At 30.2% G+C, this 72,089-nt stretch overlaps 7 protein-coding genes across 18 annotated transcripts; 3 read left to right on the top strand and 4 right to left on the bottom strand.

The window, feature by feature from the left end:
* Nucleotides 1-14,847: 14,847 nt before the first annotated feature.
* LOC150024773 (uncharacterized) lies at nt 14,848-16,083 on the top strand. Its single transcript, XM_090296731.1, has 4 exons — nt 14,848-15,056; nt 15,137-15,238; nt 15,315-15,746; nt 15,835-16,083. Exons 1-3 carry the CDS (start codon nt 14,859-14,861, stop codon nt 15,729-15,731), a joined length of 717 nt encoding a protein of 238 aa, XP_090152857.1. The 5' UTR covers nt 14,848-14,858; the 3' UTR covers nt 15,732-15,746; nt 15,835-16,083.
* A 13,843-nt stretch (nt 16,084-29,926) lies between these two features.
* On the bottom strand, nt 29,927-32,969 carry LOC137818973 (uncharacterized). 11 transcript variants are annotated; one of them, XM_090296856.1, is made up of 7 exons: nt 32,669-32,969; nt 32,479-32,547; nt 32,090-32,161; nt 31,917-31,987; nt 31,752-31,822; nt 31,505-31,584; nt 29,927-30,184 (listed from the first exon to the last, which is right to left on the bottom strand). In XM_090296856.1, the coding sequence occupies exons 1-4, from the start codon at nt 32,782-32,784 to the stop codon at nt 31,924-31,926; spliced, it is 321 nt and encodes a 106-aa protein (XP_090152982.1). In that variant the 5' UTR covers nt 32,785-32,969; the 3' UTR covers nt 29,927-30,184; nt 31,505-31,584; nt 31,752-31,822; nt 31,917-31,923. The 11 variants fall into 11 exon arrangements, 9 of the variants coding, with proteins under 9 accessions (XP_090152982.1, XP_090152983.1, XP_090152979.1 ...); XM_090296857.1 differs by having other exon boundaries at nt 31,505-31,564; XM_090296853.1 differs by having other exon boundaries at nt 31,752-31,987.
* A 1,137-nt stretch (nt 32,970-34,106) lies between these two features.
* Nucleotides 34,107-34,859, top strand: LOC137819249 (kiwellin-1). The gene has a single exon (XM_068623036.2). It carries the CDS (start codon nt 34,141-34,143, stop codon nt 34,705-34,707), a length of 567 nt encoding a protein of 188 aa, XP_068479137.1. The 5' UTR covers nt 34,107-34,140; the 3' UTR covers nt 34,708-34,859.
* A 5,139-nt stretch (nt 34,860-39,998) lies between these two features.
* LOC137819026 (F-box protein At4g22280) lies at nt 39,999-41,224 on the top strand. Its single transcript, XM_068622728.2, has one exon. The coding sequence runs from the start codon at nt 39,999-40,001 to the stop codon at nt 41,154-41,156; it is 1,158 nt and encodes a 385-aa protein (XP_068478829.1). The 3' UTR covers nt 41,157-41,224.
* A 479-nt stretch (nt 41,225-41,703) lies between these two features.
* Nucleotides 41,704-47,043, bottom strand: LOC137819776 (FT-interacting protein 7). The gene is made up of 2 exons (XM_068623758.2): nt 46,632-47,043; nt 41,704-45,034 (listed from the first exon to the last, which is right to left on the bottom strand). Exon 2 carries the CDS (start codon nt 44,986-44,988, stop codon nt 41,962-41,964), a length of 3,027 nt encoding a protein of 1,008 aa, XP_068479859.2. The 5' UTR covers nt 44,989-45,034; nt 46,632-47,043; the 3' UTR covers nt 41,704-41,961.
* Nucleotides 47,044-51,016: 3,973 nt separating this feature from the next.
* Nucleotides 51,017-55,962, bottom strand: LOC137819461 (uncharacterized). 2 transcript variants are annotated; one of them, XM_068623314.2, is made up of 6 exons: nt 55,783-55,962; nt 52,624-53,153; nt 52,263-52,455; nt 52,109-52,173; nt 51,817-52,027; nt 51,017-51,457 (listed from the first exon to the last, which is right to left on the bottom strand). In XM_068623314.2, the coding sequence occupies exons 1-6, from the start codon at nt 55,915-55,917 to the stop codon at nt 51,110-51,112; spliced, it is 1,482 nt and encodes a 493-aa protein (XP_068479415.2). In that variant the 5' UTR covers nt 55,918-55,962; the 3' UTR covers nt 51,017-51,109. The 2 variants fall into 2 exon arrangements, with proteins under 2 accessions (XP_068479415.2, XP_068479418.2); XM_068623317.2 differs by lacking the exon at nt 55,783-55,962 and adding an exon at nt 53,515-53,661.
* A 10,784-nt stretch (nt 55,963-66,746) lies between these two features.
* Nucleotides 66,747-71,308, bottom strand: LOC137818972 (uncharacterized). The gene is made up of 6 exons (XM_068622643.2): nt 71,135-71,308; nt 69,047-69,585; nt 68,247-68,439; nt 68,092-68,156; nt 67,748-67,958; nt 66,747-67,137 (listed from the first exon to the last, which is right to left on the bottom strand). Exons 1-6 carry the CDS (start codon nt 71,210-71,212, stop codon nt 66,793-66,795), a joined length of 1,431 nt encoding a protein of 476 aa, XP_068478744.1. The 5' UTR covers nt 71,213-71,308; the 3' UTR covers nt 66,747-66,792.
* Nucleotides 71,309-72,089: the final 781 nt, after the last annotated feature.

The following is a 72,089-nucleotide window of genomic DNA, read 5'->3' as shown; positions in this document are numbered from 1 at the left end:
TTAAATTTATTTTATTTATATATTGTTATAACTATTTTATTTTTGAAATTATGATATAAATTAGTTAAATTACATTTATTAAATTGATGAAGTGTTTAATTTTAAAATTATTTAAAAGAAGTTATCTTAAAAAGTTTATAAAGATTTGAAAACATATAGAAAAATAATAATTAATTAAAAAATAGTAAAAAAAAATAAAAATAAAATGCGTATTTAAATTTTGTAAATATTATATAAAATATACATAAATTCAAGATGAAGTAATTAATTAATGCAAAATAGTAATGGATGTATTTAAAAATAGAGAATAAATTTGATCTAAAAATGTTTCTCATAAATGAATGATAAGATCATCTTAATGAATTAGCGAAAATGTATATGATACAAACATATTAAGATTAAGTGCGTGAGTAAGTAACTTATTCTTAATTGTTAGATTGATACAATATTTAAAGTGTTCCAAAGTTGACTACGTGCTCTATAAATGTCATTGTTATAGTTACTTAGTATGATTTCGAAAAGAAATTAATGTTTTCCAACTGAAGCACATAATAATGTAGTAAGTAACGAGATGATACATATGCAATATTCCTTATAAGTGTGTTAATATAGTTTCCCAATATACTAAATAATAGGTCTTTGACATAGTAAATTTAGTAGACTTAGTTTTTAATAAACGTAACATAAATAAGTAAGTTTCGACTGGGTGTGATATAGAATGAACTTAAAATCATGCAATAGAGTTCATGATTACATTTTGGATTATAAGTTATGTGCCATGGAAGGTTGGCCGAGACGAGTGGAATCATCACGGTCGGCCGACCCATACTACTGTTAACGCTGAAACTAAGGTCAGTGAAGTTAATCTGTCATTAAGGATAAGGTAATACAACCCTAAGCGAGATCCACTCCACTAATCATACCCAATAAGGTCAGCCCATTAAAATAATATACACAGCACACATTCGAAGAAGAAAGGTACGTCATTTATTACTGTTCACCTACCAGAATAATGATCACCCGCTTCACTGACTTAGCGTTAGAGTGCCTTCGCAGGTACCCCCCATCGGTGTTCGCCATAGACCGAGAGCCGAGGAAAGAAGCACGAAGATGAGAAAGACCCTAGTCAAGCACCCAACAATCTACCCAACCGAGGGAAGAAGACGAAGACTTTAATAGTTGTCTAGGTCTCATCTCCCTAGCAGGAAGAAGTTAATAACCGTAGTCCATTGTCAAGGTAAGAGTTGAACTAAGAAGTGCATTGTAAAGGCTGAAAGAGAGTATCATAAGCAATTTGAGAAATATGAGTCATTTCGTGATAGTTATAGAAGTAACTTAAAATCATGGAATATAGTTGATTATTAGATTTTGGATTATAAGTTAGAAGGGATGATGAGGGTCTCAAGAGCAATTGCAATAATAGGATTCATTGATATTTGTGGTAGTAGATGTTAAAGTCATTTTTTATTGTATAAATTAAATTAAATATTTTTTATTGTATAAATTAAATTAAATATTTTTTATAAATTAAATATAAATTAAATAATATTTTTTTACAATTTAAATTAATTATACGTTGTAGAAATGAAATGAAATTATTTTATATAAATTAAAGTAAATATTTATTGTATAAATTAAAATTAATTAATTTTTGTATTGTATAAATTAAATTAAATTAAATTGTTTTTCATAAATTAATAAAAGTTTTTGTTATATAATGAAATTAATTTTTTTTTATTAAATTTAAAATTTTTTATATAAAAAATGTTTTAATTTATTTGGGGGTATATAGAAATTTTTTGGGGTTCCCGGTTTTTCAAAACCCCCAAATCTCTTTGAAGACCTAATTTCCCATTTCCGCGCGCGAGCTTCCTTCAGGTTCATCTTCCTCTTCAAGCTTCCCCTCCGCGTCCAGCTTCCTCCGCACAAGCTTCCACCGTGTCGAGCCTCCTCTGCGTCAAGTTAAGCTTCCTGCGCGTCCAGCTTCCTCCGCATCCAGCTTCCTCCGCGTCGAGCTTCCCCTCCGCGCGAGCTTCCCCTCCGCGCGAGCTTCCTCCGCGCGTGCAAGTCTCCTTCCGTTTCCTTCTCTACCACCGGTCAAGCTCTGCCTCCTCCTCAGGTTCACATTTTAATAATTTTTTATTTGGATATTGAGTTGTGGTTGCTGGTTTGGATTATTGTTGGTTTGGATTATTGTGATGTCGCGCGTTTATAAGAGCCTCGTGGGTCACAGATTATTGTGATGTCGTGCGTTTATAAGAGCCTTTGCAGTTTCTTAAAAATGTTAAATTTGGTCTTTCCGATTTTGAATTGATAGTGCAGTGTTTAATGAAATAGACAAATACCATCTCGTTTTTGTCTTCACAAATGGATATTTGTGTACAGATACATCATTGCTTGTTTAGGGTCTTTTATTTTGTGTTTCTTTACAACAAAACTTCATCATTCATACACTTTTGCATACGCCTATTTGAAGTCATTTCTTATCAAAATTAGTGAATGTTTCATCTAAGTTGAGAACTTTATTTATAATTTAAATCAAACTGTTTTGTAAAATTGAGTTTCGAAAACTATTTTTCTTTAATAGTTGTTAACCGAAATCATTTTACTTATACATGAATTATTAGAATAGTAGAAATTTGATTTTCAGCCATGTGATTGGGTCCTTCTCAATATTAAATTGGTCTTCCAGTAGGATCAATATGTGCATTCTGTTGGATTTAATAGTGCCAAATTTCAAGAGGGGGGGTGAATTGACCTTTTAAAACTTTCTCGCAGAAACAGTGTTTAACACAGTTTTACAAAAAATAAATCGATTTATGTAAAAATGAACAGATTTATTTCAGCACTGTTTTTGTTTGAAAATCTTTTAATACAGCAAGGTTAATCACAAGATTATGCAGATAGATTTTCCAGATGCACACACACAGATATCAGATTGAAAAACAGTGAAACACAGAAAACAGCAAACCTTAATTCCACTTAATGTGATTTAGGTTCAGTTAAGGGCTTGGCAATTTGTGAGACAATCTATCACATACAACCTGTTTTATTAGCCTTTAACAGATTATCAGTGTTCTTATTGAAACCAGACAGTTTTCCAGAAATTAAGAACAATGTGCACAGCGCCCAGAAAGAACAGATTTATTTTCAATTGAACAGATTTATTTCTTTGCTGTTTTATCAATTATGCAGAAACGAAATTGCAGAGAGTGAGAGAGAATGAACACAAGCAGTTATACTGGTTCACTCAACTGAGCTACATCCAGTCTTCACCAACACCAGGTGGAAATCACTAAAACACAGTACAACCAAGTACAATTCCCACTGTTCTTGAAACCTACAAGAACTTAGGTACTCTTGCTGAAAAAACCTATTTCAGCACACACACACCCACTCTTCAAGAACACCTATCAAGAAGAGTGTTCAACCAAACTATTACAAGAAATGAGAAGTGAAACGACTACACCTGATTGAGGATACAAAGATCTGCCTTAAACCAGTAGGCAAGATTGCTAGAACAGTAGCTGCACCTCACACCAAGCTTTTGGAACCAAACCAAGAACAAGCACTTTGTGATTTTTGAAATCTTTGAAGAACAAATGCTAATCCTTTGTAAACTTTTGATTCTCTGCTGTAAAACTTGTTTTTGCAAATGTATGAACTGTTATTAAACTCAGAAACAAGTTTGCATTTTATAGAAAACCAGCTTATAACAGATTTTTGAAAAACAGTTAAAGCTGTTATAAAATGAACAGATTGAAAATAAAATGAACAGATTTATTTTCAAAAAGCAGTTAGAGAATCTGTTAAGTGAGGAGACTTAGTCAACCATTCTGGTGCAGAGATAAAACTGAAAACGTTTAAGCTTGACATGGCACCAGAGACAAAAAGAATCTATTCATTTACAGATGAACAGATTTATTTTTCAAAAGGAAAACAGAGAAAGTTTAACTATTTAAAACTCAGTCGTTTTGAAAGGTAGAAGACTTAGTCAAAATACCTGATGCACAAAATCTAATTTTCACAAGACAAAGCCAAGGCATCAGTGTAAAAACTGAATCTGTTTATTTAGAAAAGAACAGATTTATTTTTATGCAGTAAACGTGTTTTTAGTAAAACATGTGAAAAACAGTTTAAGAAAACTTATGCTTGTTCTTATCACATGGCCAGTGGTTATGAGGTGAGTTACTCAGCAAAAAGCCCACTCTTAGACAACCTCTAAGCACTACTTAAGACATACTTAAAGCAAAGCAAAATACAAATGTAATGTACATAGAAGTCTTCATCAAACACAATCTTGAAGGAGCAGCAACCATCTTCAACAATCTCCCCCTGTTTGATGGAGACAAATCCCCATAGCTGACCTCATAGCTTTGTTGCGTTAAGCACTTGCACTGCACCAAATTTTAAACTAGAATTGCACCTGCACTGCACCAGATTTTAAACCAGAAAAAAACAGCAGTATTGCATAGCATAAGACATGGTTTTAAGGTGCAGAATTAACTCCCTGTTTCAGCTAGCTTCACCTAGCATGGTGAGCTATTTTTCTCCCCCTTTGGATTCATCAAACAGCATATAAGCATAGGGAATAAAGGGATATAAAGCAGAAACCATAATTATAATAGTCCAGAAAATGAAAACCAAATTGTTCAGCATTACAGAAACTTGAAAACTGATAAATAAAGCATTAAAAACAGAAAACTACTGATTCTTGTAGTAAAGCTCTGCAAGCTGTGCCTGAACCCCTTCAATCTGATCATCAAGGTGTTGAAACCTTGCATGAGTAGTCTCAAAGTACGCCCTTTGTTCTGCTGACATTACATCAAGACGATACAGCACTTGCCTTTCAAACATAGACATTGGTTCTCCTCGGTATTCTGGAGCTTGATAGGCAACAATGGCATTTGCAGCAACTTCTTCATGTTCAGATTGGGTAGCAGGTGAGTCATCATCCATAGGAATAGCTTCATCCTCATCCTGATGTTCTACTTGAGGGTCCTTCTCCTTGAGAACCATCCACTTGTCCTCAATTTTGTGAAAACCCATTTTGGTGAGAGTTGAATTATCAATCGCACTTACAGCTTTAATAGGGTCGTTTCTCTCATTTGTAACATCAACACCAAAGTAATCAATTAATTTGGAAACAAGAATAGCATAAGGAAAACGGTAATCAGCCAACCTTTTTGACTTGAGCATGTGTTCATTGACAATGAACACCCAATTTACCTTAATCTGGTTCATGATGCAATATAGGAGAATGAGATCCTCTTCATGTAAGACAGCATAGTTTGTCCCTCTAGGAATCAGTTGCCAAGCTATGATGTATGCAACTAGACGTGGAGTGAGGTTCAAATGCCTTACATGGAACCTGTTTATACTCTCTGTAGGATTCCTCATGCAACTCTTATAATATTGCAGCTTGTTGAATTCTGAAATTCCACTGGTATTTCCCTTTCCTACTTTCAATCCAGCATATTTTATTCCAGCCACAGAGTTCCACACCTCACTTGTGATCTTCATCTTAATTCCTTTCACATAAGAGACAACATTCTTCCCATCCAATGTGAGGTTAGTATAAAACACCTTAACCAAGTCAGGATAAACATTACTAGTTAATTCCAGCATCTTTTTCAGTTTCTGGTGCTTCAACACAGCCCTTGTTTCTACCAGTTTTTCAGATTTCAGCCAGTTGAAATCCAGCACTTTGGGTATGTTGATCTGCTTCCTGCTTGTCTCATGAATGTAGGCATTGATGCCTTCTTCATTTCTAGCAAACCATCCTTCTAACACACCTTGAAAGGTGGTTTGCTTCCCCTTATTTTTCTGTTTCTTGGAAGAAGAAGCCATGGTTGAACCTGAATTCTTTTCTTGGTTTCAAATGGTGAGAACAGAAAGAGAATGGCCAATGTGGGTAGCAAGTATTCACACAGATTTATAGCAGAATAAATGGATTGATATGGCAGTTATGAGTGGATATGCATGAAGATTTTATGCTCTGAATTTGTGCAGAGAATCTTTGAAAATATGCAACAAATATTTAGGGTCACGATGCATATACTCATGCCTTTATTGAGCACCCAAACCATCAAATCGGTTACATAACCATGACCAAAACCGTCAAAGGTACAGAGGTTAATGCCCACTAGGTCAGTCAAGCAATCAAAGATCAAAATTTCTCTTTCCTAGTCATCAATGCATATCAGTGCAGAAAATAAACACATTCAATTACGAATAAACAGATTTAATTTTTCACTGCTAGGCACAATTGACATTTATAATACCCAATTCATTAAGCAGAAAATTAAACCTATCTTTGGCTAATGGTTTTGTGAACAAATCAGCAAGCTGTAAATCAGTACCAATGAACTTAATATCACATGTTCCATTAGATATGTGTTCCCTTAGAAAATGATGCCTAATTTTAATGTGTTTGGTTCTTGAATGCATGACAGGATTTTTGGTTAAGTTGATTGCACTTGTATTATCACACAGTAGAGGTATATGGTTAAGTAAGATACCAAAATCATTCAATTGTTGTCTTAGCCATATAGTTTGAGCACAACAACTCCCTGCTACAATGTATTCTGCTTCAGCAGTGGAAAGAGCTACACAAGCCTGCTTTTTGCATTGCCATGAGATCAAGCTTGATCCAAGCAAATGACAGGTTCCACTTGTGCTCTTCCTGTCAATTTTGCAACCTGCAAAATCTGAATCAGAATAACCAGTTAAGCTTAATGAAATATTACCTGGATACCACAAGCCAACTTCTTTAGTTCCTTGCAAATACTTCAAAATCCTTTTGACAGCATTGTAGTGTGATTCTTTAGGAGCAGATTGAAACCTTGCACACATGCACACTGCAAACATTATATCTGGCCTGCTGGCAGTGAGATACAATAGTGATCCTATGAGTCCTCTGTATTTGGTTTCATCAACAGAAATTCCAACTTCATCATGATCCAAATGACAGCTTGTTGAGAAGGGTGTGCTGATTGGTTTACACTTGTCCATTTCAAATTTCTTCAGCAGATCCTTGCAATACTTAGCTTGACTTAAGAAAATGCCATCCTTGAGTTGTTTGACCTGCAGGCCTAGAAAATAGTTCAACTCACCCATCATTGACATTTCAAACTCACTCTTCATGACTTTCACGAAGGCTTCACACAATTCTTCATTGTTTGATCCAAAAATGATATCATCCACATATACTTGTACTAGAATTGAGTCATCTCCTTTCTTCTTAATGAACAAGGTCTTATCTGATGTGCCTCTGTCATAGCCTTGTGAGGTGAGGAAATCACTTAGCCTCTCATACCATTGCCTAGGAGCTTGCTTGAGTCCATAGAGAGCCTTTTGGAGTTTGAACACATATTCTGGATGTTGATGATCTTCAAAACCTGGTGGTTGTGAAACAAATACTTCTTCATTTATATAGCCATTTAGAAAGGCACTTTTCACGTCCATTTGAAATAGCTTGAACCCTTTAATGCAGGAGAAGGCAAGCAGCAGTCTAACAGCTTCTAACCGAGCCACTGGTGCATATGTCTCATCATAGTCTATTCCTTCTTCTTGATTGTACCCTTTAGCTACAAGCCTAGCCTTGTTTCTGGTGATCACTCCATGCTCATCCATCTTGTTTCTAAATACCCATTTTGTTCCAATTACATTCATCTCAGGTATTCTAGGAACAAGAGTCCAGACCTCATTAAGAGTAAACTGATTTAGTTCCTCTTGCATACCTAAAATCCAGTTGCTGTCCTTGAGAGCTTCATTCAAATTCTTGGGTTCAACTTGAGATACAAAAGCCATTGCTTCACAGAAATTGTTCAAGGATTTTCTAGTTGACACTCCTTTCTCAATGTTTCCAATGACATTATCAAGGGTTAAGTCTCTAGGGGTTTTCCACTCTTTTGGCAAACCTGCAGCTGCAGTAGATTCTTGTATAGCATGTGTATCAGCAGTATCAAAATGAATCGATTCATTTTGATTTAAAACAGATTTAAATTCATTACAGTCAGGGTCATCAGCAGTTTTAGATAGGCTATGATCAGTTTCATCAAAAACAACATGCATTGATTCTTCTACTATAAGCAACCTTTTATTGAAGACTCTATATGCATGACCATTCAAAGCATAACCAATGTGCACACCTTCATCAGATTTAGCATCAAACTTACCAAGATTTTCTTTGCCATTATTCAATACAAAACATTTACACCCAAATACTCTAAGGTGACTCACACTAGGTTTTCTGCCCTTATACAATTCATATGGGGTTTTCTTAAGAATTGGTCTTATTAAGGTCCTATTTAAGACATAACCTGCAGTATAAACAGCATCAGCCCAAAAATACTTAGGAAGCTTAGATTCATTTAACATAGTTCTAGCAAGTTCCTCTAGTGATCTATTTTTCCTTTCAACTACACCATTTTGTTGGGGTGTCCTAGGGGCTGAAAAGGTATGAGCTATCCCATGCTTCTCACAGAACCTCTCAAACTTAGCATTTTGAAACTCTCCCCCATGATCACTTCGAATTGATTTAATGCAGCAACCATTTTCATTTTGCAGAATTTTTGCTAATTTCTTAAAGGGAGTGTAAGCATCATGTTTATGTGCAAGAAATAAAGTCCATGTAAATCTAGAGTAATCATCCACAACAACTAAAGCATACAAATTTCCAGCCAAGCTAGCAACTCTAGATGGACCAAATAAGTCCATATGTAACACATCCAATGGATTTTTGGTAGAGACAATATCCTTTAACTTGAAAGAGGATTTGATTTGTTTACCTTTCACACAAGCATCACAAAGCCTGTTGTTCTGAAATTTAATGTTAGGCAAACCAGAAACTAAATCTTTAGAATTCAATTTATTCAAGTGATTTGTGTGTATGTGAGCTAACGTCCTGTGCCACAACCAAGACTCATCACTTCTGGACAGCAAACACTCATTTGAAGAGTTAGTTTCCATGATATTCAACAGATAAATGTTATTCACTCTCTTACCAGTAAACAGTACCTTACTAGATGAATTACTTGAGATTGTGCAGCCATTTGACTCAAAATTCACTTTGTATCCTTTGTCACAAAGCTGACTTATGCTGAGAAGACTATGCTTCAGTCCTTCTACATACAGCACGTTCTCAATGGTTGTTGAGTTCCCTGTTCCAACAGTTCCTCTGCCCAAAATCCTCCCTCGGTTATTATCACCATAGGTTACATGTCCTTCTGCTTTGAGCTTCAAGCTGGTAAACTTTGTAAGATCTCCAGTCATATGCTTGGAACAGCCACTGTCCAAGTACCACTGATTTTTCTTGCTGCCAATCTGCAAAACAGAATAAAAATGATACAAATGGTACCCTTTTCAGTATAGGGTCCAGCACAGATTAAAACCTTCTCTTTGGTAGCCATTTTGCTAAGTTCTTAGGCACAAGATGTTTTCTAGCAATGCAAGACCTAGATGTATGACCAGATTTCATGCAGTAAAAATAGGTTACATGAGATGCCTTTTTGCCACTGTTAAAAATTGAAAAAACTGATTTTGCTGGAACAAAAAAACTTGAAAGCTTTTTGACATTGGTTACATTTCCAGGGGTATAACCAAGTCCATTCTTATTGAAAACAGCATTCTGTAATCCAAGGAGAGACTCAAGGTTTTCTCTTCCCTTGGTGAAATTGGAAAGGGTTTTCAGCAAATACTCCACTTGTTTTTCCAATTTTTTGCAGTTTTCACAGGATTTAATAGAGGCATGCAAGCAAGTTAGTTCAAGGCTTACCAAATCTGTTTTGGCTTAATGCAATTCTTCCTCAAGTGTTTTTACTTTAGGTGCAAGCACATTATTTACCTTTTGCAGCTTATTGCATATTACAGCTAGCCTATTGGCTTCATCATGTGTTTCCTTGAAGGCAGCAAGCAAATCATCATAGTTATCAGAATCAGCAGAAAAATTACTTACTGAATCAGAACTTGACTCCTCATCCTTCATCATGAAGCACAGATTGCTTTCCTCATTCTCAGTTGAAGAGCTGCTGGTTGAAGACACTTCATTTTCCTCCCATGAGATATAAGCTCTTCTTCCCTTGTTCCTTTCAAATTTCTTGCTGGCAGATTTGTCCCTTGTTTGATTGTCTGGACAATCTGTTTTGATATGCCCTGTTTTGCCACATCCAAAGCAAGTATATTTAGAGGAATTTGAATCATTGGGTTTAGGATACCTTCTTTTCTGCTGGTTCCTATTTTTGCTTTTCTTCCTCAGGAATTTGCTGAATCTCTTTGTAAGAAGGCTGATTGTATCATCATCTTCAGCATCTTCTTTTTCTTCCTTGATCTCATTCAGTTCAGTTGCTTTCAGTGCAAGACCTTTGGGTTTTCTCTCTATTGTTTCCTGCTCTTTAAGTCTTTTGAGCTCTAGCTCATGCTCCATCAGCTTTCCAAACAGTGCAGCAGTTCCCAACTTTGACAGATCACGGCTTTCAGAGATAGCTGTCACCTTTGGTTGCCAGCTTCTGTCGAGGCACTTCAATATCTTTATGTTGAGTTCCTCTCTGTCAAATTCTTTTCCCAAGCCAGTGAGGTGATTCACAATATGGGTGAATCTTTTCTGCACATCAGCAATGCTCTCCTCGGGTTGCATTCTGAACAGTTCATATTCCTGGATGAGAGCATGTTTCCTTGACCTCTTCACATCTTCAGTACCTTCATGAGTCACTTCTAAGACTTCTCACATCTCCTTAGCTGACTTACATTGAGATATCCTGAAGAACTCATCCATTGTCAATGCAGAGGTTATGATGTTCTTGGCCACAAGATCATGTTGAGCCTTCCTCCTTTAGGTCTCATTCCATTCTGATCTTGGCTTTACCTTTTCTTCAGCCTTGACAACCTGCATTGGCACATAAGGTCCATTGACCACAGCTTCCCAAATTAATGCATCAATGGATTCCATGAAAATTCTCATTCTAACTTTCCAAAATGCATAATTCAATCCATTGAACATAGGTGGTCTATTAACAGCAGAACCCTCAGCAAAAAGCACATTAAACTCAGACATTATTACAAACAAACTTGATTAAAATACAAGTCCTAGCTCTTGATACCAATTGTTGGGTTTAATAGTGCCAAATTTCAAGAGGGGGGGTGAATTGACCTTTTAAAACTTTCTCGCAGAAACAGTGTTTAACACAGTTTTACAAAAAATAAATCGATTTATGTAAAAATGAACAGATTTATTTCAGCACTGTTTTTGTTTGAAAATCTTTTAATACAGCAAGGTTAATCACAAGATTATGCAGATAGATTTTCCAGATGCACACACACAGATATCAGATTGAAAAACAGTGAAACACAGAAAACAGCAAACCTTAATTCCACTTAATGTGATTTAGGTTCAGTTAAGGGCTTGGCAATTTGTGAGACAATCTATCACATACAACCTGTTTTATTAGCCTTTAACAGATTATCAGTGTTCTTATTGAAACCAGACAGTTTTCCAGAAATTAAGAACAATGTGCACAGCGCCCAGAAAGAACAGATTTATTTTCAATTGAACAGATTTATTTCTTTGCTGTTTTATCAATTATGCAGAAACGAAATTGCAGAGAGTGAGAGAGAATGAACACAAGCAGTTATACTGGTTCACTCAACTGAGCTACATCCAGTCTTCACCAACACCAGGTGGAAATCACTAAAACACAGTACAACCAAGTACAATTCCCACTGTTCTTGAAACCTACAAGAACTTAGGTACTCTTGCTGAAAAAACCTATTTCAGCACACACACACCCACTCTTCAAGAACACCTATCAAGAAGAGTGTTCAACCAAACTATTACAAGAAATGAGAAGTGAAACGACTACACCTGATTGAGGATACAAAGATCTGCCTTAAACCAGTAGGCAAGATTGCTAGAACAGTAGCTGCACCTCACACCAAGCTTTTGGAACCAAACCAAGAACAAGCACTTTGTGATTTTTGAAATCTTTGAAGAACAAATGCTAATCCTTTGTAAACTTTTGATTCTCTGCTGTAAAACTTGTTTTTGCAAATGTATGAACTGTTATTAAACTCAGAAACAAGTTTGCATTTTATAGAAAACCAGCTTATAACAGATTTTAAGCTTGACATGGCACCAGAGACAAAAAGAATCTATTCATTTACAGATGAACAGATTTATTTTTCAAAACGAAAACAGAGAAAGTTTAACTATTTAAAACTCAGTCGTTTTGAAAGGTAGAAGACTTAGTCAAAATACCTGATGCACAAAATCTAATTTTCACAAGACATAGCCAAGGCATCAGTGTAAAAAATGAATATGTTTATTTAGAAAATAACAGATTTATTTTTATGCAGTAAACGTGTTTTTTGTAAAACATGTGAAAAACAGTTTAAGAAAACTTATGCTTGTTCTTATCACATGGCCAGTGGTTATGAGGTGAGTTACTCAGCAAAAAGCCCGCTCTTAGACAACCTCTAAGCACTACCTAAGACATACTTAAAGCAAAGCAAAATACAAATGTAATGTACATAGAAGTCTTCATCAAACACAATCTTGAAGGAGCAGTAACCATCTTCAACACATTCTACCTACATCGTGAGATAACATATTTTTGCTCTCATTATTTCAAACGTGTCAGCTTGTCAAATAGAAGTTTGAGAAATGATCCTCGAACATTTATAAATGAGGAAGACCCGCACACATTGTCGATTTTGAATAAATGTGGACGCCCTAGTGGTTCTAGCAAGGACTATTGGTTAAGTGATAAAGAACATCGTTCTGCCCATGTTCATGTCCTCATCAATTGCGATGAGGTCAAACCATTTCTTGAGTAAGTTTAATTGTACATGATTTGAATTAAATTATTGTAGGTTGTGTAATTCGCTAACTAATTGTAATCAATATTTAAAGATTGTTCTTACAAGTGTACTCAATCAATGATGAAGATGCTTCGACAGTTATACATGCTAATTTTCCCGAATGGTTCAAGAGCTACGTAAGTGTAACCTAAACCCATATGTATTTCTTATTAAATCACACTTTCATAAATAAATGTCATGTTTTCTTATGACTAAAACATAGGTTCACGATGAAAGGAATGTAATAAACCCAAACTTGAAGGGACTTTCTTGGGGACCTAATTCAAAGACAACATCATGGAACATCTACTTCGTTAATGGATATAAATTTCATACAAAGGCATGGGCTGATGGTAAGAAAACAACAAATAGTGGGTTGTATGTTAAAGGTGTCACTGGTGGAGGAGAAGATGACTTTTATGGTACAATTCATCATATATATGAATTGGAGTATGTTGCTCTCAATAAGAAGGTCCCGCTTTTCTATTGTGAATGGTTTGATCCTACAATTAATGTTGGGACTAGATTTCATTCACAATATAATTTAGTTGAAATCAAGTTAAGTGGCAGATATGGACCGTATGATCCATTCATTCTTCCGCAAAAGGTCAAACAAGTTTATTATCTCACTTATCCAAACATATGTAAAAACCTTCGTGGGTGGTGTGTTCCAATTAAAACAAAACCTCGAGGATATGTGCAAGTTGACAACATCAATGATGAATTGCCGTATCAAGCTGAGGAGACATCTAATGTGTTACCAGTTACAAGAATTGAACATTTACAATGTTTAGCTGACACATCTAATGTCGAACTACTTGATGACGATGATGATATTGAAGCACGTAATGATGACGATGATGAAGATGTTGACCTCTTAAATGAAGATTATTCAGAACATCACATACACACTGACGATTCAGATTTTGATAACAATGAAGACTAATGTATATTACTTGTAATCAATTATAAACAAAACATGTGATCATTACATATTTATACTAATATTGTGAACAGATAATTTTTCAGGAAAAATGGTTAGGACTAGAGGGAGGGATGGTAGGATTGTTAGACGTGGACAGCCGAGACGTGGAGTTTCTACATCGATGCACGGTGAGCTAGCTATAGACTTGGGAAACCTCCCTTATTCTGGTATTTTACCATCGTCTGATCCTGGTACTCCATATATTTCATCCCATTCCTCGACACCATCTTCTAGCCCGTCTTCCTCCATCCCCTCGTCCTTTGGGCATGGAGAATTTCGGCATGCTTATCCACACCCCACTATATCACCTCGTCCTCTTAGTATTCCAGTACCACCACGACCATCATCCTCTGCTCCGACTTACCATCAGAGTGTCCCTGAACCACTCCACCAGACTCAGAGTTTTCCACTCCACCCTACCTCTGGTACATTTGTGCAGCCCACCCCTGGTACATTTGTGCAGACTACTCCTTATCCCATTGTCCACACCACATCTTCTTCAGCTGTCCCGACTACTACTGGCTCTGTGCAAGGCCTCTCTGACCATGTTGACCATGGTGCCACTGCTGCTTCAGAGCATAACCTCCCCCCTGAGGAGGTCCAGTGTGACCCTAATGGTAGGGTCATCATCCGACTTCTTGGAAGAGGGTAAGTCATCCTAAATGTACATTTAATTTTATCTTTATATTACTATGTTTGTAATTTTATTTGTTTGTATTTGTAGTTGGACACCAAATCATTTTGCTAGTGAGGCCATTGGACATTGCATTCGATCTCAATTTAGAGGTCCATATCATCATTATGATGTCATGCCTGAGGAGGACAAACTAAAATGGTGGACTAACTTTCAGGTAATTTTAATTTTTGACAAACTACAGTCACTTGTTTTCTTGTTTTTCTTGTGGACTCAAAGTAACTATTTTCTTCTTTTTAACAGACTAGAGTCACTTGGGCACCCCATGCTGAATGCCAAATTAAAAAGGTCTACGAGTCTAAAGTCAAAAAAAGACTTTGTGATATGTTGACTAAGGCTAGGAGAAAGGCTGTCCGCCCTATTTGGATAGGTCAGCAAGCATGGGTTGAACTTCTAAACTATTGGGATTCACAAAAATTCAAAGATAAATCAACTCAAAATAAAGTCAATAGGAGTTCAGCTCGTGGTGGAGCACTGCACTCCACAGGTAGAAAATCACATTCAGATATTGCAGTTACCTTGGTAAGTACTTGTCAATGCCTTACATGAAAATCATTTTACATTTGCAACCTATAATGCTTTTAATTGTACAACATTATTAGGAACGTCAATATGGCCGTCCTCCAGAACCTGATGAACTATTTATGGCCACCCACACAAATAAGAAGGGTGAATGGGTTGATTCTCGTGCTCGAGAAACTTATGTAAGTTATTCTTTTAAATTGTTTTATATTTATATTTTAATTTTCTAACATTTTCATTGTGTAATGATCTGTGTAGGAAAAGTATCATGAGCGCTTGAAGGTCCTTCAAGCAAATAGTTCTCAGGACTCTAACACTGATGTCCACCAACTTGATCCTGCAACTAAGCTTCAAACATGGAAGGAAGTTGCCGGAGGAAAGAGTAGAGGTCGGGTATATGGTACGGCAGACTTGGCTGCTAACATCCGCCAAGGAGTCTCTTCTCTCACCCAAGCCTCTGCGTCCGACACTTCACAATCTGGACAAGTGACTGAAAATCAAATGCTCCGTGCTGAACTTAGTATGTGGAGTCAGAAGTATGCACACCTGGAGGATGAGCTGAAGGTTATAAAAGATAAACTTATCTCTATGGAACGTGAAAAAACTACTTCCAATAGCACAACACAATTCCATCATGAGTATGATCCAGAACAGGATGATCAACCTATTTCTTAAAGTACATCCTATAATGTAAGTTTAACTATTTGATATTTTTATTATATACTAAATATTTTAATTATTTGATTTATTTATTTATATTGTTTATATTTTTTTACAGGTTTATCACATCACTATGAGATTCATTTTGCTACTTCTAGTTAAATTTGTAATGTACAATTTTAGTTGTAATATTTTTTCAAATATTCATATCTTTTGTTTAACTATTTCTATTGCTTTTCTACTTTGGATGTGTTTGTGGATTTTGATTTCATACTTTGGATGTGTTTGTGGATTTGGGTGTTTATAGATGTATTGTGAATGATAGTAATTTGTTTCAATGTGATTTGGTTTGGTTGGTATTTAATTTTTACAGGTAATCTGGTTAGAAAGCAAAATAAAATGTTTTTTTTTCTTCATCACATGCGTCGGCCATAGGCCCACGCAAGTTTTTTTTAAACATGCGTCCGCTTTTGCGTGGGCCAAGCCCACGCAAAATCTGATATTTTTTAAATATATATTTTTATCATTTTCGTCAGCTAGACCGACGCACAAGCGAAATAAAAATTCTGCGTCGGATCTCCCACGCAAAAGCCGCCGCATATGCGTCCATTTTGTGTCTACCTATCTTCTGCATGTTGCGTCCGTTTTGCGAGGGCTTGGCCACGCAAGATGCGTCCAACTTTCTGGCCCACGCTAATTTTCATTTTCTTCCAGGCTTTTTTCGTGGGATGTGTAACGGACGCGAATCGGACGCATAAGCGTCCGTTTTCTAGCTTTTGCGTCCGTTTTTGGCCCACGCAAAATGGCTTTTTTCTTGTAGTATATATATATATTACCCATAATTAATAAAATATTGAAAACATCAATGGTGTATTGTTTTGATGATAATTAACTAATGTAAAATTTTGTAACAACATCTTGATTTTTTGTGGAAAACTGATATATTACAAAAAAAAAAAATATATAATAAAATTAATAAGAAAAAAAGAGAAAACAATTGGAGAAAGGAACAAAGATTAGGAATAAATTGATAGTATGTTTTTCATCTTTCATTAATAGTTATAAATTTTCAATTTTTATTGTGTTGTAATATGTGGATTTTTGTTTTTATAGACAAAAACAATCTTATGAAATGTTATCATTTGCATTTAAAATTGATCTAATTCATACTTTGAGTGTTTTGTCTTTTTTTCTTAAATTTTATGATAAAGAAATATCACACATAATTTTATTTTGCAGATAAAATTAATATTGTTAACAAATATGAAATTTACTTAAAATTAATATATCAATACCCTTATGTATTTATCTTATTATTTACTAACTTAATTTTATTTACTGTAATCTTATCAAAAAATAGTATTAAAAATTATATAAATATTTTTTTATGTTTATTATTTTTCCATATTTTAATATTACAAAATGAAAAATATAAGTGATAAAATATCAACACTAGAACCACAAACACAAATTTGAAGACTAGATGTTTTAAATAGAAAAGAGAAATGAATATAGAAAAAGGATAAACAACACTATATAATAACAAAAATGTTATTAGTATTTCATACTATGTTATTAATGCTCCATACTTTATTATTAGCATTCCATATTATGTTTTTATTTTTATTGGTGACAATCTGCATTGTAAAATTTATTTAATTTTGATTAAAAAAATTATATTTAATTAAAATAAATCTAAATTAAATAATTGGTAAATTTACCATATATTACTACTATATTAGCTATATTTTGATAAAATTTATGTGTCTTCTTAGATGTATTTGTATTTATTAAAATAAATTATAAATTTATATTGATAATATAAGTATGTGTGAATGATGATATTGTTTATTTAATTTTAATATTAAACATATTTATATATAAATGATAAAAAAAATACGGATACTGAAGCATATCAGTAATAATAACAATAAACTAATATATATATATATATATATATATATTTGTTTGTATCATAATTTAATATTTTATTTATATTATATTTTGGTAGTTATTTAGGAGACATTATTGAAGTTAAAATATAACAAACTATTTTGTGGTGAGCAAAAGAAGCATCCCAATTTTGTGTTTGGCATTTGGAGTTTTAGGTATTCCAATGTTTGTAACTAAAGTGTAAATTTGATCACCCTAATTTCTAATACGAAAAACCTCACAGAGACAATTTACTTGCGCAATTATCATCTGTTATATTTTTTATTCATAAAACTATCCTACTTAAAGTTATCACTCCACTTGTCCCTTTTTTTCATATCAACACTGTAACTTTGTAATTTCTTCTTTTCATAATAACATTTAATTAACTTTTAAATAACTTTTTTTGGAATATATATATATATATATATGTTCTACTTCAAATTTTACTTTACCTTAACCCAGAACATTTAGGTGTGTTTTGGATCATGGGCTCCTTAATTTATAAAATAGACACACTCCTTAATTCAGGAACACTAAAGCACAATGGGAATACCAATATAATGGAATTAATATAATTTATATCAAGAAAAAATGTTTTAACACGGATTATTTATAATTCAATACAGAAGATTAATAACGAAAGTTATTTAATGGAGATTAATATAGCTTTAGAAATTAATTTAATTAACAGAAGATTTTTAATTTTTTTTTAATCTTAAAGATTTATTCTAAAATAATATGAAATTTATTTAGAATATACTTTAGGATGAGACGGTGTGTTTGGATTGAGGAATGCAATGTTCACACGGACGAATGTAAGAGTGAATTCACATTTGTTTCAAGGGATAGATTAGAGGGAAGGTGTGTGGAAAGGAGAAGTTAGAAGTTTTTTGGTGTTTTTCATGGATGAAGAGAAAGTGCAATGGGAGAAGAGAAAGTCTAGGCTTCTAGGCATTTACATTTTTACCCTTAATAAGAATGAAAAATATATTTAAATATTTAAATTCTAAAAGTATAAATAATAGAATTCAATTATATATTATAATAATCTATATTTTTATTTATTAATGAAAATAAAAAATCCATTTAAATATTTAAATTCTAAAAATATAAATAATATAATTCAATTTTAATAGAAAATAATTTAAATTACTTAATTTTATTTGATTTTATTCTAAGTAAATTGTAAATATTCAAAAAAATATTTAATATATTCATAATAAAAAAATATTAAATATATTTTTAATAAAAAATACTTATATACCTTAAAATATAAATATATTTTTAATAAAAAAATATTATTAATATAAATATTAAAATAATAATAATAATTCAGATTAATTTATAAATTAATAATAAAATTATAAATAATAATTTTAAGATTTTTCACAGTGCCTAATTGATTATGCATGAAAAAACACATAGGAGTTAATCGATTATATCCTCAAAAATAATTGATAATCGATTAAACATACAACATAATTAATTATCCTCTTTTTTTAGGAGAATAATCAATTATGTAGTGTCTATTAAAATAGATATAATCGATTATGTTATTCAGATATTCAACATAATCGATTATGTTATTCAGATATTTAACATAATCGATTAGGTTCAATTTTTAAGACATAATCAATTAGACTCCTAAAAATAGTGGGTAATCGATTATGTTCATTTTTTTTCTTCAATTTTTTCAATTTCTGTTTTTTATGATTTTTCCTTTAATATTTTAGATGTTTTTTTGTTCTAATTTAATATTTTGTTAGTATTTATTTTTAGAAATATTAAAAAATATTTTTTTCTTATTAATCAGAATTAATAAAATAAATTATTTAAAATTATAGGCTAATATTTTAGTAATTTTATTTATATATTGTAGTAATTTAGATTTTGATTTATTAATAAGAATAAAAAACCCATTTAAATATTTAAATTCTAAAAATATAAATAATAGAATTTAATTATATATTATAATAATCTAGATTTTTATTTATTAATGAGAATAAAAAATCTATTTAAATATTTAAATTCTAAAAATATAAATAATAGAATTCAATTGATATATTATAGTAATTTAGATTTGATTTTATTAATGAGAATTTCAATATTTAAATTTTATAAATAAAAATAATACTATAATTATTAATTTTTTGTTTTATTAATCACTATCCATTTTAATAATGGTACTTACTTAGAAAATTATATTATTTTGAATGAATTTTTTTAACATTTAATTTATATTATCTATAAATCAAATTTAGGCTCCATTATCTTTATTGGAGAATTGAGGAATCATAAATAATATTAAAATTATCTAAATACATTAATTTAACTAAAAAAATTAAAATAAATCAATAAATTGAAAAATAATTTAATTATATGTGATCTCCTTCACACCCTCAACTTTCTCATTCTATGTGATCTCCTTCTTTGTCTTCTCACATTCACTACAAGAAAATCATTAAATAGAAACTAATTTTAGATACCAAATAATTAGTTACTATTTTATTAAATTAAAGATCATTTTATAACTAAAAATATTATTGGTATCTAAAGTAGTTTTTGTTATTGATTAAAAAAAATTATAAAATAGTTTCTAAATTGGTATCTAACCATTGGCTACCAAGGTTTTAATACTATTTTATATTCTAAATTAGTCTCTAAATTAGTATATAATTTAGTTAATATAGTGACTAATTATTTTTGTCTCTAAATTTGGTTACTATTTAATGATTTTCTTGTAATGATTCTCATTCTTTCTCCTTGTCGTTGACGCCATGCCAGAGCCTGAAGCTTCTTCTCATCGGAGAAAATGTAACCTTCCTTGTCAATGCCTCGCTTGCAAGATCCAATGATGTTGAACACGATTGCTCGGGCTCTTGAAAGAGAGTTCCCCGATAATAAGCGTAATGAAGGTTCGTAGATCTAGCTTATTGCACTTTAACTTTTTAATGCTAAAGAATTTCTACATATTTTCGTGTAATTTGATTCCTAAAACTCGTTTGATCGTGATTTTTTACCAACAAAGAATAAATAAATTAAAAGGGACACTTCAAAGGTGTCCCGACCCTTATACAAGTACCAAAATCCATAAAATATTACAAACTAGCATAAACTAATATAGGCCTAGGCTTCCAAATGACATCCACCTTCCTTTCTTTAAAGACCACGACATTCCTATGATTCCATATGCTCTATATAACCGCTATCCACACCCCTTTCCATACCCGATTCCTTTTCGCATTGAACTAAAACAAAACAAACTAGAGCAAATGTTGCTTTAAGTCTTTATGGTACACTATACTAAGTCCTACCCATTTGGATATCTTTGACCAAATCTGGAAAGCTATCATACATTTCTCAAAGAGATGAATGACCGATTCCCCGACCGTGTTGCATAGTGGGCATAAGGTGGATGGTAGAAGAACTCCTCTTCTCTAGAGATTGGATCAAGTTGGAATTTTACCTTTCAAAATCCTCCATACCAACATTAGAGCATTGGGCGTGACTTTGATATCCCATAGAATATTTGTTGCCTATGTTTAGATTGTTGGACATCTCAAGGATCCCAACTTCAGTGTTTGAAGATGAATGAAGATTTGTTATCTTATGTGTCTAGGTAGCTTAGGTTTATTTTCTTTATCTTGATTTCTCTTTTACCTTTAGGAATGATGAAGGATCTAAGAACAAAAAGTTTTTCAACTGGTTAAACTGTTTTCGAATTAGTTAAAAAGTTTTTCAACTAATTACAAAGGTTTTAATTTTGTTTTCTTGGAAAGTTACAGTTTTTCAATATGTTATCTTTTAAATCAATTGATTGAAAATAATAAAATGTTTTTAGATTTTTTTGTAATGTGCTTTGTGTTTTATATATTGAAAATCATATTTTGATATGTATGATAAGAATTGTTTTCCGTTTAAGTACATTTTATTTGAGAAAAACTAGTTTTCCTACAAATTACAGATTTTAAGTAAAATCAACAAATTGTTATGAATTTTAACTGGTTGATTTTATTAATTGTACCCTTTTTGTTTTAAAATCGTTTTTGTTTTAACTTCTATAAAAGGGTGAATTTATTTTCAGAAAAAGGTTACTTACAGAACTTACACAATATACACTTTTGCCATCTATGAGAACCGAAGTGTGAGTAGTTTTTGAAAGAGTGGGTCTTTGATTGATCTTTAAAAGTTCTTGGAGCCTAATTTTCATTGTCTAGATAGAGGTTAAAGATTCTTCAAGTGTTGTTGTGCTGTTGTGAACTGGGAGATCCTGTTGCATTTCTTTGTTCACAGTCAATGTGTTTTCGTTCCCTTTAATTAATGTTTTGTAATTTTGTGTTTGTAAGGGCCAAAATAGGGTTTCTTGGTGGGAATCACAGTTGTGACAGGATGTTGCAGTGAGTGGTTTGGTTCTTGTAGTGTTCAAGAACTGTTTTTTATCTTCTTGTAAGAGATTTGTGTTGATTTAGTGAATTTCACATTGGTGTGAGGTGAGACTGGATGTAGCTTTGTTGTGAGTGAACTAGTATAAAATCTTGGTGTCTTTTATGCTCTTTATCACTGCATCTTAATTTTTCTACATAATTTTATGTGCTAGTTTAATCAATCGATTGTTTCTAAAATCAATCAGTTGTTTTTGTTCTCTGCGAATCTATTTGTTTTTTTTCTCTTTCTAAAATAACCAAAATTGTTGTGTTAAACAATTTTGTGTGATACACTATGAATTGATTTTGTTTTTATACATTCATATTCATTACTGGTTATACAAGTTTATTTAAATCAAAGGTTTCTTTAAAATTTTGTTTCAATCTTTTGAATTCTGTATTTTTCTAGAAAGCTGAAATATCTCTTTTTTTGTTATTACTATATGTTATATTTCAAATATAATCTTGTGAAATTAATTCATAAATTTATTTTTTAAAATAAATTTAAATATTTTCAAACCGTGATTCTGATTTACTATATTGTACTTTAATATTTGTGTGATAAGAAATTTAATCAATTGTTTGTAATAAAAACATATTTATTTTTCATAATCAATGTACTTCTCTAAAAATTAATTTTTTATTTTGAAAAACAATAAGTTAAAATTTTATCGGATTTGTTATAAACTAGTTATTGCGAAAATCTAACCCCCTTTCGACCTTAGCCTCCATTAATTCAACTTAGAGTGCCTAAATTTGTTAGCAAAGACATAATCAAATTACATAGAAATTTTCTTTGGGGATGGGGCTCGAATGCAACAAAAATAGCTTGGGTGAAATGGGTAGATCTAACTAAACCTAAGGAGTTTTGAGGATTGGGCATCAAGAATATTGTTAGGTTCAACATGACATTTTAGCTAAGTGGAAATGGAGACTTGGAAAGGAGAACTAAGACTTATAGAAGGAAGTGATCGAGTCTAAGTATGGTTTATGGAGGAAATTAGATGAGGAGACCAAACAAACAAAGGAATCAATTTGGTGGAAAGATATCAGACAAGTGTGCAAAAAGAATAAGAACATCATTGGTTTAATAAGGAAGAAAGATGAAGAATAGGAAGAGTAAAATAAAATTATAGGATGATGTGTGGCTTACATAGGCACCGCTGAAGAGTGTATATTCTAGACTTTATGGGATCTCATAAGGTAAAGATACAACAGTAGAAGAGGTAGTGAGGTGGGAAAACCAGATATGGAAATGGAAGATATCTTCAAAGGTTTGCTTGGGAAGAGATACTTGAACAACTTATGCAAAAGCTCTTATTCTTTTCCTTTCTGCACATCTTCTTGGTTTTTCTGTTGAATAAACTTTAATGTAATTTGTGGGTTTTAAAGTTAGAAGTTACTAGAAAAGAGTAGAATGGGAGTTTGGATATGTAAAAGGTCAAAAGTTGTGAGTGGGATTTTAATTGTGTTGTTAGTGGGGTTTTAAGGCCATAATGAAGACTTTTCTAGAAGAGCTTCCTAAAGCCTATAAATAGGATGCTCTCTCAATTGTAAGATACACCACAGAAAGAAATACAATAGAGAGATTTACAAAGAAGAGTGTTTCTTTTAGAGAGAATTTAAGTGTGAGTGAGTGTCTGTTTTTTTACAATTTGGTATCAAGAGCCAATGGCGAATGTGACGGGTCAAATACCGCTACCACGGTTAACGAAGGCGACCAGATATGACAACTGGAGCATTCAAATGAAAGCTCTTCTCGGTTCTTAGGATTCATGGGAGGTGGTCGAAGAAGGTTTTGAAGAACCAACCAATACCACGGGTTATACGACAGCTCAAACCAAGGCATTGAAAGAGATGCGATCGAAAGATAAGGCAGCTTTGTACATGTTGTATAGAGCTGTTGATGAGGCAATTTTTGAGAAGATTGCCGGTGCGTCCACTTCAAAGGAAGCATGGGACATATTGGAGAAGGTGTTCAAAGGAGCTGACCGAGTTAAGCAAGTGCGTCTACAAACTCTGCGTGGCGAGTTGGAGAATATGAAGATGATGGAATCAGAAAGTGTATCTGACTACATCACGCGTGTACAGGCTGTGGTGAATCAACTCAACCGAAACGGTGAAACTCTAACCGATGCACGAGTTGTGGAGAAGATTTTGAGAACATTAACAGACAATTTTGAGAGTATTGTGTGCGCGATAGAAGAGTCAAAGGACCTTGCGACGCTCACAGTCGACGAGCTCGCCGGTTCTCTCGAGGCACACGAGCAACGAAAGAAGAAGAAGAAGGAGGAAACACTCGAGCAAGCACTTCAAACCAAGGCGTCAATCAAAGACGAAAAGGTACTCTATCATCAAAATTCTCAATATAGAGGGCGTGGTCGTGGAAGTCGTGGAAACGGTCGTGGTGGAAAAGGCAGCAACCATGAAGGGTACTATAAGGAGAAGGAACAGTCGAGCCAACCAAATTGGCGTGGAAGAGGACGTGGTAGAGGAAGAGGCGGCCGATCGAATTATTCCAACATCGAGTGCTACAAATGTCACAAATATGGTCACTATGCGAAGGATTGTAACTCTGACAAATGTTACAATTGTGGTAAAGTGGGGCATTTTGCAAAAGATTGTCGTGCTGATATAAAGATAGAAGAAACAACCAACCTAGCCTTGGAAGTCGAAACGAATGAAGGTGTTCTCTTGATGGCTCAAGATGAAGTCAACATTAACAATGACACTCTGTGGTACCTCGACTCTGGAGCAAGCAACCATATGTGCGGTCATGAGTACCTATTCAAAGATATGCAAAAGATTGAAGATGGTCATGTTTCATTTGGAGATGCATCAAAGGTGGAGGTCAAAGGGCGAGGTACGGTTTGCTACTTACAAAAGGATGGCTTAATTGGGTCACTCCAAGATGTTTATTACGTACCAGACCTCAAGACCAACATTTTGAGTATGGGGCAACTCACGGAGAAAGGTTACTCGATATTTTTGAAAGATCGACTCCTACACTTGAAGAACAAGCAAGGGCGTTTGGTTGCCCGAATTGAGATGGCAAGAAATCGGATGTACAAGCTGAATTTGAGAAGCATACGAGAAAAATGTTTGCAAGTCAACATAGAAGATAAGGCATCGTTGTGGCATCTCCGTTTTGGTCACCTACATCATGGTGGACTAAAAGAGTTAGCGAAGAAGAATATGGTGCACGGGCTACCCAACATGGACTACGAGGGAAAATTTTGTGAAGAATGTGTGCTCAGCAAGCATGTGAGAACCTCGTTTCCAAAAAAGGCTCAATATTGGGCTAAGCAACCTCTCGAATTGATTCATACCGACATATGTGGACCAATTACTCCAGAGTCCTTCAGCGGTAAAAGGTATTTCATTACCTTCATTGATGATTTCTCACAGAAAACTTGGGTTTACTTTCTGAAAGAAAAATCCGAGGCATTTGAGGTGTTCAAAAAGTTCAAGGTGATGGTGGAGAGGACAACTGATAAACAGATCAAAGCTGTACGATCTGATAGAGGTGGCGAGTATACTTCAACGACTTTCATGGAGTATTGCGAGGAGCAAGGCATAAGGCGATTTCTAACTGCACCATACACTCCTCAACAAAATGGTGTGGCCGAGAGGAAGAATCGGACCATTCTCGACATGGTTCGATCAATGCTTAAGAGCAAAAAGATGCCAAAGGAATTTTGGGCGGAAGCTGTGCAATGCGCCATCTATGTGCAAAATCGATGTCCACATGTGAAGTTAGATGATCAAACACCACAAGAGGCATGGAGCGGACAAAAGCCAACAGTTTCTCATCTCAAAGTGTTTGGTAGTGTGGCTTATGCACACGTACCAGATCAACGAAGAACGAAGCTCGAAGACAAAAGCAAAAGGTATGTTTTTATTGGGTATGATGAGAAGACAAAAGGGTACAAGCTACTTGATCCAATAAGCAAGAAGGTGACGGTGAGTCGTGATGTGCAAATAAATGAAGCAAGCGAGTGGGATTGGAACAATTCTTCAGAGGTTATGATTGAAGTTGGAGAATCATCACCGACAAGTATAAATTCCGAAACAACCGATGATGAAGATGAACCACGACAACCTAAAATTCGAAGTTTGCATGATTTGTATGATTCGACAAATGAGGTACACCTAGTATGTCTTTTGGCAGATGCTGAAAATATCAGCTTTGAAGAGGCGGTGCGAGACAAGAAGTGGCAAACTGCCATGGATGAGGAGATTAAAGCGATTGACCGCAACAACACATGGGAGCTAACAGAATTGCCAGAGGGAAGTCAGCCCATTGGTGTGAAGTGGATATTCAAGAAAAAGATGAATGCTCAAGGCGAGATAGAGAGGTACAAGGCGCGACTCGTTGCGAAGGGATACAAACAAAAGGAGGGAATTGACTACGATGAGGTGTTTGCTCCCGTTGTAAGAATGGAGACAATTCGATTGCTCATTTCCCAAGCGGCTCAATTTAAATGGCCGATATTTCAAATGGATGTCAAGTCGGCATTCTTGAATGGTGTGCTTGAAGAAGAAGTTTACATCGAACAACCACCTAGGTACATGAAAATCGGAGAGGAGAAGAAGGTGCTAAAATTGAAGAAGGCACTTTACGGGTTGAAGCAAGCACCGCGGGCATGGAATACTCATATCGATACATACTTCAAGGAGAACGGGTTCAAGCAATGTCCTTACGAGCATGCTCTTTACGCAAAGAACAATGGAGGTAACATGATATTTGTTGCTCTTTATGTTGATGATCTCATTTTTATGGGTAACAATAATGATATGATAGAAGAGTTTAAGGGCACAATGAGACGGGAATTTGAGATGACAGATTTGGGATTGATGAAGTTTTTCCTTGGCTTGGAAGTTAGACAAAAAGAGACAGGTATTTTTGTATCACAGGAGAAATATGCAAAGGAGATTTTGAAGAAGTACAAGATGGAAAATTGCAACCCAGTATCAATACCAATGGAACCAGGTGCAAAACTCTCAAAGTTCGATGGAGGAGAACGTGTCGATGCAAGTAGATACCGGAGTTTGGTAGGAAGCCTTCGTTATCTCACATGCACAAGGCCGGATCTTTCATTAAGTGTCGGCATCATAAGTCGATTCATGGAGGAACCGGTTTACTCACATTGGAAGGCGTTGAAGCGAGTCCTACGGTACATCCAAGGTACTGTATCACTCGGATTGTTCTACTCAAAAGCAGAAGATTACAAGTTGGTGGGTTACTCTGACAGCGATTGGTGCGGAGACATAGATGATCGGAAAAGTACATCGGGATATGTATTCTTTATGGGCAACACAGCATTTTCTTGGCTTTCAAAGAAGCAACCGATCGTGACGCTATCGACGTGTGAAGCTGAATATGTGGCAGCATCTTGGTGTGTATGTCATGCGATATGGCTAAGAAACTTGTTGAGTAAGATGGAGCTAAAGCAACTAGATGCAACTGTGATTCAAGTTGACAACAAATCAGCAATTGAGTTGGCAAAGAACCCAGTGAACCATGAAAGAAGCAAACATATTGACGTTCGTTTTCACTTTATTCGTGATCATGTGAAGAAAGGAAGTGTGGAATTGGTGCATGTGGCAAGTCAAGATCAAGTTGCTGATATCTTCACAAAACCGCTACCGAAAGTCTTTTTCGACAAATTCAAGAAGATGATTGGCATGATGGATGGTAGAAACATTTAAGTTTAAGGGGGAGTTTTGTTGAATAAACTTTAATGTAATTTGTGGGTTTTAAAGTTAGAAGTTACTAGAAAAGAGTAGAATGGGAGTTTGGATATGTAAAAGGTCAAAAGTTGTGAGTGGGATTTTAATTGTGTTGTTAGTGGGGTTTTAAGACCATAATGAAGACTTTTCTAGAAGAGCTTCCTAAAGCCTATAAATGGGATGCTCTCTCAATTGTAAGATACACCACAGAAAGAAATACAATAGAGAGATTTACAAAGAAGAGTGTTTCTTTTAGAGAGAATTTAAGTGTGAGTGAGTGTCTGTTTTTTTACATTTTCTACATCTTTGTCCAGGTTGTGAAGGTATTACCAACTCTTGTGGTTTCTTCTGTTACACCTTACAGCAGAAGTAGCATTGGGATTTTGGCACAAAGTCAGTGCCAATTAAAAGAACAAATGTTCATCTCTGCATAAGGTACCTTTTAGAAATGAGTAGTGTATTCAAAATGCTGCTGGGAATAATTTATCTAGGCAGATGTATTGGGATTGTAGGGCAGCCATTAAAGTAGGAGGAATGCTTTTTGTTGGATGATTATCTATTTCATTTTTTCTTTGTCCCTAGAAAATATAAAGAGTATTCCTTTTTTTTGTGTACACATTTCATTTTTACATTTTATTTTTATAATATTAAAATATAACATATTAAATCATTATATATTTTAGATTGAAATTTTAAATTTTAAAAAATTTAGAGAAATTTGAATTTGAGAAAAACAAAAAGTGTATTACAATTTTTTTTTTCAAAATCAACTTTTTATATGATCTTAATAATTTTAATTTTAATTTTCTCTTGTATTAATAAATAAATTACATAATATTATAATTAAAAAAATATTATACAAATTTATTATTATATTTTTTAAGTACATTTATAGAGGGGATTCCTTGTTTGGTGTATACATTTTGCTTTTCAATTTTATCCTTTATAATATTAAAATATAACAAATTTAATAATTATTTATTTTAAATTGTAAAAAAATTAGAGAAATGTGAATTTGAAAAAAAATAAAGAACTCAAATTCTCTACTTTTTAGAAAGTTTAGGGTTTAGCGATTCCTTCTAGCTATACACAATTTCTTTTCCAATTTTATCTTTCATGATATTAAAATATAACAAATTTAATAATTATATATTTTAAATTCAAAATTTAAATTTAACAGTTTTGTTTTACAAAGTAAATAGTAAATAGTAAATGGAAATGAAATAAAAATACCCCTAATTATATTTTTTTTTAAATGACTTCTTTTAAATTAATTACTATTACATGTTAAAATGTTACCCTAACCATCACTACAAGAAAAAGTATTTTTAGAAACTAAATTATTGGTTTCTAAAATGACAAAATTAGTCACTAACTTAATTAGAGACTAATTTAGAAATTAATAGGCTAAAATCATGGTCGCTAATTTTAGATACCAATTTAGATTCTAATTTAGAAACCAATTTAGTTACCATTAAATAAAAACCAATTTAGTGACCAAATATATAGAAACTAATTTAGTGACCAATTATATAGAAACCAAATTAACAACCAATTTCATTGAAACTAATTTAGTAACCAAAATATATAGAAACTTATTTAGTGACCAAATATATAAATACCAAAAAATGGTCACTATATTAGTCTCTAAATAATATAATTTATTATAAAATATTATTTTATTTACCTACTTACTCTTTAATATTTATTTATTTATTTATTTATATATTTAAGTTCACTAATTTTAAAATAAATTTATAAAGTTCATCATCTCAAGTCATATTTTATATTTATTTATAACCTTATGCTTAGTGGCATCAACTACTACTTCTTTTTATTAAAAATGGAAATATATAATAAGAAGTGTTATTGAAAAAATTTAATATTCTTCATTTTCTCTATATCTATTCATAACTTATGCATTCTCTTCACTGTAGTTATTACTGCTTAAATAGAATAAAAAATAGCCTAGATGTATACCGAGATGAACAATATCTATTCATAACTTATGCATTCTCTTCACTGTAGTTATTACTGCTTAAATAGAATAAAAAATAACCTAGATGTATACCGAGATGAACAAAAGAATATCACAAATTAATATCAGGTGGAAAAAAATAGAAAATAGAAAAATTTTATACTTTTTTTCTTCTTTATACTGTTAACATCAATAGAATATTCATGGCAATAGAATATTATCATCATGTTTTAACATGATAATTAATGAATCGGGCTACTTGGATCCGTGAGCTAAACTAAAAAAAAAGCAAAGAGTTTAACTCGGATTATCCAAGCATGCATGCAGAGTATTAATTTATTCCCTTTTTTTGTTTTTCAATCTCTCCATTTTCTTCTGTTCTCAATCTGCTTTTCATGCTACAAAAAAGAAAGAGGGAAGAAAAATATATATATAAGTACAAGTCTCAAAAGACAAAGCCTCGATCAAAGAACAAATAACAGAAATCACCATACACACGCATTATTATTTCATGAATGATTGTTTCTCATTACTATTATTATACCATGATGATGAATAATTCATATTCTTGCACAATTGTTATTGAGTGAATCTCTTATAATCTCTAGTACTAACAACTAAACAATCTAGTACTATCAAGCAACAAAGGGATGATGATGAACTAAGTGGAGATTGTACAAATTTACTCACAATTAATAATTAATTAATTTCCCTAGAAGTGGGGAGGGTAATAACAAGAACTGTTTGTAGGTGGTCTAAAAAGACAAAAGACAGCCCTTTGGATGAAACCCCAAAAACAGCAACACATAGCAGTGCTCCATCTATCCTCTTTATGAGGAAGACCAATGAATGCCCCATCATGATAATTTTGGCATTTTTTGGCATGTTAACCAGTGATATACTTCCGTCCCAGTTTTTCTCAGTGCTTTTCTACTCTGATTCCACAAGCATTGATTAGTGGAATGGTACAATAAAACCATTTACAATTCAAGAATATACTACATCATTTTTTATGCAATTAACGCTAAATTTTTACAAGTTTGTTCTGATGTGACATTTTATTAGAACTCCCTAGTTATAATATTTTATCTGCATTTCAATTTCTTATAAAGATTGTTGTTGATATTGAAATATTGTCTTTTATTGTTAAAAGCCAGAGTTCTTAATTTTAAGACCTCCAATTATATTATATAAACTTGTTTCAATAATGTTTTTATAATATTTTAGTTTTAAACTTAAGATACTTCATAAGATCTCTATATTAGAGATGTTCTAAGCGTAAAAATGAAATAGAAATCCTATTGTCCTTTGTGTACAACCCAAAATGAAGTAAGTTCTTTTGTGTTTTAGCTTCACATTAGACAGACTAAGTTCTTTGAAATACCATTTGAGATTTAGATGACTGAGTTTAGGTTTTTCTCTATAAGGTTTCTCTCATATTAAGTACATTTAGTAAATCACATATAAATTTAAAGTATGAATTACTTCTAGAATAAAGATGAATCAACCGGGAATTGTCTATATTTTGCAATTGCTATTGCTATTGCTAGGAAATAATTTCATCATGATTTTTTATGCCAGTTCTATTTTGCAGTGACCACATACTCAGTGACTAAAAAATCTATCGAGTTATACTAAACACTCCAAATCTATGAGAGTAAAACCTTCATTGCAGAAAATTAATATAGATAAAGAATTTTGAACCACAAGAAACTTACATGCTACTTCCATCCTTCAGGATTGAATTCTGTATATTGCCGCATGCTACGTGTTAGGAGCTAACAGAAGCAATGCCAAACTGTTTAATTCATTGTGTCAATAATTTAACATAAAAACAAATATTTAGTTTCATTATAAAAATTGTGTACATTACATGATTCTGCAATCATGAAAATTGGTTGAAAATTATCCAGTAGAAAAATTGCATAGTCAAATCATTTAACAAAGAAAGAATTAGAATCTCACAGTCTTTGGAGAAGTTGCCTGCTCTGTATGAAACTAGGTATTGTTCTAGTAAATTGTTATCATTTATTCTACTGCAGTGTGATAATGAATTGTATGCATGAGATGCACTATATGAGTTAAGTAGTTGGGTTATAATTAAGAAGAAGGTCAAATATCAAAGCTCACAAGTCAGTCAAATGTTGTAGTCCAGTAGTGTAAGTGGTAAGTTCCCAGTCAATTGATTCGATGACAGAACCCTTCAGTGTTAAAATTGCAGAAAAAAATCATAGGAAAACATGATATCTTAAGAGAAAGTAAAAATAATAATAATATTAAAAATGAAAGAATTGGTGTCTTACAATGTCTCCAAGTTAATTAGTTTCCCAAGCTCCGGTGGAACAGCACCAGAAAATTGGTTTGCTTCAAGCATCCTAATTGGAGACAAGACAAATGAAGAGGTTAGTAAGGATGATAAACCACATACTACCACAATAACACTTTCAAAGTATACCTCATTCTTGAGGATTTCTATAAACATGATAATATCTAGGACATAGGAAGGAATTGAATTAAAGCTTGGAACATACAGGTATCTAAGAGAGGTAAAATTTCCTAGATGCTTTGGAATTTTCCAGATAAGGGATTCACAAGAAGAGAACTGCACACAGTTTTACGTAATATATAACTAATATAAAATAAGAATTGTAGAACGAAAAGTTTGCAGTAGTTGGAAAAGACTCAGACTCACATTGAAGCTAATTTCATTGAAGCCCATTCCTCTTGAATCGAACCGGTGAAGCAATTGTAAGCAAAATCTCTGTCCACAGAATAAATTTAGGGTTGAAGATGGGGAAGATACACTGTAAGTAAACTTATGCGGAGCTTCGAAGCAAAAAAATAAAAACAAAGAGAGAGAATGAACACGAATCGAATCTGACACTTGAAGAGGTTCTTCGGAGCAGAGAAACTCCATTGTTGTAGAGTGCGAGAGTGCGTTGCCGTCATCGTGCAGAGTGCATTGTCGTCGCCGTGCAGAGTGCGTTGTCGTCGCCATTGCTGCAGGGTGTGTTGTCGTCGTCGTTGTCGTCTCTGTTGCAGAGTATTGCAGAGCCGCAAGGTGCCTTGTCGTTGCGGTTGTCGTAGCTGTTGTCGTCGCAGAATGTTGCAGAGTGTGTTTGTGAGTTAGTGTATTTGCTGAGTGAAAGATGAGTAGAAAGGGTTAAAGAAAGAGATAAATTTAGAAATTCAAAGCACTGTTTCTTCAGATTTAAAAAATTAAATAAGTTTTTAGAAAGTATGGATATCTATTTAAATTAATTTATAATTTTTTTAATTTAAATAATATTTTGAATTTATTATTAATTTATGTTTATGTTTAAGTAAAATTAAAAAGTTAAAATACTATTTTAATTGTAATTGTTAAATTGTTATTAATTATTTTAATATTATACTAAAATTAATAAATTAGTAAATTTATTCATATTAATTTAAAATATTTTATAAATTAATAATTAGTTTTATAAAATTTAATCACTCTAAAATTAGTATCTAAATTTAAATAATAATGACTAAAAATTAAGTATAGATTAGAAACTAAAAAATTAGTTTCTAATTTAATTATTTTTATAAACCAAAAATTAGTCACTAAAATAAATTAAAAGTAACTTAAAAAATGATTTCCAATTATATCTTAATAAGAGACTAAAAAAATGGTCTCTAAAAATAATTTTATTTTTATTTTTATTATTAGCAACCAAAAATATAGTATCTAATTAATTATAACTTTTTACTAATAATAGATACCATTTTAGTATCAATAATTTTTAGTTTATAAAATTGTATCTAAATTAATCACTATAGAAATTAATTTTTTTTATTTCTAAATTAATTATTATTAGACAATTTTCTTGTAGTGCATGGCTTGGAAAAGAAGACAAGATAGTTATAGTGGCGGATACGGCAGGTAGAAGATGTTGAAGAGAATCCTGTATGCAACAAGCTACTCTTAATATTTTAGTAATTTAATCTTAACCCAATCTTAATTTACATTTCTATAATTCTTGTATCCCATCTGTTTATCCATGCATGATCATTAAACTAACTTTTAGCTTTAAGTTCTATGCATGAAATAGTATTTTTTACAGTGCCACTAATTTGATCTTATTATCCCAACAAAACACACTCAACACAATAACCATACTATTGATGTAAAACAAAAATATCTCTTGACTAGTGATGTGCATGTATCAGTATATTTCATGTAACACAATAAGAAGAAAAAAAGAAACAACTATATATTATAGATGTTGTGCTTTACAAGGTGGTGTGTATTTTGACCAACAGATATGAAAACTTCTATATATCCCCATCTATGCATCAAACATTCACAAACAAAGCATATACACAAAAAATGAAGAGTGCTTTCACAAAACCATGCTCTTTGGCACTACTTTTTCTGCTACTGACAAGCTGCATGCATTCCGAAGCACAGCAATGTCGTCCAAGTGGAAGAATCAAAGGGAAAAAGGCTCCTGCAGGAGAATGCAACCAAGAGAATGATTCAGACTGCTGCAAACAAGGAAAAATGTACACAACATATGAATGTTCCCCAGAAGTGAGTGGCAACACAAAGGCATATCTAACCCTTAACAGCTTTGAGAAGAATGGAGATGGTGGTGGGCCTTCAGAATGTGACAACCAGTACCATTCTGATGACACACCAATAGTTGCACTCTCCACTGGATGGTTCAACCACAAGAGCAGGTGCCACAACAAAATCACCATCCATGGCAATGGCAGGAGTGTGGAGGCCATGGTGGTTGATGAGTGTGACTCCACCATGGGGTGTGATGCAGACCATGATTATCAACCTCCTTGTCCCAACAACATTGTTGATGCATCAAAGGCTGTGTGGGAAGCCTTGGGTGTCCCTCATGACCAGTGGGGTGGATTACAAATTACTTGGTCTGATGCTTAATGCACTTAATTAACCAATGTATATAGCAGTGTCTATGTCTTTTTTTTCTGTTCTATGTATGAGTTTGTAGAAAACTATAATTTCTGTTCTGTCTTTTTTTCTGTTCTATGTACGAATGAGTTTATTACTAATATTTTATAAATTTACCAGTTTAAAACCTTATTAGATATATATAAATTGCAGTGTTGTGTAGTTTAAAAAATTAAATATAAAAAAAAATCATTAAATATAAATTAATTTTAGAAATAAAAAATAATTAGTTACTATACTGACTATAAATTAGAGATCAATTTATAAATTAAAAAAATTATTAGTTTCTAAATTAGTTTCTATTATTGATGAATAGTTTCTAAATTGGTATCTATTAGCTACCAAGGTTTTTGCTACCAAATTTATAATTTAAATAATTGGTTATTAAAACTTTGGTAGCTAATTAGATATCAATTTAGAAATTATTTATCAATATTAAAAACTAATTTAGAAACCAATAATCACTACAATTAAACAAGGATTTAGCGTGGGCTAAAATAAGACGCTTATGCGTCGAATTTTCGTTGGCCACAGTTGGACGAAAAAGCCTTGGAAGCAATAGTGTGGGCCAGTGAGTTGGACGCAGGTTGCGTGGAACGCAAATTGCATCATCTGAAGACTTATGCGTGGACCAAAGGCGTGAGCCAAAGGATGAAAATATAAATTTTCGTATGTAATGCAACAGATTTTATTTTTAATTTTTTAATTATTATTTTCATCTTTTTATTTATTTTTTATTATTATCTATAATTATATATAATAACTATTATTAAGGTTAGACACAAATTATTTTGTCATATTATAATTTTTATTATATTTATATTTATAATAAAACTTTCAAAATTTTCATTTATTTTATTTTAAATTTATACAACAAATAAATAAATTTAATGTATAAACAGCTATATATAATTTTTACAAAAAATCTTTAATTTATACAAAAACAATTAAATTCAATTTATACAACAAAAATAATTCATTTCATTTATACAACAAAAAATTATTTTAAAATATATAACAAATAATAATCTATATTGTTTAATTTATATATGAAAATATATAAATTAAATAATCTTTAAAATAATAAAATATTTTATATAACATTTAAATAATTTAAATACATCTTTTTTTTACTCAATTATTAATTTTAAATCAAACACTTAATAAATTTAATTTAAATAATTTATATTACAAATTTATAAATTAAATAAATTTATTATAATATTTAAAGAAATAATTTTAAAATAAATGCAATAAAAAATTAAATATTAAAATATTTTTTATAATGTTATACATTAAATAAATTTAAAGAAATAATTTTAAAATCCTAAAATATAAACATGCGTGGGTCGTGGCCGACGCAAGCCGACGCAAGCCGACGCATATGCGTGGGCCGCGGCCGACGCAAACTGGATTTTAAAAAAATAAATAAAAATCCATAAGTGCGTCTGTTTTAATATTTAAAATAAAAATAATAGTAATAAACAATTAGATAAATTCAATTTACTATTATAACTTTTTTATATATAATTAAAGAAAATTAGATTTTAATATTTAAAATAAAAATATTAGTAAATAAACAATTGGATAAATTTAGTTTACTATTATAACTTTTTTATATATAATTAAAGAAAATTAGATTTTTATAAAAAAAATTACCTAAATAAGTTTTCAGAAAATATTTTTTTATTATTATAATTAAAAAAAATAACTGAATTTTTATTAAATATAATTACAAATATTAAATATATTTTTTTAGTTTTTAATATATTAAAATTATTTTGAATTTTTAATAAATCAAAAACATTTAATCAAAAAGTTAAAACAGATAATGTTAATCGAAAATAAATAAATAAAGTTTAAGAAGAACATTAAAGTTTGATAGTAAGTGAAAATGCACAAACATGACAATTTAATTTAAAGATTACATAATTTAACAACATAAAGATGATCTATGAGATCTTGTTCTATATGGGAACTTTGTTTGTTGTCTCAGTGGCTTTCATCATCATTATTTTCTTTTTCGTTGTCGTCAGATTCAGTCAAGATTCTCACGTGAACCAAGTTATACCGTGAAGGGTTGCACATGGAGGAAAAATTCAAAATGAGTGAAGGAAAGCACATGGAGAAAAATGACAAAACGAGTTCAAGTAAAACTCGTATACCATGTTAGCGAGTTTACTTTGAACTTGTATTCACCATTGACGAGTTCAAGTGAAACTTGTCTACCGAGCTCACTTGAAACTCGCCTTCCCCATTGGAGATTTCACCTTAAATTCGTGGTCTCCCATTCACTTATTCAATTTGATGCCTAGTTGCATTGCATTGTTAAATTTGATGGCATAGCTAAATTACATGAAAGCACTTGATTGAAAGGATGAATTGAGTGACGATTTTACCCTATCAAAATGTTTAGTGCGGTTGACAATTTACCCTGAAAACAAAAAATAAAAATTGTCCATTTTGAAAATTTCAAAATAAAATTACACTACTTTCATAAAAAAAAAAACAATACATTGTAAAGTTTTAATCAGAATTTTGCATAAACAAACACATCTAAATCCAATATTGCTAAAATATCCTAATACTTCTTTGTTGCTTTTATAGTGATCATACTTCTAAACATAATATCATGATTTTGAACTTGTAAATTGAGCTTTAGTGTAACTTAATCATTTACAACCAAGCATGGCCACAAACATTGAATCTGTAATACTCATCATTTTCAAAATTATATTAAACATTATTATGAATTATGCAATCAAAATTATATTCAAAATTATTTATAAAAAGTTAGTCCAAAATAATAATATAAAATATTATTTCCTAAAACAAAAGCAGATCCCATTCATATATAAAAAATATTTAAAATTCAAAAAACAAAAAGAACATCCAATTTATTTAAACTATTTCATCCTTTACTAATCACCATAGAAAAAGACACTATTTTTAAAATTAGATTCATATAAAAAAAATTAAATAGAGAAGAAAAAAATACAAAACAAAAAATAAATTATTTGTTTGCTTAAACGAAATAAAAGTGTATATATAAAATAATATTTTTCTTGTTTTGTTTTGAAGGCAGACGTTGTGCTCCTCCTTCCTCCATTATTCCCAGCTGATGACAGAAAACGCTAACCATTGGTGCTTCAACTAAAACATATGAATCAAGAGTGTCTGTATTTTATAAATGATCCAAACACTTAAAATTTCCAAGTTAAGGTCGAATAAAATTTGAAGTAGAATATATATATATATATATATATATATATATATATAAGTTTATTAAAAGTTAATCAGAGATTATTACGAAAAGAAGAAATTACAGAGTTACGCGTGTTTTACGTAGGTTTATGAATAAACAAATATAACAGATGATATTTTTATCAGAAAAAGAAAATACGTTTTTATTTTTCTTGTGTCACTAGTATATTCTCGATTATATAATCTGAAAGTTAATTTCAAATTCAAAAATAGTTACAAATTATGTAATCTAATTATGAATTTGGAAAATGACTTACGGATTACGTGATACAGAATATTACATAGGGACATTTTTGGAAATACAAAAATTTATGAAGGTGATAGAAGAACATATGGAAGTACGGAAGAAACAGTCAATCAATAAAATTAAAAAGACCCACTTTAAGGTGGTGTAACCCTTATACAAAGTAAAAGAGTTCAAAAAGTATATTTCCAAATACATCAAAACCAAAATGAAACCCTAAACCCTAAACCTCCTACTGTTTACCTCAACACTACCAACTAAAGAAAAAAAAAACAGAAAGATCAAGGATCAACCCTTATAAATACATTAAATCGAATGCATATATACCAAGGGTTCTAGACACCAGAGAACGAGAAACTTCCTGACAGTATCATTGAAGAGATCCAGGACTAAACTTTAACATGTGTCAAGGAAAAAACTTCAGTATGATCAACCACTCCACCTTCAAATAAACAATTATCAACAAAAATATAATAAATAAATAAAGAGATACTTATCCCAACCCTTATACAAATAACAAGAGACCTCATCTCTATAGAATTAAACTTTTTAAACATTCCTCCCATGAAAAAAAATGCTAAAACTAACCATCTAAAACTTTTTAAACATTTTTCTTTAGTCTATGTGGAGTATCTAAAGGAAATAGTGGTATGAATGTTAGGTTGGACTATATATATTAAAGATGTATTAATGGTGTAAAATCTCTTCTATATACAGTAGTTTTATGTCTTCATCATATAAATATACAATTGTTACATTTGTATTTTTTTTATCTGTTAGTTGGAGATGTTATTTGAGAGTATTATAAAATAGAATAGATCTGAACAAAACAGAATAAAATGAACAAAAGAGTAAAAGGAAAACAAATGATATGAGAATGAATATATCTTCAATGGTGTATGGAATCAGAATAAATAGTTTGAATATATACAAATTGTACACTCATTCTAGGGTTTACCTAAATAAAGAAATAATCAATCAATAAATACTAAAATTAACAGACAAAAACAAAATAAAAGTTATTCACCTCTCTATAAAGAGAAACAACTAATAATTAGAAAATACACAATTAATATTATATTCTTCTATGACTCTAGAATGCATATCCTTCTATACATGTCTCTGTTAGTGGTTGACACAAAAAATCTTAATACATCTACAATTTTAATGAATATTTGAAATTAAATTAATTAAATTATTATACTTTTAGAAATAACTTTAATTAGAACAATAATTAATCATTCCATACAATTTTATAAAAAATGAAAATTTTGCTTTTTTTTAATCCTGTAAAATTAGAATAGATTTCGTTTTTATTCTATCTTTATTCAAGGAGAGAAGATGATTCTGTTAACTGTTTTTTCTTTGACAATAATATATATAATCTTTTATCTTATATTTCAATATCTTTAAATAAAAGAATTTAGATGTTTAGCAGAAAATGGTAGGGTCGGCATCTTGAAGAGTGTGCTCAGCCTTTGAAATCTTGTGTGATTTGTTCGTGTGGAGATATCATGTTTTATTGAATAAGTTTAAAGAGATAATTGTATTTGTAATTTTTTCTGTAATAGAAAAAAATAAAATTTTAATAAATTTTATGTTTTTTTTTCAGTTGATTTATGTTTAGAATTTAGGGTTTAAGATTATTTATTTTTTTTCAGTTGATTCATATTTAGGGTTTAGGATTTCAGAATGTGTTTTTAGAGTGAGGGGTGGTTCTTATGAAGGAAGTGAGTTTTCGAAAGCCCTAAAAATGGTAGGAATAAGGAATAAGAAGAGGAGAATAACCAATAAGAAGAGGAGAACAACGAATCAGAAGAAGAGAGAAGAAGATGGAGAAGATAGAATCAGCAAGCTGTCAGACGATGTTCTGTGTCACATCCTTTCCTTCCTTACAACGAAGGAAGCCACTGTTACATCATTGGTGTCACGCAGATGGCGTGTTCTATATTCCATGCTTCCATCTCTCCACATTCACTGCTCCAAACCAATCATCCGACACTACTCCGATGTTGGTATCTTCGTGGCCAAACACACACAGCAAAACATCAGAGACTTTCATCTCCACTGTGACACCGCTCATGATTGTTGCGCACATTACGCCGATGAATGGGTCTCTGCAGTCGTAGCAAAGAAAGTTCAAAACATCGATATCTCCTTCTGCCACTCCGAGGAAATCGTCCTATTCTTCAATACCTTGTTCACTTCCTCCACACTTGTCACCTTGAATATCACAGGCTCCTTTTATCTCGACATTCCTCCTTCTGTTCATCTCCCTAATCTCACCACCCTCAATCTACGTGTCCACTCTTGCATACCCCACTCTAATCTTTGCAAGCTTATATCCGAATCTCCGGCTCTTAAACTGTTTTATCATAGGCCAAACTGTTTCGGCTATCACTTGGATGAGATGATGATTCTGCTTAACTCTGGACAAATCCAAGTGTTCTTTCGGAACCGCTTCTGCGACCTCTTCATAGAAAGTGATGGTGATTATGATTTCATATCATATGTTCTGGCGCTAAGAACATGGCCAAAGATTGTGAGAGTGAAGGCTTATTTGACAGTGCGGTTTGAAGCCAAAAATTTTGTTGACAGGATCCTTGGAGGACTACGTAACGTTGAGTGTCTGTATATCAAGTATTTTAGGGATTCAGTGACGCCTTCTTATAATCTCCCACAGTTTAACAATTTAGTTGAGCTTCGTCTTCTTCTTAGAAGGAATGACTCCCTCTTTGACGAGTTTCCCACAAAGTGTCCTAAGCTTAAAGTTCTTGAATTCAATATCATGGACCATCTCTCTCGCAAGACTGAAAGATATCGATATGTCAGAGATGGAGTCAGGAAGAACGACCTTTCAATTGCTCGTTTTCAACCTCGTTTTCCTCAACCTCCAACACTGCCACTTTAGGACTTTTAACTTGTGTTTTAAGTTTTATTTTCAGTTTTTATGTTTCTCTTAGTTTTATGTTTCAGATGTTTTATGTTTCACATGTTTTATGTTTCACATCTAAACTAATTCTCAATTGCTCTTCATTTTTGTTTAAAGTTACAGTTTGCTATATATAATATATGTGTATCAACGTTTTTATTTTCTATCTGTATTCAATCTCCCATTTATATAGATGGTTGTTACTATTGTTTATTAGATTGGGTCAACTTGAAAAATCACATAAAAATTAATTAATTTATTATTGTAAGTAAAGTTCCATACAAAAATAAACAAAATGAACATATCAAAACAAAAACTTACAAACGTGTTATCTTAAAATTTGAGGGGGGAAATTAAAATATTGTTAAATGCTCTCACGTTAGTCCCTAAACATCCTCAACAAATCACTTTTCTTGTTCCTTTAGTTTGATTGGTAAAAAGTTTAGAAAGAAATTTTCAATTAATTGCAATACTTACAAAATTTTGTACACTGAATTTTAAGGTAAGAGAAAGTGAACAAAGATCATTTCAGTACTCTTAAAAAGACAATTTAGTTGCAGATACTTGACTTCAGAGATTACAGTTCAAGCATAGAACAAAAGTTGAAAACGCTGATTAACATGAAAACTACATTGGAGTTTACCACACTAAGTATACATTTGCATGAACTGTGAAAACTTAATCAATAACACAAAGTGAGATAGCTCCAATGATTTTACAGCCACTGCCAAAAATGAATGCCAGCAGCAAATAAGTTCTCAAGAACACACACACTGTCCTCCATTTACAGCATGCTATCTGTGAGAGACGGCAACCTGCGGAAGAAGTTCACCGGAGCCGGCGGCACCTTGCTCCGAAGCATGGGATGCCTCATAAGGTAAAATCCAGTGAGAAGAATAGGTAGCTGAAAGGGTGTCACATACAACACAATAGCAGACACAAAGCAGAACACCATGAACATGGTGGTGGCACGAGGATCACGCCAGTTCACAAGAGCTTGGAGCCTCTCACCTTGAGTAGCTAAGTCTCCAACAACACTCTGAATCCTCCCAGCCACGCTTCTCAATCGATCGTACCTCCACCGAACAATGTCAGGGCTCCTTGAGGAGGGGAATGTGTCAAATTCCTCATCAAGCTCATCTGGGCTCACACCTTCTGCATAGGAGAGTCTGGTGTTCATGTGAGGAGGGCACCTAGGACGGAACCTCCAATTCCACATGCCGATCACAAACATGTATAGAAACACAGTTGGCAGAAGAAGTTCAGGGAAACACACAAGCATCAGAAAAAGAATGTGCACCAGCACTGTTGTTACAGGATGCTTCCATGTGGAAACCTCCCCCAACCATCGCACAACTGAGAGAATTCCAGAAAACACTGTCATCAAACGGTAGAAGTTGGCCTTGCTGCGCCTCATACTCCATAGATGAGAATCTGTGTCGGACATGTATTCAACTACCTCCTTTCTAAGTGGGGGCTCTGCCCTACTAAGTCTAGCAGCAACAACATTGACTGCTTGGTGTCGCAGCTTTTCCTGCTCCATGATGTTAAGGGGCCTTTTGTAGTGCATTTTTGGCAAGTGAGGCTTGAAATATAGCTGCATCAAGTCAACCATTGAGGAACAGGAGAATCTAATGGCCAAGTGCAACTCACCCATCTTCTTGACACCTGAAGGATGTAGCACCAGTAACGGGTATACGTTCGTGTAAACACGGCCAGCTTCCAGGGTTGAGATCCGAATCCGGACTTTACCGACTTTTAGATCTTTGTTACCATCTGGATTACTAAGGTGTCCATTATCAAATACCCCCACAGTGAGAACTGTAGCTGGATCATAAACTTCCCAGGTGTACTGCTCATTGTATTTCGGACTTAGACTGTCACTGATGGTTCGAGTCCGAACCCATTTATGCCCAAATTTTGCCACACAGAATGTATCTGTTGTCCCCCTTCCATCCCTGGTTTTCATTGGATGAAGTCCATTAACACTTAAAATGCCAATTTCTAATACACCAATTGGCTTCTTCCAGAGCTGCTTTGATGTGGCTCTGAGATCACTACTGTAATAAGTTGACCCGTCAAAAACATGGTAACCACCATCAAGACAGACACTGAGGTGAATTCTACTAAAAAATTTATCTTTCTCCTTTTTTTCGTGTTCCCCTTCGATTGCAGATGACAAGGATTCTTCAAGGTGATACCACCTGGAATGGATAGCTCTGTCATCAGCCCGCTTGTCAGCTTGGCTTAAGGGAATAGCAGCAACTCCAATAGTCTCATCCTTGCTGGGACCAACTCGATTTTCAACTGAAACAATCAGATGTTCATCAAAAGGTTCGGCGGCAACAAACATCAGCTCTTGATCCCAACGTAGAACCATGCTCCTTGATTGAACTGGTTTTGTTTTCAAAACCTGGTTACCTATCTGGAGCTTAACATAGGCATCATGGATTTGGGAATTCTCTGATGCATGTAAGTCCTGTGCCTCAATCACTTTAACCCGTACATACCATAATCTTGGTGAATGGTAAACTTTTGATCGCATATGAGCATATGCATTTGAAGAGAGCTCACCAGGAGTGAGAGCATCAGAATGCCAGGCATCAGGAAAAGCTTCATCAGCTTGTGTACCAAACCACACAGCTAGCATCAACTCCCCCTTTTTCTTGTCCTTACCCTTGTCAAGCCTATACCATTCTGGAGCCAATGGACTATTAGGTGGAACACGGGTAGGAACATCATGAAGATCAAACCTCACAGTCCCGACAACTCCATCTAGTAACATGTTCTTGTCTTTGACTACAACTTCAAGCGCAGTTGACTGCTGATTCTCCCTTGCAAAGGCAAACACCTGATTCCATTCAGGATCTTGAGTTTTCTCATAGTGCTTGGTAGTTCCTTTGAAATTTCCAATCTTTACCTCCACATAAGGATCAAGGCCACCAGTCACACCCTTTGATGGAAGGTCACGAGCTTTTACAACTCGTACAAATAGGTACTGCATTGGTTCAACAAGGTCGTAGGAGCTGGCTAGCCCATATCCACGTATAACTCGCCCACCAACAACTTGACCCCCTCCAAGATAAGGGCTTGTCTCTTTGAGTGCATAATCCATTGGAGAGGATGAACCTGGATATGCATGGAAAACTCTAGGAGGAGGCAGTCCAGGTTTAATCTCATGCTTCCCATGGTCTATAGTCGTTTTTGCAGGTTCTGAAGGAGAAGATTTATGCTGCTTTTCTTCATTTGAATTTGGAAGGCTGTGAAATGTGTGCTTTGTGTCATTTTTCTTTCGTGAAAAAACATTCAGGATTGAATTTGTGAATGAAACTGGTGATTGATCTGGGGTTGAGCGTTGGACTGTGTCCACAGAGGGTTCCACGTCATGAAGAGGGTGTGAGGATTTTATTGAAGGGTCATCAGTGACATATACCTTCAATCCAAGCTCCCCTTTTATGCGGGAAAACACGTTTTTCTTTTCCAGAGGGTAGTGAAGAACAACAGCATCAGAATATGGGACAAATGAGGGTCCAGTGAGGTGGACCTTACCAAGGAAGATTTTGGAATTATTGTTCTTGCTATAGTGATAGACACAGGCATCAAGAGTGAGAGTCTGCAATTTGTTAGGATCGGTAACATTGAAATAAAATTTCTCATTCCAAACAGGACTCAGATCTTTCTCTTTTGTTGAAGTCCGAAATTTCTGACCATCAAAGTGAAGTTCCACATAAGTACTACAGGAGCCCTGCCCATCTTTGGGCATAAGGTCATGAGCCCCCACAACTTCCACACCTAGCTTCAGATTGCTCATTGCCAATAACTAATTCAATTCCAGGAAAAGTTGAGAGAAGTTACACCTGAAAACAAAGGATGAAACGAGGTTCATCATTATTATAGTATCAAATATAGATTTCAATATCCTTATGTGATGTAAGTAACTTCCTGGTCATGTCCTCTATTAGTGGATGAAAATCAAATGCTTAAATAATGAAGGTTTTGCTTTAAATTCAAAGACAAAAAACGAAGCATATCGTTAATCCAGCACATTGTTTTCATTCTTTATAAATGTTCAAAGATGCATTCTTGCAGCAGGGTAGCAATTTTGTGATACATCTAAGCTTCAAAATCTTACTCTGTTGGCAGACAAATTCTCCTAAGTCCTAACAAAGAATGCAAGACACCATCTTTTAAGAGTGTAGACCAAACTGACTACAACATTACCACATTGACCAAGCTCAACTTTACTTGAAAACCTTTGAGTTCATGTCATAATATTCAAAGTCAATATAATGTGGAAAATCCCAAGAAATAAACATTATTTAAACAAAAGAATTCTCTTTCATTGAGTTATCAAAGGAAGGCAAGACAACTTCAAACTAGTATTTATATGGCATTTTATTTTTTAATAATAAAATTTGACCAAGGATGTCAAATATAAATGAAATACTGCTAAATGCATAAACTTTTTGTGTGTGCGTGTGTAAAGGAAAGCAACAGGACTTATTATTTTATTTTTTATGCATGGACTTATAAATTATTATTCAGTTGATTCCTATCATAAATAAGACAAGGTATGACACGATTCACCCTGCTGAAATCAAAAGAATGAAAAATAAAATAAATATAAATATAAAAAAGATGGATATCAAATCATTATCAAAAACAAGTTATTCTTAAAACTCAAGCAAAAAAGAGAAAAATTAGTTTCAACCACCACATCCACAATAGTCTTCTGCGTGATAAAGAAGCAAGACTATAATCAAAACGAGACTTAAATTCTTTTTATTCCAAGTTATAAAAAAGTATCTCCAAGATTGCAAAAGAATAGAATGACAGAAACATCATAGGAAAAAAAGGCAAGACTCCTTTTACCACAGTACATGAGACCGTATGACAGAAACCTTCAGATACTCTGAAGAAAATGAAAATCTCAAATGAAAAGGAAAAAAAACATTCCCTTGATCCGTGAATCATGAAACCCCGAGTGTTTATGTATACTCATTCAAGTTCTTATTATCAAAATATGTGCAGACTTTCAGCAGAAAAGCAACCATGAGATCTACTCATTTATCCAATATTTACAAAATTAAGGGTGAAAAAACAATTTTTTTGACACAGAAGAAAAGTTGAACCTTACACAAATTTTTAATTAAAATAAAAATTTCTCAGGTAAGAAAAAAGTACAAAAGGAGACCGATTTTCTGCTACAGGCTGGCCAAAATCCCAATACTAGATTTCAACCCCAAAAAAAAAAGCTTTTGAGGCCACACAGCAGTGAAAATAAGAAATAATAACAAAACCCCAAAAAACTTTTAAAAACAAACCCCTTTCCTACAAAAAAATCCAGCAAAAACCATCAAAACATTCCACATATACCCACAGAGAAACAAACACATAAAAATAAAACCAAAAACAAAAGAAACCCATGACAAAGAAGAAGAGGAAGAAACACACCTGAAATTTCGAGCTTTGAGACTTCCCTGTAAGACCCAGAACAGAAAAAACACAAGACGAGGTGAGATTTAGGTGGCAGCAGAGAAGCTATACGAAAGACAGAGAAACGAGAAAGGAAAGGAGAATGGGGTTTCTGAGAAGGTTAAGAGAGAAAAAGGTCAGGTCTCAAGTGGCACACATAAATTGACGTTGTAGAATGTCGGTTTTCGGATTGTTCAGTAGTTATAGGAGTGCTGTTGTGAATTGTGCCGTGGGGTGTCTGTCTAAGAACTCAAAACACGGTTTTGTTACAGTGCTGTTGGGTTGGGTGAGTTTGGCCTTGGCCCCACCTTTCCACGCATCAATGGATGCAATTCCAAACTCTCTCTCTCTCCCTTTTTCTGTCACAAGTTTATGTAAGTGTTCATGCTTTAATTGTTACTAGTGTTTCTTCTTCAAATACACTTTCATAAATCTTTTTCCACTAATATTTTTTTATTTAGTTTTGTTGTATTTGAATCTCTACCATTTTAAAAATTAATATGTCAATGTTTTCTGCAATAATTCTTGAAAACAATAATTATTTTCAAGGATGTAAAATATATAATCATTTGCTTGAGTAAAAGTGTATTAATTTTTTAATAAAATTTCAAATTTAAGATTTGTTTATTAGAATTATAATGGAAAGAGAAAATATAAATATATAGATTCTTTAATAAAGATTAGGCACTATTAATTTCTTACATCGAAATCCAGTAAAAAAACTTATGAACAGTCAGTTATTTAAGTGATACGGATAGTCAATTAATTAATTATATTAATTAATTATTATATCAGTCACTCATTGAATATGAATATTTATATTTCTAGGTCAATATTTATAATCCCTCCTTGTATTTTCGCTTGTGTTTCTCTCATTATTGAAGTTTCTTCATTTTTTATAATTACATCCTTTGAATTACTTGTTTTTTTTTCTGAATTACCATAATTTCACAGCACTTAACAAAATCATCATGTAATTTTCTTCCAACTAGTTTAGAAAATAGGAAAAATAATTAAATTATAACTAAATCTTTTAGTGCTTTATTTTCTATGTATATATATATATATATATATTACTAGTGAATGTTGTCATGTGGAATAAATTAAAAACTCCTGTATAAAATGAAATATAATCAATAGGTATTTATATGCATCTTAATGACTATTATTGCAAGTAAACTTCAACTAAGTCAGTAGTATTTACATCAAGTTAATGTACTTAACAGTTATTTAAAAATATTCCAAATCGTGGAAGATGAACAGATCAAATAAGCACTAAATAATTTTAGTATATATCTCAAAATTATGAAGAAAAAAAAAATCTTAATAGGTTTAATGATCACACAAGTTAATTTTCAGTTATATAAAGCTTATAATGCTCAAAAAAAAAATGCTACTTTTATCATTATTTTCTTATATTATCATATCAGATTTTGCTTTCAATTGGTAAAACATGGTCCCTTCTTGCTTCTTTTCATTTTCAAGAGAATAATCCAGTGCTATAATAAGGTTATGAGCCCACATTTATCTTTTTGGCCTTTACTCAAACCAAAAAATTCTAAGAAAATATAAAATTATAATTTCTACCTTCCTTTCATTTATTTGGTTTGGAATCATAGGTTATATAGAACAGTATACTTTTATTCTAAAATTCAAATTAAAAATATTATTTAAAGAAATACTTAGTTTAGTACACCACTGAAATTATACATATAATTGGTGACGTGAACACACAAAAAATACGGTTATTCAAACAAAATTAAATTAAGCTGAATAAATTGATCTACATAAAAAAATTGAATTATTTTTTAAAAGGAACTGAATTAAATTATTATTTGAATTTAGCAAATATGGAATTACTTGTTTGAAATAGATAAGAGTATGACTTATGAGATTATAAAATGTTTTAATATAAAGTAAATAATTTAAACAATTTAGATAACTTAAACCGTTTCTTCAATTAAAAGAAAAAGACAAAGATTTGGTGTTAGTGATGATGCGAACATGAGCAAAACAAAGAAGATAATTGTTTTGTAAGGTCCACGTGTCCGTGCAGAATATTATGTTATGTGAATAAAAAATTCAGTAAAGTTTTAAAACATTCTTATCAGAGAGACACGTAGGTGCATGCGAAAATGTTTGCTTCTAACACGTTTAAACTTATTTTTTTATAATCTAATTAATTAACATGACGCATCTTGACCACATTATTATTTATATGCTATGATTAATATTAATAAGTTTATTCAGATGCTTATAGGTTTATTAAATACTACAATTAAAAAAGCCATTTTCGATATATTAATATATTAGAATTGATCTAGTTCTTCTATTCAGCCACGCGATTACTATGGTTTTGTCACTTTGATGGGATGATACTTTGTGGGCTTTTACTTCCTCCAAACCCCATTTTTCACTTCCACCCCATTATTTTTAAATGAATATTTTATTTTTGAAGTGACTTCTCAATCTTTTAGAATTTATGAAATACATTATGGAACACGTTTTCTACAATAAGATAACATTTTCAGAACAATATTTTAAGAATCAAATTTCTATATTTTGAAACAAGAGCTTTCTGGAATATGATTTTCAGAACAAGTCTTTTAAATATCTTCTCTAATGCGTTTTTAGGAATTAATTTTTCAGAATAAGCTTTGTGTGTATTCTATAAACAACTTTTTAAAAAAAAAAATTATTTGAACTTGTCACAAGAAAATCATTAAATCAAAATTAATTTTAAATACTAAAAATAATTAATTACTATAATAATCAAATTGGATACTATTTTATAAAAATTAGTTTATAATTTAAAATATTTGATAGTTAAAATATGATATTATATATTAATTTAAAAATTAATTTATAAAATTTTATTAATAATAAAAATTACTTTAAATATCAATAATTTTTTAATTTACAAAATAATATTTAAATTAATAAATATAATAATTTTGATATTTAAAATTAATTTTTAATTAATGATTTTATTTATAATAGGTAAGGTGTTATCCTTCTCTTCTTTTTTGGTAATGATAGTATGTTGGCGGCAGCAGATAGACATGGGAAATCAGTCATTTCATTCAATTGTGGAGGTACAGGTTAAAAAACGGGCGTTCAAAAAGTAAAAGTCTAATTTGTTTTCAATTGCGTAAAGAGTCCATTGATACACTGCACTGATCCTTTCTGGCCCAATGACATTTTGCATACTAGCATAATTATACACAGACGCCAATTTCTTCCAGCACCATATCAATTTTAACTTGCACTCTATCATTTTTTTAAATTTCTAAAATTACTCTTATTCTGGATTTGAAAATCTAGAATAATAAATAAAATAAAAAAATGCATTCTGAATAAAAAAATTTCGGAAAACAAAAATTAAAAATGCATTCTGAATAAAAATTTCTGAAATTCAAAAATGTGTTATGAAAATCAAAATCTAAAATATTTCTAGATAAAAGATTATGAAAGTAATTTTTATTTACATCCTGATTATTTTCATCAGAGGGGTATTTTGTCATTTTCAATTATAGATTGGGTGCAAATTGATATGATGGAATGAGAAATTGTTACGCACTACGCAGATTAGTTGCAACATCTAATAACACCTACATTGTATTGAAACTAAATATTTTTATTCACGATTTCATCATGTCTCTTTTATTTATGAATATGAATTTAGACTTTAATTTATTATTTATGTCATTATATGTTTTTTCATTTACTTATGATAAATAGTAAATTATTAATTTTGTATCTTTTTTAATTATTATAGTTGTATTACATCTTATTTTGATAAGATACTTAAATTTAAAATTAAATTTTTTTTAAAGAAAACCTGTTGATTTTATTTATTTATTTAGATCTGTCCAAAAAAAAAACACACAATTATGTTGAATCTTATGCAGATCAACCATTGTAATAGGAGGTGGGGAAAAAAAGATAGATTGATTCAATATAACTAACTATAATTTACTGTAATATATTTTTTAATATGCAACAACCTTAACATATTTAATATTTAATGTGATACATTAATAAAGTTAATGTTAATATAGAAACTAAAATGACCAATAAATTATATTTTCAAGGAAAATTCTATCAATTTTTTTCTTTTATGTCAAAATTATATATATTAATGCTCTTAAAAGATAAATAATATTAGGAGATCTCACATTTATTTAAAATAATAATATTTTATAGTATATAAATGGTGCAAACCTTACCTCTTAAGAAGTTCATTTGTTTTATAAACTTATAGAAAATTAATTATATATTGTTGATTCTTTTGGTACTAGCTAGACCAAATTAGGTTGTGTCTAACAAAGTCATTGCAATTTATATTTATGCAATATTCTGAATTTACAAGATACCAACTAAAAACTTTAATCATATCAACCAAAAAATGCAATTTTAATCAAAATACTCAATCTCAGTTTGACAAGTTGAATTTGCTACACTAACAAGCTATTGACTCCCTTTGTTTTCACTTGTTGGATTAGATTTTCATTTTTTTTTAGAAACTCTCTGAGAGTTTCAGGTGTATAAGGAGAAGGCATTGCACATGGAGGTGTATCACTTGGTGAGTTCACCATGGACTCTACCATAAAACTTTTTTGTAAACCTTGCACAGGACATGCCATACTTTCAGAACAAACCTCTATTGCTCCTTCTGGTATGGTTGGTTTGAATTTTAAGAGCTTTGCATACGCATTTAATAGATGAAACATGTAATCATACACAAACTTCAACTTTAAGTTCTCTAATATGTAGTTAGTCCCTCCATTGCCAATCACTTGTGCCTGCAATGTTTCAAATTTAAAACTTGTTTAAAATGAATCAGTATAATAATGCCAGAGAAACTGATTTTATGTTATTGTTAAAGTGGATCCTTTTGTAATTAAAGTCATATGTCATGTGTAATGAAGCAATATGTGTAATGAAGCTAGAAAGTGAGTGCATGTTTCATTATGCAACTAAGTATGTTTTTAGCATAAATATTATTTTGCTCAAATGAAACAATTTTGAAATTGTATTAACCAAATCACAGATATCTTTTCAGTGTACCATTGTCAAAGTAACATTTTCCTTTTAGTATCAACTATCAGTTTATGTGAGTATAGAAATCATTTAGTAAAAAATAAAGGAAGAAAGTGATTACATTTTGAAGGTGAGAATTTCCCCAATCCACAGCATACTTAATGTCTTCACACATGTTTCTGGGACTGATAGGCCAATAGTGTTGCAAAGGTACCATATTTCTTGTAAAGAAGTCATAATACGTAGGCTCTATTAATAAGGTCATTGAATCACATAGTATTATGTACTTTTGACTCACAGACCATGCAGCGCCTTCTATATAGATCTTATATCTTTCATCACAAAAATTTCTAAAATTAGTAATATGTATAAATAGATTCAAAAGAAAACACAAAGTTAATGAAAATATTTACCTATGGGTACACTGATTTTCTAGCTTTGAATTCTCATAATTACTTGCTCTCTCCTTGTCCCAATGCTGAAAAGGAAAAAAAAAGTGTTAATTATTTAAATAAACAGTGAAATATTAACCTAGAACAAGAATTAAGGTTCGTATTATATATTTACTAGGCTATCTATTCTTGCATTCCAATCATGTTCTTTTGTGGGATTGCACTTGAAAAGTTCTTTCCTAATACGAGCCACCATTGGGTTACCCTTCCAAAAAGCATAGGGTATTCTATCTATCCATTTGGTCCTCTTGTTGCCTTCTAGTATATTGTGTAATGTTGTTTCCCATGGTGCTATGTTGATCTCAGGCCTAATAACAAAAACAAAAATATATGAAATCTTCAAAAATGGACTCTAGAGATATCACATGGTAGAAGGAATGAAAGGAAAATCTATGAGAAGATTAGAAGAGACAAATTGTCTTTTAGTCTCTATGCAACACATGCATCAAACATGCCAAAGGGAATAGAAATTTTACCAACCCCAGAAGGACCAATCAGGGAAGACAATGTCATGTGAAATTTCATCTCCACAATAATGGAACACAGGGGGAGGTGGCATAGCTTGTGGTCCTTGAAAATGTTTTTTCAACACAACAGGTTTGTCTCCACACTGAAACATTAGATCCAAATCTGGTATCTTTCCAGGGTACAACCTTATAAGTTGCAAAACTCCCCATACTGTGAACACATCCCTTGTCTCATATACTTTGTCAAGATTTTGTACATAAACTTTTCCATTCACAATTACAAGCCTAAAATGTGAAACGTTTCTGCCTCTTTCAACCATGTCCCTTGTGATTCCTGTGCTCTCCCAGGGCTTTAGATCTTCATGGATCCATCTAAAGTAATCTGGACATGATGTAGTTGATGAATCACCATCAAACTCAAATGTTGTTGGATAGTATGATGAGCATGTTGCTGTTGAATTTCCATCAGTGCAGTTAATTGGAAACTGAAGTTGTTGCTTATTGAATGTTAGAATTGTCTTGGTGCTTGCTACTCTTGACTGCAAAACACAAAAGATATGTATATATATCATCAATAAAAAGTATGTTTCCACACACTTTTAAGAAAGAGAAAGGAGAAGAAACAAAATTTAAATCAACACATTAAAGTTAGTTTATAAAACAAATCATATAATTTCTCTAGATTTTCATTTGTTTTCTCTTAGAATATCTTAGCTAGGAAGAAGTGTTTCCATATATAAGCAAAGAAAAAACAATATGACTCAAGTATTTGAAAACTCACTCTATATGTTTTTTTTTTTTTTTGAAGGAAGAGAGACAAACCAAGCAAATTAAGAGAAAATGGTAATATATATATATATGGATGATGAATAAGCTTAAAGGGTGAGAAAAACTACTTACAAAATCAATTTCCAGGAAGAAAGAGCTTGCAACAAAAACAACCAAGGTGATGATGGAGAAGAAAATCCATTTGATCATTATGCTAAATCAAATGGGAGAAGTTAGCATTATAATTTTACAAGATGTGTTGTTGTTGACTATTAATACTCATAATTAATCACTCAAGACGTTTTTTCAATTGCTTTCTCAACATTAATTCAGAATATTTTTTAGTTTGAACTACAAATGTTCTTAATTAAGAATTGAATGCTTTTAATTAGGTAGAAATTGTGTAGCATACCGTATGAATAAGGGTAAGGCCGTAAGCATCTAGTAGAGTCAATAGTTAAAAGTTTGGTTAAATATTGTAATTTTTATGCCTTTTATTTTTTATTTTGGTCTCTTTATTTTCTTTAAAATATTTTAGTTTTTTGAAAGTAAACAAATTATTTTTAATAACGTGGTCGTTTTATATTTTCAAATTTAATCTTAGAATTTGTTAGAAGAGAAAATTAAAATAAAAAATGAAATCAAATTTTTATAAATTAAGATTAGTTTATATCCTATTAAAAAATAGAGAAATTATATAAAGAAATATTTATAAATTAGTTGATGAAGAAGTCAATTTAATTTTTTATTTATTTTCGCTTAAAAGTTTTGGCCAAACATATATTTTTAATATATTTAAACAAACTTTTATGAAAACAAAAATTAAAAAATGAAATATTTTTTTATAAATTAAAATTAGTTTATACAAAAATTAATTTATATAAATTTTCTCATCATTTTTATATATGAGATCGTTAATAACAGATAACTAGATAACTCTCGATTCTTTCTTTTGTGATCATCTCTGTATGATTTTTTATTTTTTATTTTTTTCGGCATATCTTATTAAGATAATTTAGAGTATGTTTAAAATAGTTTTTCAATGAATACTTTTAAGAAAGAGAAACAAATTCAGTTTTTTCGAAAGTTAAAACTAATATATATAAATATAAATGTTGATTTTGAAAAAACTAATACAGATTTATTTTTATAAATTAGTTTATGAATAAGTAAATATTAAATTAAAAATTAATTTTACATAAGAATGTATTTGTAGTCTGATTTGTTCATCTTATGGTGAAAAAAAAATATTAATGTCAAGAGGTCTTAAATTCTTCAAAACAGGTTAATTGAGTGCATAACTTTGAAATACATCAACTTAAATAATTAGGGCATTTATGTTTGGCTGCCTATGATCATAAAACCTAAAGGTTGGTTTGCCAGAAAAGAAAGAAAAAAAAGCTAAATGTTACTTTTTCGTGTATTTTTACATAAAATTGGTTTTTTTTTATTTTAAATTTTAAATTTCTTGATTAAGAAAATTGTTAGAATAAATAATTTTTAAAATAAAAAATTAATTTTCAATATAAATTATATTATAATATATAATATTCATAGAAGATAATAAAAAATTATTTATCATATAAAAAAATAATGTATTTTAATAGTTTTCTTAATACAAATATTTAAGATATTTAAAAATATAGAAACAAATAGTATATTTAACTTAAAAAAATTATAATGGATAAAAATATAAAAACATTGAATTTTATTATATAGTTGAAAAATAAAATTATTTATCTACCATCACATACTATCCTCTCTCTTTCTTCTATCTTTCTCTGATTTTCATGAAATGTAGCCATTAACTGTTTGATGAATTCAAACATGCACTCAAATTGATGGATGGATTCATGTATAATACAAAGGGTACACAACAACCAAGTCAAATTTCAATATTATTTTAATACAAAAGTTATTAAGTTGGGTGACCTTAATCTCATTTTTACGTAATCCCTTCTAATTATTTGTCCCCCCTAACCCTACCTTTTCATCTCTCTCAAAGCTATAACAAAATATCCATACTTTTAGGTATTTATATCTTCATTTTCAAAAATATCCGTTGAAGATCACACATCGACTAGATATTAGAGTCTTTCATTCTATATAAGTGGGTGCAATTCTCAACCTCATGAGCCGGTTTTATGTGGTTGAGTTAAACTTAAAGTCTAGTATCAGAACCAGATTACTTAATAGTGGTAATTAAGAGCACCTTTAGTTTCAGGCAAAGGATTCATGAATCATGCATGAATAAGAAAGGGAGAAAAGAAAGTGATTAAGCAAAACATAGGAAAAGCAAAGCATCAAAATGAAGCTAAAACAAGTGATTACATAAGTTGAACAGAACCAGAGAAACTAATTAAGAAGATGATTACTGATTAAGATGAGATGATGACTTACAAGGTCTACCCAGTTGACAAAGAAGTTGATTGCAGCAAGGAAGAAGAGGAAAAGGAGGGAGAAGAAGCCATAGGTAGAAACCCATTTCTTCTCTTTGCTCAAATATTCACAACCTTTACTCATAGCCATCATCATCTATGGAGTTCTTCCACTCCTGCATTGTGATGGTTATATGCACCAACTACCTCAAATAATGGATCTTAATCATATTTTTATTTAGTCAAGGTTCAAACCTTGCTTACAATGGAATATACAACATGTTTTTTTATTTAGGTTCAAGCATGTATAAAGAATGATATCATACAGCTTTAGCAAAACGAGTAAAAAATAAAAATAAAGCTTTAACCAATCACACAAATTTATAATATAACTTAATAAGTTGTGTGCTTTAAACACAAGTTCTTATAGTTTAATATAAGTGGTAATTAAATCGTATGCTGAATGTTTGGTTTATGAAAATAAGGTGTTATTTTGTAGGGAAAATCTTATGTTGTAAAGCATTTAATAGAGAGAGTGGAAGGTTATATATATCAAACTTTTAAAAAAAATTGTGAATACACATAATGGGAATTAAATTAGGGAGATTTTTAATTTTTTTATAAAGTATTTCATTTAATTTTAATAAATAGTAAAAAATGAAATTAAATATAATAAAGAGTAAAAAATTGATTAAGATATTTTTTTTCATTTTCTCTCACCTCATATCATTAGTTACTCATTGGTTATGTTTTTATGCTAATTTTTCCTTTTCATATGTTGTATTATGTTTCTCAAGAAAAAAAAATACAAACTATTCTATTCATGTAACATTTCTCATTTGCTTGGTATGTAATTTGTTTAGGTTAATAAAATGAAATATTAATTGTTATGTGTTTTTTTTATCATAACTTTCACTTATTTATCATTGATTTCCTTTTTAATAATTACATATATCAATATTTAATTAGATTCTCATAGTTTATTTTCTAACAAGATAATATCAGTTTAAAAAATCAACATCAGCATTTTATCACTCAAAGAATGATTGTGTCAATCTTTGACATTAGTAAGAAAATCAAATACATTTTACTTGATTATCGCTTAATTTATCTTATTTTAACTTTTCATATTTTACCATTATTATAGAAAAATCATTTCCTCTAATAAAAATTATCAAAAATAAGATTGCGAAATAGAACAGAAGCTCAATTTCTTGTCTACAATATAGTTATTTATATTGGAAAAAAAACTGAAAATTGTAATCATGATTTAATTATTGACGAGTTTAATAATTTAAAAGAATAAAAGACAGATGTTTGTGTGATTCTTTTATACTTATAGTTATAAAATTATATACTCGTGTTTATTATATTAGTAACACTTGTAATATATATCAGAAGAAAGTTATGAAATAGAAATAATTTTTAGAGATAAAACAATTAATTGTAACAATAACTAAATTAGAGACAATTTTAAAAACTAAAAAAAATAGTTTTTAAATTAATTTATATTATTGTTAAATAGTTCTTAAATTGATATCTAATTAGCAACCAAAGTTTTAACTATCAATTATTTAGTTTCTAAATTTGGTAGCAAAAACCTTGGTTGCTAATTAGATACCAATTTAGAAACCATTTATCAATAATAAAAACTAATTTAGAAACCAAAAATTTGTTAGTTTCTAAAATGATTTCTAATTTAATCACTATAATAACTAATTATTTTTTATCATTCAAAATTAATTTTTATTTTATGATTTTCTTGATATCTGTATTGTATTTTAAGTATATTGTTTTGGCTATTCCAAAATTATTATTGGTCTGTTATTACATATTAACGATTTCTTCAAATAATAGACTTTTTTCTTCTTAAAAGTGTTTCAATCATTCATTTTAGTTTTTGAAGTAATAAAAATATTTTATATTTGTTTACTTTTATTAAAAAAATCCAACTTATTAGCATGAAACAATTTATAAAGAGGTTAGTAATGAAAACAATTTTGTTATTTTATAATAAAAAGGCAATGTGAGTGGATGTAATGATGTGCACGTATTTGGAAGTTGACTTGTGTGGAAGACCACATTTTGCATGTCTTGAAACCACATGGGATGATTGTTAAAACAAGATAAACTGATTGCACCTCTCACAATATATGAAATGAGAATCTTTTACTTATATGAAATTATTCATAGATATTTTCGAACATGTGTTTTATTAATCCCTAATCATTGTTTTGAAAATTGTATGTGACTTAGTCACCTCATGATCATGAAATATTCATTCCATTTAAATGGTAGAATTTAATAGTTTCATATGGTTACAATTTAATAATAATAAGTGGAAGAAAAATAATTATTAACATTATGTTTACATGATTAGTATTTTTAAATATGTAAAAATTTAGTTATAATTAAAATTAATAATAAATAAGTACATTTAATACTTATATTTTAGATTTGTAATGAATAATTTAAATTATAAAAAAAATTATATCTAATAAGGATTTTTGAAACTTATCGTATTTTAGAGAACGCGAAACTTATGATATATTATGAAGATTTTGAAATCCATAATATTTTATGGAGATTTCAAAAAATTTATGTTTATGGAGAGATCTTTTATGGAGATTTTGAGATCTATAGTATTATATAGAGATTCTTGAATTCATAGTATTTAATAGAATTTTAAAATACTTTTTTCAGAAATTTTTAAAAGAAATTGATAAACACATTCTTCAGTAATGATTTAAAGAGAAAACTACAATTTTAAATAAATAACTTAACTAATATTTTAATAATTGATAATATAAAAATAATTTTTCGTTAAAATGATTTTTTTTATTGAGTGTAGATATGTTATATTAAGAAAATAAATTTTACTAATGCTGATATTTGAAATATTATTATAAGCATTTTTTTGTTATTTTAAAATATTATTTATATTATACTATATTTATATATATATATATAAATATATATATATATATATATATATATATATATATATATTCACAAGTGAAAAGCAAAGAAAACACATAAATTGAAAAATAAAAGATAAAGATGGATAAAAAAAACTAAATTTTTGCGACTAACTTTCTTTATATTTTTTCAAAATTTGACAAAAAAGGTAATAAATTAAACTCAAAATATTTACTATATAATCAATTATGGATTTATTATGTAAATACATAATTGAAATATAATTATCAAGTTAAATATATATGACATTTTTATATAACTAATTCTTATTATTAATCTATTAATATTTATACTTATTATAATAGAATAAATATAATTAAGTTTATAATATAATAAAAAAAGTAAAATACAAAAAAAAATTATTTTTAAAATAATATATCAATAAATCTCTATAGAAAACATGCCAAATCGATTTCACTCACCTCCAATGTTTTATTCTTCCTTTTTCTCGGTGTCATGGGTATCCCAGTAAAATACTTTAGTCAAGATGGACATCACTCCACTCGCTCTTCCATCCATACACCCACATTCAAAATTAGTTGATCCAAACACACTAGTCATGACTTGATCCAAACACACACCCAAAGAAATATTAAAACATTTTAAACCAAAAATATATTTTCCTTAAACAAGAGTCAAAAGATTGAGGATCCTCATTGTAAAGCTTCCTACAATCTTTTCTTAAGTTTATTAAATTTCTAATATTTAATTTAATCATAAATAAGTGATATAATTTTTTTAAAAAAAATTATTTCTTAAACACTTAGAATTAGAGTTATGGTGTATTGGGTTTCTATATTTGTGAAGTGTATACATCATGTCTCATCATAAAAAAATTGCTGCACTAATTTTTCGCTATATCTTCGATATTAATTATTAGGTTGTTTTTATGGAATGACAACGAGATCGTCTCAATCTTATATAGTAAAATAATATTATTTTTCAATAGTTGTTGAACAATGTAACTAAGTTATTTTAATTAAAAGTATATGCATATTAAACTAATATAAAATTATTGTGTTTTCTTCCTTTGTTTTTTCTCATTATTTCTTCTGCCATATTCTTGTTTCCCAATACTATTAACATTGTTTTTCAAAAGTTATCGTCGGAGTGATTCATTGAAGTTGAAAATTTTCAAATGTTTCAATATACCGATTCATGCTTTAATAGTTTACATTTTTTCTTCTTCTTTACAATACAAACATTGTTCAATATTTATTAAAGGCAATAATTTAGAATTAAAAGTTGTTATTCAAAATTATTAGAAGTTAAAATTTTAGTAGTTAATATTAGATATAAATTTTAAAATATTACTTTATAAATTTATATTAATAATAGTCGAGAACTAATGTTGTTACCAATTTTATTTTATTTTATCCAATATATAAAGAAAAATAAGATAGTTTGATTAAGAAATTATATAAAACATAATTATAAAGAAATGTATCTCATTATATTATATAATGGTGTGTGTGTGTAAAAATAAAAAATGGTAAAAAAAATGTATAAATATTTTATTAAAAACAAGACAATGTATAGCATTCTTAGTTTAAAAAAAAATTAAACAACACGTAAAAAAAATAATAGATGTGATATAATTTTAATATATATATTCTTATAAATTTTTAAAATAATAATGTAAATAATATAATTTTAACGGATATATAAAATGGTATTAATTTCTAATATTTATGTTTTCTTTTATAATAGATTTCAAGTATAGATTTATAGTTTTATTTGAAAAATCTTATGTTCAATAAATTTCCTTTATATTTGTTAAGTTTTGTTAATATAATATTTACAATAGTCATTTTAACACCATAATTCATATATTACACTTATTAAATATAATATATGATTAAATAATTAAAAATTATATTTACTAAATATAATATAAATTTTAATATTTTATTAAGCACTGTATATTCAATCAATTAATTTTAATATTCATAAAAAAAATATTATTAAAAATATTTACCAATGTTAAAAATGTTGTCACAAGTGACAGAGTTGCAACCAATAATGGAAAATAAATTATTGTATATACATGATATTGTAATGAACATTATATTGTGATGGTAATATTTCCTAACATCATATTAATGCTATCACTATACCACGTGTAAATAAAATCTCGTGGAATGATTATTGTAGTGTAATTAGTTATATTAAGTTAAAATATTAAACATATAGTCAAGTCAATATCAAGAATGAATTTTTTTTATCTATATAGTGATTTTATCTAATTGAATAAAATTATTTTTAGTCCCAAAAAATGAAGAGTATTATTTTTATGTAATAGAATGCCATTATCTATTTTACATATTCTTTTATTGTACATAGATAATGATGAAGTCAACATGGCTCTAATTATAGAGTGTGTTTATCTAAGATAGTTTTTTGAGATTAACGATTTCATTACTTAAAACACAATTAATCATGTATAAAAATATGACAGTCAAAACACCAAAACTGGTAGCGTAAAAAAACATTTTTTCAAGTTATGATATTGATTTTTATTCAAACTATAGATATATTGAATACTTAGATATATTGAATACTTGTAATAAATCAATTGAAATGAATTTTTACTACTATTTTTTTTTAATATATAATTTTCAGTTGAACTTTATTATAATATTTTAATATTTATATCAATAATGAGTTAAGATGAAATATTAATTCGTTTGTCACGTAAAAAAAATTAACAATAATTAATTTTAATAAGTTTTTTAATATAAATAAGTTTGAATTAGAAAAAAAATTAATTTTATATGAAAATAAAGAAACCAAAAAATATATTTAACTTTTAAATAAATAATATAAAAAATAACATAATTAAATCTGTACAATTTTGTTTTTATTTATTTTGATTATATTTTTTTTTTCAATAAAAAATTCCTATTTTTATATGTGTGGTATTAATATAATTTATTTTCTTATAACTGAAGAAAGTGTGTGTGAGATCCGTCATAGTGCAATGAAACAGGGGTTCTTACTGGAGACAATTTTCTTATTTTATTTTATTAATATTACTTTTACACAAAGTAAGCCATAGGAAAAGGAAAGCCCGAGAGTGTACGTTAATCATGTTTTGACTAATCACATCTTAATTTCGTCATAAGCAAAATAGCTAATTAAATTCGTTGCTTAAAAGAGAAACAATTAACCCTCTCAGCACATGGCATGCAACAATTAAACCTTAATAAATGAAGTTTATCTTCTGCCAGTTTCTAACAATGTTATTTTTTAACGCCAACATTTTTTTTTTTACTTTTATAAAAAAAAATCACAAAATATGTTTTAATCGATTTTTTTTGTTTTTAAGAAAAGTGAAATCTGATAAAAAAAATTATATTTTTAATTGTTTTGAGAAAGTTTGAGCATATATGAGAGTTCTATCTATTTATATATATATATATATATATATAAATAAAATGAAATGTTCTTATTTCTAGTTAATGTGAAATTTGTATCACACTCCCCCACGTCGAGACCAACCAACTTGTACGTGAGACTATATATGTAAGGTGGTCCGATAACTGGTCACATTATAGGTCCAACAAACTTTCGCTAAGATAAATTAAAAAGATTCTGATATCATATTAAGAAGTGAACTTTAAACATAACACAACCTTATAAAATTGACTCATGATATTGGCATTATTATTATGAAATATCTTTATCTTTTGAGATGTCCCTAAACTTATTAATTTAATTAACTCACTTTCTTGATCCAAAATCTCATTATATCATATTTAAGCATTTCTTCCACATGTTATTCTAATAATACATTTCCTTTATCAACCCTTATATATTTATTACTTAATTTTTTTCATCATTAAATTAATATAGTTCTTTATATTTGTTTAGGTAGCATATTTTTTTTTATTGATATAGTTCTTTAAATTTAAGCATTGTTATTTATATAAAGAACAGTGCTTAAATTTAAGCAACACATTTACTACCTAAATTAAGGCACGATGTGTAAGAACCGAGAAAAATAGTTTTAGAGTAGAAGTGGTATAATTAAAATGACATCTGAATATTTTATTATTAAATTTAAAAGGGCATATAAATAGAAATTCAGTTATTTAGGTTTCATTTTAAAAGAACCATCATCTCTCTAAAAACTCCATTTTCTTTTTCTATGTCTTTTCTCTAATATTCTAACCTCCTCGCTTATCAGTTTGACGATCGGAGTCTGTCATTGGACTTCTAGCAGTGAACTCTATAAGATTGCCCGATCAAATCAAATAGAGTAAGTTAATTCTTGGCTCCTTTTTCTTTGAGTTAGTTTTGATCTGGTTAGGTTTGTCTTTAGTTTAAGGTTGCATGTGATGCTTTTATCTTCAAAAGTAGTCTCTGTTAGCTCAGGATCCTAGAAGTATAGTTAGATTTTTTATCAGGACTTTGTGGTCCAGGTTAGACTACCCTTGAACTTTTGGTAGTTTGGAGCTCTTAGGGAGCATATGCTCAAGTTCAGCTAAGGGAAGCTAGTTTTAAATTTTCAATAGAACCTTAGGCTAAAAGATCTAAATGTGGGGGTGACGTGGTCACCAATCTCAAATTTTCTTGCAGGATTGTCTCTTTTAAGAGTAAAGTAATATATTGAATGAAATGATTGATTTTGAATATTATATAGTGATTTTTTTAAGATGAATAAGTTGATGAAAGTGTTGTGATTGAGAATTGAAAGTGGTTGAATGGTAATATAAATGAGTTGAATTGTATTTGTATAGTTTGTTGAATTACTTAAATGTGATGTTTGATGAGAATCGGTTGTTTGACTTTAGATGATGTTTGATTTAGAAAGCACATATGAGTAAGAATTGTCATTTTAATGTGTAGATTATTAAAATTATAAATTGAATGATGATTGATTCAGGAATATAATAGAATTATGCATATTTCTCTGCACATCTCGCTCAGGCGAGCTAATTCTTGCTCAAATGAGAATAGAATGCAAAGATAGAGTGCTCTCGAGTCCATTCTCGCTCAATGGAGAAAGAATCTCGCTCAAGCGAGGCCTGAGATGAAATTCTGGGTGCTCTCGTGTTGAATCTCGCTCAAGCGAGGGAATTTTCGCTTGAGCGAGACCCATTCTCGCTCAAGCTAAACTCTCTGTAAAAAATTAAAAAAAAAACTAAAATTTAATATTTGCTTTTAAAATGTTGGTTTATTTATTCTTGTATAGTTTTACTTATAAAATTATTTAAAATTTTATTTTATGTATATTTCATTGGAAATTTATTTAATTAGATATTTATATGATTAGTGAATGAATTGTTGTGTGTTTTGTAAATTTTAAACTTTGGTATGAGTTGATTGTTTGATTTTAGATATTGTGAGATTCAAAATATGAAATTTAATCAAGACAAAGTATTTTCAGGAAAGAAAATACCGTGTTAAGATTGTTTAGGATGTGCATTGACTAGGGATTGGTCTAGAAGGAGATATCCTGACTCTCCTGAGATAATGAAATCATATAGATGAAGTTATTCAGGTGGTGAGAGTCGAAGGAGGTTCATATGAATGGGTAAGTTGTTTGAAAGATAACTAACTTGATATGTTATATGAGTTAACCTTGTCATACTAGGAGAGAGGTGGTATTGAGATTATTTATGCGCATAGTTGTGTGGATTTCACAGTGATATAATATGATAGGAGCAGATCTCTGAGTCTAAGTCAACGTACGAGTCTTCCAGAAGTAGAATCAAGTGTCTATGTGTTGTGAGTTAGTAGATTTGACATGTGAAAGATGAATTTATGAATTTTAATAGACACTCGATGGTTTGAGAAATTGTATGAGACTTGATGAATTATGTTTATTAATTTGAAATTAAAATTATATAGAAATATTTATATAGCTAGCTTACCATGTTCTTTGTTTGTTTTTGTTTCTTTATTTGTGATGATCGTGTTTTACATGGGAGCAGATGATGTTGCAGGAAATAAAGCTCCTCAGAGCTGAAGGATGAGATAACTTTCATTTGAATCTTTTGTGTTGTTTTGAAAACTTTTGGTGTATATATTAAAATCCCTATGACAAGGGATATCTTTTTGAGATAGTTGTACATATTTATATGTTAATTATATATTGTTTGTTTTACTTTTATTTTATTATATGATTAAAAATTAGAGATATTATCCTATGAAAACCAAGTAATTATTAAATTAAGAAATTCACTTAAGAATTTTATTGAAAAGTGTCCTTTTTAACATCTTTTGAAGGATCCACCATATGGTTACAATTTGTGAACCCAGGCACATTAAGATGAGTGATCACAATTTTTTTTTGCTTGAAAAGGAAGTTGATGGGAATTTTTTTGAAAGAGTATAACATGGACAATGGTTTAATGTTTACGCTCTCACATAATGTTTCTTTGACACTAATAATATTTTAAGTTAAAAATAATTAAAATATTAATTTATTAGATTATTAAGTATATTTTTTTATTATTTGTGGTATCAATCTATCATCATCTAAAATAAATACTAGGTTTTCGTGTTACACTTTATTTAATTGATAATTGATAAGGCAATATGGAGGTGCATCTTAAGCTTTAAACAACTTTTATATATATTTAAATTGATTATTTGAAAAACTAATTATGTGTCAACAATCATAAGAAAACACACAGATATTTTATACATAATACCAAATAAATATCAATGGAATACATTCTTCTTACATCAATTTAACTAATGTAATAAGAGTCATACTATGTAAATTATTCGGGTAGTTAATATAATATATATCAAAATAATTATGAAATTGTTATTATATTTTATTTTACATTATTTTTAGTAATTGATATAATATGAATTAAAGATTATTATTGTTTTTGTAGATTTTGGTGGGAGAAAACGTTAGAGAGATTTGGTACAAATAAGTTATAAGCATTACATATAAGATATCAAGACATACTTATAATTTAATGAGTCTTAATAATCTCCCATTTAAGTTTGAGTTTCTTTCACGTTCGAACTTCTATTATGTGTAGTGTTGTTATTGGAAATTGTCTACTATATGGCTAGTTTAAATGCGATTATTTGTTGAATTTTTTGTATTATAATTAAAATTTTAAATTCAATTAAATTTTGATGGAGGATTGAATTCATTGAAATTGAAATTTAATGGGTTGAAATTGAGATTTGGATGTTCGAAATGTTTTTGATAAATTTAGGTGTCCATTGACAAATTAGTTTATTTCATTTTTTTTAAGTATCGGCTTATGTGTGGATCAAGTCCACTTTAATTTTTTTAGTATTTTTTTTGTGGAATTATGTATGGGCCTAGTCCACTATATTTTTATTTTATTTTTTGTTTGTGTTTGTCAAACCCACACATGTTTCCATGCGTTGTCCAGATTGACACTATCAATTTTTTTTCTGCTATTTACATGGGTCAAGTCCACACTGAAGTCCATGCATAAATAAAATATTATAATATTTAATGTCTGGTTAGTGGGCTAGATCAACGCTATGTGCACCAGTTTCCACTCTGACGCGCTAAACGCAGTAGCTTTCACACTTTTATCATTCGTTGAATAGTCAACGTATTGCTCACACATAAACTTGGACTTTCACTTTTTTGTGTATGTTTTTTATAGACTCTATTTTGTTATTTTCTTGTAGTATTGGTAATGGTTCGTCCTAACACCTTTAGAAAGCAAAATAATGGTTTTACTTTAAAAAAATTCTAAATTATCTTACATTATCAATAACTAAAGATAATAACTAAAATATAATTTTGGCTAATGAAGAATATTTTTATAATTATATCATTAAATGGACAAAGTTATAGTTAATATTTACTTATACTTTGAATCGGTATGATTTTTTTTCTTATATTTAATTTCTAAGAGAGTATAACTAAACCCTTAATATAAAATTACAAAAAATGGTTTTTTAATGAAGAATATTCAATTACATTTTGATAGGTTGAATTTACACTACAACTAATTGATAATGTGACATGCATTAAGAGTGTTGCATGTTTGTAACATCTACATCTACATATAGAGTACAACACAATCACCATTAACCTTTATTCTTGTATATTTATTGTCCTTGTCTTCACTTGTTTCAATATATTTTTCTTCTTTTGTAGAAACTCTGTCAAAGCTTGTGGTGTATAAGGAGGAGGTATTGTACATGGAGGTGTCTCACTTGGTGAAGTCACCATGGACTCAGCCAAAAGACGTTTCTTTAGACCACGCAGAGAACAAACCATACTTTCAGAGCAAGTTTCAACAGCTCCTGTAGGTATAGTTGGTTTGAATTTCATGAGCTTTGCATACTCATTTAATAGATGAAACATATAATCATACACAAACTTCATCTTTAAATTATCTACAATGTACTTAGTTCCTCCTTGCCCGATCGCTTCTGCCTGCAATTAATTAAAATTGTCAGTTTTTGTATAAAATAAAACATACTGTAAGTGTTAATGGTCAAAATGCTTTTATATATGCAATAGATTCAATTCCATGCATAAATGAGTCAATAATGGTTTTATCCTATGTAGCTAAGTCATATGTATAGCTAGGAAATGAGTGTATATTTCACTAGAAAAATATTATTTTGACAACTACAAATTAAAGACACCAGTTTACAATTGTTATTTGGTAAATATAATTTTAAAATTCTCCATTTCACGAAAATGTTGTTTCTCTTTTCTAATTGTAATATGGTGCATGGTTGTTAACATATCAACACTCATTTCATTATCAAATTAGCATAGAGTTAACTTAACGTAATTTGCTTAAGGAAAATGTACTTTTACAACCGCATGTTACTTTGGCAATTGCACACAGTGAAAGACACCAATTTACAATTATGATGTGGCACAATGCAATTCCAAAATTGCTCAATTTCAATAAAAAAAAATATTTTTATCTCTAGTTGTATTCTGGTGCAGGGTTGTCAACATATCAACACTCTTTTTTTTTAAAACATATATAGAAATAATTTAAAAACAAATTAAGGAAGAAAGTGATTACAATGTCAAGGTGAGCATTTCCCCAATCCACTGCATACTTAATCTCTTCACACATGTCTCTGATGCTGATTGGCCAATAGTGTTGTAAAGGTAACATGTTTCTTGTAAAGAAGTCATAATATCTAGGCTCTATGAACATGGTCATTGAGTCACATGCTATTATGTACTTTTCACTCACAGACCATGTAGCCCCTTCTGTGTAGATCTTATATCTAAATAATGAAAAACACAACATGAACAAAGTTTAAAATTTACAAAAGAAAATTATGAGAAGATTATACGTAACAAATTCAAAAGGCAAACTAAAATTGACTCTAATAATTATAAAGTGTGTGAAAACATTACCTAAAGGTACATTGATTTTCTAGTTTTGAGTTCTCGAAATTACTTGCTTTCTCATGCGACCATTGCTGAAAAGAAAAAGAATATATATGTTTCATGTTAAAATAATCAATGCATTCACATAATTTACAAAAAATGTTAGGGTTCAAATTATTTACTATGTCATATATTCTTGCATTCCAATCATGTTTTTCTGTGGCATTGCACTTTCCTAGTTCTCCCCTGACATAGGACACTTTTGGGTTACCCTTCCAAAAAGCATAGGGTATCCTATCCTTCCATTTCACTTTTTTGTTGCCTTCTTGTATATTACGTAGTGTTGCTTCCCATGGTCTTATGTTAAGCTCAGCCCTAGTAAGGAAAATAATTAAACTATGACATTTTCTCCTTTACTTTTGTGTTATTCGGAGAAAAAATAATTAACACGACAAGAAAATCATTAAAAAAATAATTTTAAAGATAAAAAAAATAATTAATAACTATATTGACTAAATTATATCTTATTTTAGACACTACAAAGATTATTGACATCTAAAGTAGTTCTATTATAACTAAAATTATAAATTGGTTTCTAAATTGATATATAATTAGCTACCAATGTTTTAACTACCAACTACTTTAGATTCCAAAGCTGTTAGCTAAAATTTTGGTAACTAATTAGATATCAATTTAGAAACTATTTATTAATAATATCAATAATTTTCTTAATCTCTAAAATAATATCTAGTTTAATCAATATAATAAATAATTATTTTTTGTATTTAAAATTAATTTTTATTTAATGATTTTCTTATATATGTTAGTGCATGACAAAACCTAATAAAGGAAATAAAAAACAATTATGAGAAGTTGGAAATGAAAATGGTTACCACTAAGATTTTGGTATTCTTAAACAAGATTAATGGATGTAAGACAAATATTAGTAAGTGTATCACTCTAAAGGTAGTAGAAACTTTACCAACCCCAGAAGGTCCAATCAGGAAAGACAATATCATATGATTTTTCATCTCCACAATAATGGAGCACAGGTGGAGGTGAAATTTGTGGTTCTTCAAAATTCTTTTTGTTTACCACAGTCTTGTCTCCACATTGAAACATGATCTCCAAATCTGGTATTTTTCCAGGATACAACCTTAAGAGTTGCAAGATTCCCCATATGGTGAACAAATCTCTTGTTTGAAATACTTTGCCTTGCTTTTCTATATAAGCTTTTCCACTTACAATTACAAGCCTAATATGTGAAATGTTTTTGCCTCTTTCAACCATTTCCCTTGTGATTCCTGTCTTCTCCCATGGTTTTAAGTCTTCATGAATCCATCTAAAGTATTCTGGACATGACGTAGTTGAGAAATCATCTTCAAATTTAATGTGTGTTGGATAATATGATGAACACATCTTTGTTGAGTTCCCATCTGAGCAACTAAGGGGGAATTGAGGTTGTTGTCTATTGAATATAACAATTCTCCTAAGAAGAGAAGTGCTTCCTCCTATTCTGGACTAAAAAACAAAAAGTAAAACAATTATATATAAAAGTTTTAATATATAAATGTGTATTGTAACAAAGAGAGGAGTATGTCACATAAGGAATCTGGTCAAAAGGTTATGTTACAAGCTGACATAAAAACACATTTTCATAAGTATATTTGTTTACTTTGGTGCCAACGAGTTAAAGTTGGACGTGAAACGATTATAGGTCTTGTAGTTTTTGATGTTTTTTATTAGCTCAGTTTAGTGTTTTGAACTTTAAGGATATAATTTTTGATGATCTTATAGTGAAGGACTATATATAAAATCAAAGGAAGAGAAGATCATACATTGTGAATGGTTATATTTTATTCGTTGGATTTTTTTGGCTTTGTCCATTAGTATTTTGGGGATTATGTGAGGTGTTTATAAGGATTAAGATATACTTTAAATACCTCTATTTATTTATTTTAATTTTTATTAATTATATATATATATAAGTTTTAATATTTATATTAAGTGTTATATCTTTCTCCTACCAATACACATCTTATCTTTCCTATGAACTTTGCAGTTTTTGCAAAGTAAGAGAAAAAGAATGGTTGTTTTGATATATGCACAATTTTATTTAAACATTATATAACAACCTCATTTAATATCATTATATTATTACACTATAATCGTCAGATAGTTGTGTTATTTTTATAAGATTGTTGAATTATTATTTTCTTAAAATGTTATGTTTATAGTAGAAATGAATGAAATATAATGTAGTCACCATTGATTTCTAGAACTGATTATATTTTGTAAAATTATTTTTAAAAATTATTTAATGGAATTTTTAAAATCCATATGAAATCCGTAAAAAAAACTATTTCTTGTAATTTTTTTTGAAAAATATCACCAAATATGAAAATATTTTAGTAGTATTTATATATTTTATATCACAATTTTTACAATAACGTTACTTGAACTTTAACGAGTATGGCATGTTTAATACCTACTCTGTTACATTTATATTTATATTTATATATAACTTTATAACCTTCAAAGTTAATGATGAATCAACATGACATAAAAGTATAGAAAGTATAGGAATAAAAAATATATTTAATCTTAATTAAGAACAAAAATAGCATTTAAAAAAATAAATTATCTGCGTCCAAATATTGCTAAGAACGTAACATTACTTAATTATTACTTTATCATAATACGTTCATTGAAAATTAGAATCACAAAAGGAGTTTTTCTTTCTTAAGCCACTGGGCAAACGCCATTAATATATGTATTAAACCTCCCATATATTCATCGCACATTACATTTCTCCTTCTGGTTTAAACATGGCTGGAAAAGTGTTAATCATAAATTGACATTTGAAGAGGGTAGCTGCACGATGAATTTCAGACAAAACTGACTCGAATTCTTACACACCAAAGAATAATGTTGGAGATCCCATGTTAGAGATCCCAGGTCGGTTAGAAAGTTCACTTCTTAATAAATAAAAATGATATATATGTAGGTTATCGAGAAAGGGATCGAATTGAAAATGTTGAAGAAAGATGAATAAGAAAGAAAGAGTTACCAGATCAATTTCGAGGATGAAAGAGCTTGCAACAAAAGCAACCAATATGATGATGGAGACGAAAATCCATTTCGTCATTGTGGTAAACAACACATAGCCACCGCGAACGAAATCGGAGATATTAGCAATTAATAACTCACTGCACCTTATTCAGGGAATGTTGTGCCAATTGCATGACGCAACTATACTTTGGTTATTGGCTTTCGGATGGAACACTAATTTTAAGGGCTACTATATATAGTATCTTTTCTTAGCTTAACCCAAGAGATTAAGACACTAAATTTATATTAACTACTTTTTATTTTAAATTATTAAACTGGAGAGTCTTTATTAGAAATGGGAAATTTATTTTTCTTTTTTTTTCATACGTCTTACTTTTTTTTTCATAAGCGAAGAATGAATTGAATAAAAAAAATATATTTTAGGTAAGGATTGAAAATATTTATTTACACTTTTTTATTATTTAACTGTATTGTCATAAGCTAAAAAAAGCATATGAATAGAAATAATATAAAAATAATAATACATTCATTCAGTACTCCATTATTATGTATATTTCTAACTAAAACTGGATATTTAAAAAAAAAAACGAACCACTACTCCACCTATTATTCAGAACTCATCTTTAAGAAATCTAAAAAATAATACGTGATCTCTTCCTTTTTAAAGCAACACCCTCTTTTTAATAAGAAAATAATAATTTTTTGAAATATTTAATTACTATAAAAAAATTGCAATGGGTTTTGTCTGTGAATTTTATTTTATTGGTTCTTGGTGCGTAGAATAAGATGAAATAGTATAAAAAAAGTGTTAAATTGTTGGTGAATCCGTACACTGGGTGGCATTAAATGGAGCTTCATTGATGCTTCTTTTCTGGTCAGTGTATCTTTAAAATCTCTGAAGATGTGAATGGTACATGTTCATTGCTCAATCTTATACCATTTTTTTCTTCTTC

This window comes from Phaseolus vulgaris, chromosome 10 (genome assembly GCF_051622355.1).
Source record: "Phaseolus vulgaris cultivar YP4 chromosome 10, ASM5162235v1, whole genome shotgun sequence".
In the NCBI taxonomy this organism is placed as follows: domain Eukaryota; kingdom Viridiplantae; phylum Streptophyta; class Magnoliopsida; order Fabales; family Fabaceae; genus Phaseolus; species Phaseolus vulgaris.
This window is presented reverse-complemented; position numbering and strand designations above follow the sequence as displayed.

Coding starts and splice junctions, on each gene's coding strand:
- LOC150024773 (XM_090296731.1), top strand. CDS start 14,859: ATGTTGACTAAGGCTAGGAGAAAGGCTGTCCGCCCTATTTGGATAGGT. Junction 15,057..15,136: donor CAGATATTGCAGTTACCTTG/GTAAGTACTTGT, acceptor CAACATTATTAG/GAACGTCAATATGGCCGTCC. Junction 15,239..15,314: donor CTCGTGCTCGAGAAACTTAT/GTAAGTTATTCT, acceptor TGATCTGTGTAG/GAAAAGTATCATGAGCGCTT.
- LOC137818973 (XM_090296851.1), bottom strand. CDS start 32,784: ATGGCGACGACAACGCACTCTGCACGGCGACGACAATGCACTCTGCAC. Junction 32,162..32,478: donor TCAATGAAATTAGCTTCAAT/GTGAGTCTGAGT, acceptor GTCTCCAATTAG/GATGCTTGAAGCAAACCAAT. Junction 31,988..32,089: donor CTAATTAACTTGGAGACATT/GTAAGACACCAA, acceptor TTAACACTGAAG/GGTTCTGTCATCGAATCAAT.
- LOC137819249 (XM_068623036.2), top strand. CDS start 34,141: ATGAAGAGTGCTTTCACAAAACCATGCTCTTTGGCACTACTTTTTCTG.
- LOC137819026 (XM_068622728.2), top strand. CDS start 39,999: ATGGTAGGAATAAGGAATAAGAAGAGGAGAATAACCAATAAGAAGAGG.
- LOC137819776 (XM_068623758.2), bottom strand. CDS start 44,988: ATGAGCAATCTGAAGCTAGGTGTGGAAGTTGTGGGGGCTCATGACCTT.
- LOC137819461 (XM_068623314.2), bottom strand. CDS start 55,917: ATGATGATGGCTATGAGTAAAGGTTGTGAATATTTGAGCAAAGAGAAG. Junction 53,154..55,782: donor TTGTCAACTGGGTAGACCTT/GTAAGTCATCAT, acceptor TGTGTTTTGCAG/TCAAGAGTAGCAAGCACCAA. Junction 52,456..52,623: donor GATTGGTCCTTCTGGGGTTG/GTAAAATTTCTA, acceptor TTTTGTTATTAG/GCCTGAGATCAACATAGCAC.
- LOC137818972 (XM_068622643.2), bottom strand. CDS start 71,212: ATGACGAAATGGATTTTCGTCTCCATCATCATATTGGTTGCTTTTGTT. Junction 68,157..68,246: donor ATGCAAGAATATATGACATA/GTAAATAATTTG, acceptor TTTTCTTTTCAG/CAATGGTCGCATGAGAAAGC. Junction 67,138..67,747: donor GAAATGCTCACCTTGACATT/GTAATCACTTTC, acceptor AATTAATTGCAG/GCAGAAGCGATCGGGCAAGG.